Below are 72,089 nucleotides of genomic sequence, written 5' to 3' on the forward strand. Positions count from 1 at the left end.
GGGAACTTGGGAAGTGTTCACTATTTCTCCAAGAAGCACTCAAATTAGAGCTCTATGCATCCTGAGCACAATGCCCAAGGAAATAGCCAGGGTTTGTTTTTTTTTACAGTTTTTTTGAAGGGCAACAGGGTTGCAACCACCCTTGCAGGAGTGGGGTGTGGAGACCAACCTTGGAGGATGGAGATGACACCATATCTCCTACTCTCAACTCTCTGAGCCAATCCAGGATACCATGGTCAAATATTGACAGCCGCTGAAACATCAAAGAGGATCAGGACAGATAGACTAACAGCATCAAGGTCTGCCAAAGGCAGTCAACAAGCACAGCTAAGGGAAGGTTGAAGCAGGATAAAAATCACCAAATCCAACTAATGCAGTGACCACTTTTTTCAGAGCGCGTGGAACTACTCCCTCTCCAGAAGATTGAATCATCAGTATTAAAGATCCTGTTCATTTCCTCAAGGCTAGCAGGCTGAAACTCCTCCCAGATAACACAAGATCATGGCTTAGTCAACTGCATGTGATCTGCAAAACTAGCATTCAGTTCAATGCAAAACCAAGCAACTTTATCCACCAAGTCTCAGGAGCACTCCTTATAGTGATCCTGTAAATTTTTTCCTGGATCCAAATGTCTATGTCAGTGATGGTGAACCTTTTAGAGACCGAGTGCCCAAAAACCGCCACCCACCCCTGCTCTGCCTCCCGTCCTGCCTGCTCCACCCCCACCCGCCCCCTGCCCACAGGGCCACGCACCACCTCCATGGCCTACTGCAGCATATCGCCCAGGCAGACCTGCAGTGCCATGGCAGCCACGCCCTCCTCCCACACCCCGCAGCATCATCTGCATGCTATGGGGCACGAGGGCGGAGTCTTGTCCCTGCTGCCCGGCTATGTCCTTGGCTGCGCTGCTCTGTGTGGGCTGCGCCCGGGGGGGGGCGACTTTCCTCCAGAGGGGCTGCTGGTGAGGAGGGGGCCACGGGGGGAGGCGGGGCTGGGGTGACGGCGTGCGTGCCCACAGAGAGAGCTCCGAGTGCCGCCTCTGGCACGCATGCCATAGGTTCACCACCACTGGTCTATGGAGATTCTCAGTCATCCAAGTCAGTTCCCCTGGATCTTTCCTTTCTAGGAGAGATCAAATTACCGTAAACAAAGCCTTTGGCTGATACTCAGAAAACAAAAGAGTAGAGAAATAGGCACTTCTATTGCTATGAATTATATCTGAAAGAAAAGATTTTAACCAGTATCCAGTTGGAGTTTCTCTTTTTCCTCCAGGTATCTCTTCTGCTACTTCATTTGCTGGAGATTCTCTGGAAACCAGCGGGCCCACCTAGCTGTGCTTGCAGAGAGAGATTGCACAGGCTAATCCGATCCAGATATTAGTTTATCTGCCTGTTTATGCCTAAATTATTCAATATATTGAATAATTATATATTAGTCTATATTAGTCAATAATCTGAAAGAATAACAGATTACCGTGTTTTGAAAAACTTTCTTGCTAGATACCTGGGGGCTACTTTTGTTACAGGAGTAACAAGGTGTGTAAATGCTGCCTAATATGAGTAGTAGTTTATTTCCTGATTGGTATCACAGGTATATGGACTTTGAAAAAGCAGAATAAAAGGAACATTGACAGCTTTGGTGTTGGAGAAGATACCTGAGAATGCTATAGGTAGCCAAGAAAACAAACAAATGGATCATTGAACAAATCAATCCAGAGTTCTCACTAAGGGTACAAAGTATTCGGCTCAAACAATCCTACTTCAGACCTAACCTGTTTCCCCGAAAGTAAGACTTACTCCAGAAGGCCTCTGCAGCTGAGAACTGAGTTATGGATTCAATCCATAGCTTGGTTCTCTGCTGCAGAGGCCTTTCCAGAAGCCCTGTGACTGCGAAATGCAGGCCGGAGCTCCATTCTCAGCTGCAGAATGAAGCTGCTCCTTCAGCCACAGAAGAAGTGGGCTGGCTGGGTGGGGCTGTTGGTGCTGCAAGGTGAGTGGAAAAGACAACCTCCCCCCAAAATAAAACCCGTTACCTCTTTTGGAGGCGCAAAAAACAAAAACCGGGTTTTATTTTTGGGGAAACACGGTAGCTCTTTGAAGAAGGCATTAATGAAGAAGGCTTTAATGAAAGATAGAAAGGAAGAGAAGAGGACAACCAGCACCCAGGTGGATGGATTCAATTTCAAGGGCTATGGTGCACTTTTGGAAGATCTAAAGGGCCAAGTTGAGAACAGATCCTCCTGGAGAAAATGTATGTAGTTGACCCTGATCCAATTGCACATAATCAGGGTTATAAACCTGCATTGTAAAATCTGAAAGGATATTAAAAGAGAGGCTGCTACGTTGGTTTCCTGTATCGTAGTCTTCATTGACAGGCCCAACAGCAGTGGAATTTGGAGAATTCCTCTCTCTGACTCATCACTCAGTACCCACTCTGTTTTCTTTTGTATGGGAACTGTTGTTGCTTTGTTCCGTCTGCAGCCACACAGCTTAAGATTGGTGGGTGTAACGTTTTGGGTCGGAGCCAAAAGAGAATTTCTCTAAATATAAACTAGTCTAACACCTTCCTGCTATGTTGACTGCTTTTGAGCTGAATGTTTTAGTTTGTGGTTGAATTTCCTTTAAAAGGGAAATCTGTCAAGTTAACTAAAAGAAACACACTTTTTGATTACGACTTCTTTATAAAATCAAAAGCTCCAGCCAGTGTAGTCAAATAATTGGAGGGCACTCAATTGGCAACTTCTTTTTTAGATTTTCTTTGTGCCCTGTGCTTTCCTCAGAAACACTTGAGTAGAAATCTTGCATTCATTTGATTGGCTAAACTGTCTCGCAGCCCTTGAAGGTTTAATTATTTCCTTAATAGTTCCACACATTATGTATCATATGTAGCAACCACCCGTCTCCTTCTCGGAATGACTCTGGGCAGTGTACAAACAACTACAAAAAACATAAAAGCTGTATATAAATTCTATAATAAAAGCAGTTAAATCAGGAATAAAGTAATTAAAAGTAAAATGGTAGGGGAGGAGCTTCAGGGTGCTAACCATCTCCATGGCTAGCTGCTCTTCTGTGAGCCCTAAGCAAGGTAGCAGAGCCAGGTCTTCAAGCAGCTATGAAAGGCTAGGAGAGTCGGGGGCCTGTTTTGCCATTTGGGGAGAATGTTCCATATAGGTTGGGGACAATGGCAGAGAAAGCTCTCTTCCTGGACCCTGCCAATCAGAATTCTTTAACTGATAGGGTCTACAACATACTTTCCCTGCCTGAGTAAGTGGGATGTAATGTAAAGTAATGGGGCAAAAACAACTCCACAGGTAGTCTGGCATGTAGGACTTTAAAGGTCATAACCAACACGTTGAATTGGACCCGGAAGCAAACTGGCATTCAATGCATTTCGCGCAGCAGAGGTGTTACGTGTGCCATTCTTGGGGCACCCAAGGTTGCTCGCGCAATCTGCACCAAGTGAAACTTCCAGATACTTTTCAAGAGTAGACTCACGTAGAGTACATTGCAGTAGTCCAGATGGAAGATGACCAAGGCGTGAGTGACCTTATGGAAGGAATTAAAGGTGGGCTATATCCACAATGTCCTTTTGTATTCAAATTAAATAAACGTGATTATAATCCAGACGACTGATAACAGCTTCAGAATTTAGGCCAACCAATTGCCAATTGTAGCATCTACTGAAGCATTCCTACCATTTTTTTCCTATCAGTGTTTTCCTTTAAAAGAGAATATTTGCATTGGATATCATTACTTGGGCTAAGGAAGGTTCTTGGGAAGTATGTTTGGTTTTAGCTTAGTGCGATGCATAAATCCATTGTGATTGCAAAACCACTGTTGATAACTTATGACATATTCAGCAAAATAAAATATGGTTACATAGAGTGAGGTAGAAACCCAGCTTATGTGTCCATTGGTCAACTTAAGATTTAGCCTGAGTATTCTTTTTCTGAATATGCCGGTGTCTTATTTTTATTTATGTAATACTGCATATTTTTATACTGCCACATTCCCAAAGGACTCATTTTGATCAGGATCTACGCAGGCAGAAGCAGAAAAAGAAAATTGATTCCTCCCACTTAAACTGCGTCTCTTTGCTGATTATTGCTGTCTCACATTCCCACCTGGCCTTGGGCCTCAAGAAGAAAGACTGTCGTGTTGCCTTATGTGCACATTAAAATAATGTACCAAAGATTTGGGTTTCAGTTTGAAAGCATATAAAGGGGGGGGGGAGAGGGAAGGATGGGAAGGATGAAAATGAGGACTGTCTACTGAGGACTGAAAAGGGCCGCTTGATCACCCTATTAGGCGGCCTTTCTCATTCCTCAGTGTTTTTCTTAAACCATGTCCCTGTGGTTTATTTAGCAGAATAATATACAGTCAAATTTTCATCAGTAATACAAGTACGTGATAGTGTTGCATCCTTTATCCTTGACCTTAACATTACCATATTCATAATCTGGTCATTATAACTCAAAAAGATTATTTTGTTCAATAGATTTAATAGCAGGTTATAAATTCAGAATTTTGGCCTGAACCCAGAGAAAGGATATGCCTTATTAGTGTAATTTTAATTTCCATTATTTACTGCTAGCTGGCTTTTGGAATTGGTTTTCCTGTAAAAGTACCGGTAATCACTAAAGTAGATTTCAGAGAAAAAGAACAAAACGGCGCAGCAAATTGAAATAAATTAAATTCTCCAATCTAGTGACCTCAAGAGCTGGGGCATCTGGTTAGCAAAACACAGGTGGAAGACACCAAATAAGAGGAGATATCCCAAGGCAGCAGTACTTTTTCTTTATTGAAAAAAAATATTAAAATAGGAGACATTTCTGTTATGCAATAGAAATTGGTTGAGGTTTTAAAATTTAAAAGGGCAATGACAAATGACAAATCAAGAGAGTTACCTGGATATATTTTTCCTATTAGATTTACCAATAGGTAAATTTACCAGAGAGGCTTGTTAAAACCTTGAAGAATTCTATGCGACGGGACAAAGAAAACATAAAGGGAAATTAAATCTTACAACAATATATGAATGAATTAAAGATTAACACAGTAGAGAAGTAAGGAATGAATTGCATGTCTTTGATTTTACTACATCAGCAGGCCCATTTGTGTCCTCTGTCTGGTGCTTAATGGACCCAGGTTGTTTTGCAAGTAAAGTAGCACAGAACAGCTACTAGAACCAATTAAACACCCGCTTCTAGTAAATCTCTGGTATTCTTATTAATCAACAGATATATTAGAGGCAAAAAATATTTTGCGACTCTGACTTCTTGCTTTTATTGTGGGCCAGTGCATCTTAAAACAAAGCTTTTAGTCACTTATTCAATCAAGATAGGCTGTTAATTTGGAAGTTAAGATTTGAAGCTTGTTATCCTAAATCCTAGCCAGATATGTTAATGTCTAAAGCTACCCATACATTCACTCATTTTCTTAATTTAGTATTAATTCCAGCACAAGTTTCTTAGCAGATTTGGAAGCAGCCATGCTTGGTTTTTGGCTCTGTATCCACATAAGATTTGACTATGGGACATAAGTAAAAACACAATCCAGCCTTTATAACTCATCTTCATTGCCTGCAATAAGCACTGAAAATCCAAATATTTACATCTGATTATGTTAATCTCCTGTCAGATACATTAATTATTTTGGGTTGCATTCAGCAGCGCTGTTTGGTTCTTGAAAGGGCTTCTGATCCCATGCAGATCTCCATTAATAAAAAAGGAAAGACAACTTATTTATCAAATTTATTAGCTTACTGTTTTTATTTCTCCCTTCTTCAGCGCTCAGGCATGTTCTAAATTTGCCGTAGAAGATTACCACCTCCCTGAAAACAGCATTGAAGAAATATAGGAAGCCAGAGGGGGGGATTAATGAAAATATATCCATTGGTTTTAATGCAATACTAGTGTTTGCAATGATTTTGGAAGAGAAGAGGGAAAAAGAGCTTATGCATTGAATCTGTTACTGGGATGAGATGGAACAATTCATTGTAAACCCTTTTTTTAAAACTACCTACTTGTTAGTCATAGTCATTCTATGGCCATATAGTCAATGATTAGAGAACCATTCAAGTACAGTTAAATCATTTTTTAAAAAACAAAACTAATAGTTTTTCTTTCTATTAGGATTTTTACCAGTGCTTTTTTTCTAAAAAAAAAAAAAAAAAGGTGCAGGAACTCACACATGTTATACAACCCGCCTTGCCTACCCTACAAGGTTCCATCCAAAAAAGGTCCCGGAACTCCGTTCTGGGCGTTCTATGAGAAAAAAAAGCCCTGATTTTTACCATCTTAGACTTACTGAAAACAAGACCCCCAAATTAGCACTAGTTGAACCCTCAGTGCAATCTTTTGGTATACCTTCTGCTGGGTTTGGCTTATGTGGTAATACTGGAACTTCTTTGTCCATGGAAATTGTGAGATTATGGAAGACTTGTTGGCGTACTCAGTGTCACGTTTGGTCATGATCAAATTTGCCTGTAAAATAACTTGCTCCCAAATTTCTGCTAGGCTCACACGTCTTGTGGGTTGCATTTTGGCTGTGTTTTCATGAAACTCTTAACCACAAGACTGGATTAGTGTAGCGTGTCTGCCTTCTCTTTTGATGGCATAGTTATGCAACCTTTTCCATGTTTTGTTTACCATTCAGCATGTCATTCCAAATGCAGATGTTACCTCAGTTCAAACAAGTCACAACCAAACAATAGCTACTTTCTGTGCTGTCATCCTGGCATGGTTTAAAATAGTACTTTTGGCTCCATGCACTGTCTTATCCTTCATTTTATCTTTGTGGCTGTTGAGGGACAGTTAATTTCCTTTCTCAGAAGCTAATGACTCTTCTCCCTTTCTTTTTCTCTCTGGGTGCTTGTAGCCTCAGCCTCTTGTTTAATTAGATCACATGGTATGTTAATGCACCGAGTTAATGCACCAGTTCTCCAAAATGACTGAGCTCCCCCACCTCTGCTGCTCATTTTATTTTGCTGGTCTCTGTGGAAACCAATTTCTACTTGAACAACTCTGACGCACCTCTAGGATAAGGAGAGGCCACCTGCAGTGCGAATAGGCCTTAGGACTCTCTGATCATGACTGCTGGGAACCTGGGACACAGTTTCTTGCAATTTTGAGCTGTTCAGGAGCTCAGTGGTGTACATCTCCTATTTTTCCTCATTCAACAACCCTGAGAGGGAAGTAGGGTTGGAAGAATGTAACAGCCCCCCCCACCCCAAAACTCCCTTTTATAGTCTTGTAATCCCTTAATTTAGAGGTAGAGTCAGGGCAACTGATGGAGCAGAGCATTTACTGGCCTGATGCCCTTCCTGACACCACTCAGAGATCGCAGCAGATATTCTTTCTTGTCTTTTTCTAGGAGAGAAACATCTGCCGCTACCTAGGATTGAACTCTTCACCACTAGGCCATCACGCCGCTCAAAGTTAGCCAATAAACTTTTGTGGCTGAGGTGGGACTAGTACCTATCACAACCTCACCGCACTGGCTCTCACATTACAGCCCTTGAAAACATTAAGCGTGGCCCTTAATGACAAAAAGGTTGCCAACAACTGCAGTATGGTACTATGGTTGAAGATTGGATGGATGGAGGGCAAGTCTCAGCTCTCCCACTTAGGGAAAATATGAAGACGATTTTAGGACCACTCGCTATTTTTATTTACTTTGTTTATAAAGACAATTAGGGAGAGGAAAAGGGGGGAAAATATAACATAGGGATTTTGGCGCCCGTGTATCTCAGTTCTGGCTATGCATTATTGCAATACACTTGACCTCTAATAAAAATATACTTTTCTCAGTAGATGGAGCCAAGTATTGCTTTCTATTTAGAGGTTTAAATTTGTGGTAAGTCTGACACCACTCCTAAAATAACAGAAGTTGCAGTTGAGATGCACATAGCAGGAAATGCCAAAAGTGTCCAATGGAGGAACGAGGAGAGCAGGGAATCAGTGGTCCTGCGGATCATTTTGGTCTAAAGCTGTGCCTCTCTTAGCCTGGTCTTCTTCACAAGTTTGTTGTGAAGATAAAAGGAAGTGTGGGGGATAAAGAGCATTATTTTCAATTCTTAGAAGAATGATAAAAAGATATTTAAATCTCATACAATCGCTAAGAAAGAGAATGTGAGTATGTGCGCGCACTCATGCATGCAAAGAAATTGGAATAGGAAGCTGTCAGACAAAAAGGTTCTATTGTAATTATTATTGTTTTTTAAAAAACAGAATACACAAACTTATGAACAAGGCTTACATTAGGAATTGGCATCCTTAAGCATCATAAAGGACTTAAAACTTTGGAAGGAGTTTATTGCTGACAATGTGCCAGAGTCACTTCACTCTTCCCCTTGATTGTTCTCAGTTTAAAATGGCATCTAGGAATGTGAGTAGTGCCAAAAGAAGGAAAATAAATAGTCCTGCTTGGGTAGCTGTCTTCCCTGATCCTTTCTGAAAGAAAAGCAAACAGACTGAGAATATAGGCCAGGGGTCTTTTATGACTTGTGGACTTCAACTCCCAGAATTCCTCAGCCAGGCATATTGGCTGAGGAATTCTGGGAGCTGAAGTCCACAAGTCATAAAAGGGCCAAGTTTGAAGACCCCTGATATAGACCCACTGTTTCATTTTGCCCTTCATTTGGCCTCTCTCTGATCTGAGTTTTATATTAAATTCTGGCATATAAATTTAATTGATGAATAGAGTTATCCTATGGCATAGCTTAGGAGGGTGGATGGTCCCTCAATTTTTTTTACTTTAGAAAAAAATATAATTCACATCTTAAAAATTGAAATAAAATAAATTATTCAAATAAAATAGAAGTTGGATTCAGCTCAATGGGCAGTGTAGAATAAATACATTGTCAAATGAAATGGTCTATCTACAACTGGAGCTAGGAAGAATCCAGAGAAATGACTATAGTCTCTTTTCAGGAAGTTTCACTTTGAAAATGACAAAACTATTAAACTGCAGAATCTTACTAAGAGAATTCATGTGTGCAGATGCCTCATTATCAGCTTGATGAATCAATCTACTTCTGTGGTGCTCCTGCTTCCTCTTGATTTCCATCAGTGGGTTTGTTGATGTGATTGCAAATTGTCACCAGGTCATGCTTACTGGCAACAAGATTCTTTTTCATGCAATAGAAGAGTTTTCTTCCTATGTAAAATAAGGACTTCAGGTAGCCAGCATTGCAGTCCATCATTCTCTGTTAAGGAAAATCAGCTTTGGGCTTCTACATAAAGGGCTGATCTTGAAGCTGAGGTCAAATGCCAGGTAGAAAAAAAAAGGGACGCCCATTTCTCTTTGACCTCAGGAAAAGACCATGAGATATGAGACTTACTTTTGAGGTAACACCTACTGCAATCATAAAGAAATCTAAATCTGGGTGGAACTGTGTTGCTTTTTAGCTCAGAGGGGGGAAATCTGTAGATCTCAACGTAAGGCTCAGATGCAGCCCTGGGGTGGGGTGGGAACTGGGAGTTGTGGTTCAGTAAATTTGAAAAGCTACAAGCTCCCCTCCTTTGCAATCAATTAATCAATGAACAAAATCCATATCCCACCTTCATGGAATCCAAGTAGCTTACAGCTAGCACAATAAAACACCCATAATAGAATAACAACCAAACAATTCAAATGCCAATATAAAAACAAGATAAGAATTTAACTCTCATAAAAACTCACCAGCTAGTACATTCATAATCTGGAGAAAACAATAATATGTATTCCCTGAGGATTCTGCAAAAAAGCAGTGTTTTAGTTGTCCTTCTGAGAGTCATCCCAATGTCAGCAGACAGAATATTCCAGAGGGTAGAATTGATTTCTGCACCACCACCACCCCCGTGTTTTCTCTCTACTAGTTTGAATGGGATGAGCTGATTGTCTATGGAATTGAATATCTCCAGTGCCCACAGAACCAAAACCATATAGGGTTTTATGTGTGATAATCAGTACTTTGATTTGTACCTAGAAACAAAACTTAGCCAATGCAGCTTCCATAATAAAGGTTACGTAACACAGCTATATGGTAATAGTTCTTATTTTTTAGCAAGTGGGCAGATCTTTTTGGCACCTGCTGTAGTTTCCAAATTATCTTCAAGGGCAGATTCACCTAGACTAGAGAAATAACCACAGTTACACAACAAATTACGATCTGTTTATCCACAGAACTGTGAATTCCAGCCAGGGGTCATAAACCTGCTAGTATTTGCATGCACTGAATTGTCCTACATTGAATTAGAAGCAGATCAAAAACTTCCAATATTTTCAGGGGCTGGAAATGAGCATTCAAGTCACTGAATTCTAATCTAGAAAACCTATTTGCAGCGTTTTAGACTCAGGGTTAATTAACGTCCATGGAAGTTTTAACTTGTATGCCTCTACGCCTCAAAACAAAAACTTCAAACTCCAAAGAAAACTCAATCCTGAGGACAATAACTATAATTAAAGTCCAGGATTACATGTATGGGATCTGGGAAAAGAGAATAAGGAAAATTATTTATTCTAAGATTGATTTCTAGGACCATCCCCCATTTGCTACAGTATGATGAAAAAGCTCACAAATCATATAGAAGTTTCAGTTCAGACTATTATAGAAGCATGAGTGATGCATGGTGTCTTATTTTATCCTTTGGCTTCTAAATTAAAGCATTCTCTGATAAACAGATAACCTTGCCTTTATTGGTGCTGGAGATGAAGAGCAGGGCAATCTCCTGGAGAGTCCATATGGGCATTGCTTTTACCTAATAGTTGATAACAATAGCCTGCTTATAATCTGAGACCTAACATTACTATTTAAAATACTAAATTGAAATTCTGCAAAATCCTCCTGCGTTATTTTTGAAATGACTGCAGCTTGTGCAAAAATAGTTATTTATGTGGAGTTTACACAGGAAAGTTCCTTGATGAATTAATATTTAAGGCTTTTAGCAAAGGACATTGCAGCAGCATCCAAGGCTACTTGTTTAATTATTTTTCCAGTCCTTTTGATCTTAGGTGATTTATCTCCCTTCCCCACTTGATATTCACGAAGCTTCTGAAAATAAATGTTCTGCAGTTTTCAAGGAGAGCACCTGATCCTCTTTTTTTCCTCATGCGATCTCATTCAAATGCTTCTTTCATAAACAGTCGTGATATCAATATTTGGTGTCCTCTCCTCTTAGGGATTTTGAATCTTTTCAGCTATGTTGGCAAGTGAGATATGCATGCTATGTTGCAAATCTGATACAATTTAAAATTACAGCAGCAAGTGATCTCCTTTTCATTTTCCTAATTTCCAGCCCAGTAGAAAATAAGTCTTTATGGCAGTGGTGGCAAACCTGTGGCCTCTCTGTGAGCACGTGTGCCGTCACCCGAGTCCCGCCTCCCCCTGCAGCCCCCTTCTCACCAACAGCCCCCCGGAGGAGAGTCACCCCTGGGTCTGGCCCACGCGGAGCAGCGCAGCCAAGGACATGGCAGCCAGACAGTGGGAACAAGACTCCGCCCTTGCGCCCTGTCATGCGCAGATGCTGCTGCAGGGCATGGGCGGAGGGCGTGGCCGCCATGGTGCTGCTGGGCTGCCTGGGTGATCTGCGGCAGGCTGTGGAGGCGGTGGGTGGCCCTGTGGGCAGGCGGGGCAAGGCAGGAGCAGGCAGGGGGTGGGGCGGGTGCGAGTTTTGGGCACTCGGTCTCTAAAAGGTTCGCCATCACTGCTTTATGGTAATGAAAGGTGAGAATGTGTGCTAAGCTGGATACAAAACACTGGCTGAATCAAACATCCAGAAAGTACACTTTTTTAAAAAAAAATGGTAAAGATCTAAATAGTGCAGCTATCTGAGAGAACTGTGGTTATATCAAATGCTTGTGACTATTCACGAGCTGTTTTGCAATGATGTAAACAATTTTTTTTTGCCCTTGAAGCTTTCCACCCCTCCTAATTTTTTGCCCTTGCAACAAAAGAAGCAAACAACTGCTGAGAAAGGACCTTTTGAAGTTCCTCTCGAATCTAGGCCAAATTTTTGCACTTTTCTTTTATTGAGCTGTTACTGTTATTGTTAAAAGGCCAGAAAGAAACGATTATAGACACATGGATGGTATCTTAAAAAACTGTCTCCCTTTGGCATTCAGGGCTGGGCGCAAACCCAGCCTGTTGGCTGCCATCTTATGCTTGGCATCCTTGCTTGCACTGTGGCCACCTGAAGCCTCAGCAGAACATAGAGCCTTTTTTTTGAGAATCCCTCTTGAGTACTTTTGTCCTGGCTCTCCTTTCATGTTGTGAGGGTGGTGTGCGGGGATGGGGTTTTTATATTGTAATTTTTAATGTTGTAAACCACACGAAGCCCCCTATGTGTGAGTTGGGCAGCCATAAAAATGGTTTAATAAATAACATTATAGAGAGTAAGCTAATTTTCAGACACTTTTATGCTTCTAGGAACAGTTTGTCTGGAAATGGCCATATTTGGAAAAATGTTTTCTTCATGATGGAAAAATGCAGTTATTTCAGAAGGCAAAAAGGACTATTTCTTTGGACAGTACTATTGTTTTTTCTGGATCAGACCACAGGCTGATGATGGCACACGAGCAAGAAAGAACCAGTGGCCTACTTCATATAACACATCATGCCATCGTGTCATTTACTTAGCATTTGTTTATTATATTATGAACTCAGACATTGCGGTTTGTAAATCTAACTATTATGAATGGCCAGCTTGCATTCACAATACTGGAGCCTTTTTGCTGGTCTTTCTTAGCAGGCAAGTTGAGGTGTTTGCAAACTGAGTTGATATCTTCAGAGGAAGACATGCTCTTTTTATCTCATGTGTAGCAGTTGATCTCCGTAACAGTTCTCTCTCCTTGTAGATGAGATGTCTTCTTTAACACTAAAGCAGGGGTGGGGGACAATGGCCCTTTTATGACTTGTGGACTTCAACTCCCAGAATTTCTGAGCTAGCCATGCTGGCTCAGGAATTCTGGGAGTTGAAGTCCACAAGTCCTAAAGGGGCCATCATTCCCCATCTCTGCACTAAAGGGTTAAGCTCCAGAGACATGGCGCAAAAGACACTATTCTACATAAACTGAGAAAAGAAGAGAAGAATCATATCTCCGGCAGTTCTGCAGAATGGTTGTAGTTACCCCAGAAGTGAGGGAAAATCTAGGGTCAAAGAAGCAGACCACTTTGTTCCAGCATTCAAATTATCTTTAAATAATAAATAATTGTTACAGTTAAACTTTGCTTTGAGTTTTAGCTTCTTTTATCAGTGTGTGCTAGTTAAGTCTTACTATCTTTTGCTGTTTTTTACCCGAGAACATTCTGTATAATTTCAGACTGTTTTCCTCAAGGTTTATCTTGTAGTCCTGGTGTGGGCAATTTGTTTTCAAGGGGAATTGGAAAATGATGAATCCAAGACCTTTGGAAAGTATGAGCAATAACTTCTTATATAGTGATTTAAAAAAAAATGCAGGGCCCTGACTTTTTTTCCTCTTAAAAAATAAGAGGAGTTTTAATACTCCACAGTCAAAAAGCCACTTAAGGGTCATTATGAGTGATATTTAAAGTGAGGAGATTAACACAATGACTCATAAATTCGTAATTTCTGTTAAGTTTCTAACTGGTATTGCTTTTGAAATCCCTTTGACACCGTACTAAGCAAAAATTCTTCTGAATTCTACCTTATTATTTATCTTTTGTGATCTTAATGCTGTAAACCGCCCAGAATCATTTTGAAGCAAGATGGATGGCAAATATATTTAATAATAAATAAATAAAATTATTCACAAGAAATTTCTAATAACTGCTCTTCTATTGCTTTGGCTTAGCTTTGTCCACTGGCAACAGTAACGGTATTAATCACGAGTTACGAAGGCGGAAACATTTCTTTTATCTCAAAACCAGAAGGCTGTCATAAGATAGAATTGAAAGCTGGTTTTAGAGAAAACTGGTTTTACAGAAAGCTGGTTTTACAGATATAATATTCCATCCTTGTCTCCTGTTAATTTCAGTTTTGCTTAAACCAGTGCTCTCCAGAAGTATTGGAACTAGCAAGGGCTTTCATATTGCCAGGGAATTCTGGGAGTTGTAGTCTTGACCTATTTGGAGAGCACTAGTTGTGATCAGCAGGCCAATGCTTGCTAGAGGTTTATGTTTTCTCCCTCTGGCAAGAGATGCTGGCTATCCTTAGAAGGCTACGTTGGCTTTAGACTTCTTGCCAGCATTCTCTGAGCAAAACGTGAACTTTAAAAAAAAAAAATCAGTCTAATGGAAAATTAGTTCCAAGCTATTGGGCCGGAATAAAATGTAAATATTGACCGTATATCAGCCATATGGCAGCTGAATCTTGGAGGCAGGAGCCCTCACCCACAAGACCGCACTGTGTTGCATCAGCAGCATAGGGCACGAGTAAGGACTAATTTCAAAGAATCTACAAAGTCAGTGAATAGGCAACCCAGCCCAACTGTGGATTTGCTTTATAATTATTCTCCCATTTTCTTGAACTCTTGGCTAATTATGTGGGACCCATGAGGAGAAGATTTGCCGTGTTGTGGGAAGACAGTAGGCAGACTTTAGATTTTCCAGGACTCACTATTACTACTACTGTTATTTTTATTAATTCTAATTTAGAATTCTAAAATTCTAATCAATTTTAATTAATTCTAATCATCCACAATCTATCATATGGCCCCTAATTCCAGTAATGCAACAATACGGGATTCATTTTCAACTGAATATGATTTATATGTAAGTCGAGGACTACCTGTATTAAATCAAGAGACAGATGAAAACCATCCATTTTGTGCAAAAAAGAGTGGCTTCCATTCACATAACTTCATAGCATATATGAGTGGAAGAAAAAGCCTTAAAATTGGGAAGAATTGTTTCTTAACGCTTTCATAAGCTTTTCTGCAGTCATTCGTGTTGTAGAATGCCTGTTTGTGTCAGACATTGTAATATTTCAATGCAAAAATTTATTTCATAGTTTTTCCCAAAGCTGCTTTTCAGAGTGAGATGGGCGGCATATAAATTTAACAAATAAATAAATAAAAACAGGATCCATTTCCTACAAGAAGCTTAATCTTTGTAATTAATTCCAAATCTTTGTAATTTAATCTTTGTAATTAATTCCAAAGTCTGATTGTAAAAATTTCAATATTCCAATATTTTACCTGGGCCTTTAATCCTTTTATAACTTTCTAAGATCAAACTCTTATTTAGTTTTTTTCTGTTTATTTCAGATGCTTTAAATTCTAAAGTTTATGATTACTTTCTTCTTTTGTACTGGATTGGAGAAGCTTCAGAATCACATATCATTTAAAAGTTGTCATTCTGAAGGTCTCTAATAGATTAGACGTAGTTAATGAGCAATTTCCAAAAGTGATTAGAAAGTGAGGTTTATGAACTTAGTGTCCTTTAGAACAGGGGTCCCCAACCCCCGGGTCGTGGCCCACTACCAGGTCTCGAGCCATTCGGAACCAGGCCATGGAAGTGGTGGGCGAGTATATGCTTATGCGCTCCGTTTGCGCATGCCCACCACTCATGCAAATGGAGTGCGCAAATGCATGCGCTTGCCTACCACTTGTGCGGAACCATCCCCGCTCCCCCCCGCCAGTTCACAAAGTGGGAAAGATTGGGGAACTCTACTTTAGAAGTCTCTACTGCAGTTGTGAACAAGATGGCTAATCCCACCATCTCCCGGTGCTCAAACTTGTGGGAAACCGCTGCCTATGGTCTCCTTGCAAGGAGCAGTTGTCCATTTATGTTTGAGATATCACCTATCATCTCTTTATCCACAGACCTTCCAAAGAATCTGGTCTGCTGAATAATTTATTTCTGTTTACCCCAAGATATATTTATTTCAGCTATATTTTTAAAGCAGGACAGTCGTTTATGGCTATGAGGAGGTTCCTGCTCCAATCAGATGAGGCATCCTGAATCTGTTGGTTGCCATGATACTTCAACCATATTAAGTCAGCTGTAGCAAACCAGGTGCAGGAGAGGAATGCTGACACATAAGTGAGTGGGAGCAGATGATGGACATCTGCATAAAAGCAACTCTCTTGCCCCAGGGAACTTAGACCTTGCCAGTGCCATTTCCTACAGCCAAGGTCTCTGCTGATATCAGCTGGTCATGTTTCTTTTCCTTGAGGCACTCTTAATTAAACATTTCAAAAATAAACACAAAGTCATTTCCTCTGAACAAATATATATTAGGATTCTGCATTTTCTTGGCTTGTGTAGTTCTGTAAAACTATTTGCATGGACCTTAATGATATATAATGCAAATCTGAGCAAACAAACGATGCCAAGGTTTGCTTGTCATTTATTTCATAAATAAACTAACTTAATATATGAAGTGCCAGTGTGTGCGAACAAGTCGTTTATGCAGCACAATATCACTCTAGGAAATTACAAAGAACCCGAGAACAAAACAATGGATAAAAATAGGACTGATGAGCAAATAGCATGGAAGAAGTTATGCCTCTTTAACAACATCAGTGTTCATCTTAAATTTGCCAACAGATCACAGGATAACCTTCCAGGCTTCTGAAGAATGTTCTAAGTAGATGAGTAGACATGGAACTTTTTGCGTTAGATACCGGTAGTAAAAAAAGATAAAGGTTTCCCTGTCCAGTCGAGTCTGACTGTAGGGCATGGTGCTTATCTCCGGTTTTTGACCCAGAGAGGCAGCGTTGTCTAAAGACATTTTCCGTGGTCATGTGGCCAGCATGTTTATATGCCAAAGGGCATGGAACCCTGTTAGCTTCCCACCAAAGTGGTACCTATTTATCTACTTGCATTTGCATGCTCTCGAATTGCTAGGTGAGCAGAAGCTGGAGCAAAGAATGGAATTTCACCCCATTGCCCAGCGCTCGAGTCTCAAACCTGGGCTGTCAGCAGCTGACAAGCTCAGCATCTTTAACCCCATAGCCATTGTGTCCCCTCCACATTAAATAGTAGTCTTGCCCAAGCTAAGCAATGATTTCCACAAGTAAGAATATCATATTGTCAAGCATGGAGATGGTAGTGCCATGATTAGGGAATATTTTGTGTCGGGAGAGTCTTTTGATTGCCAGCTGAACTGAAACTCAGATAGGTCATTCAACAAGATATATAATTCTAGGAAGTCTAGAAATGAATGGGAGAGGGAATCCAAATTTGATTAGGGATTGCAAAGTCAAGTCTGTATTTAAGTCCCATAGAAGTGTTGTGTCAGAACCAGAAACAAGCAATTCATGCCAGATACACCCAAATATTACTAAATTGTAACTTGTAGCAGTTCTCCATGGAGGAATGGATCAGAAATCCTACAAAATAAGAGAATGATCACTAATAAGTGATGTCACCAGTTACTGAATCTAAGAGGGTGATTATTTCTTTACACTGACACATGACATATGTTAAATTATTTTGTTCATGAAAATAGATGAAGCCAGCCTCAAATATCGGTATTGTTTATTAACCCAAGCTGCTTTTTTCTATCAGTAGGAGCCACATAATCATATTATCAATCAGAAAGAAGAGAATTCAGAAAGACAGATTTTGAATACTTTTCCACAAAATTACATATCTACATTGCTCCTTGCTGATTGAATAAGATAGCTTCCAGTTTAACCATTTCTCAAAATATATATTTTTTAATCCGCAAAAGTGCAGGAAAAAAACTTAATTTGCTCAATCTTTTTTTTCAGAAGCAAAAGTTAGACAAATATCTATGGTTCCTGAGGTGAAAGCATTACCACTCATTCCAGCCCACAATCTTTATTGAAGAATTTCATCTGCTGCCAAGATCTAATTACTGTAATTGTTTAAAACAATCAACTAACTTGACTTGAAGGGAATGAAATGGCAAAGGACTTAAGAGCAAACTAGCTGATGATATAAAATGGCAAAAGAATGGGGAAAGCATATTGTGTTATTATTAATGATAAACTCTCTCCAAGACAAGAATTCCTGTTGAATTCTTTGCAGCCATTTTGAGATTTCTTACTTAAGCGTTTCTTCATAGTATCAGATAATTCACAGAACTATTTTAGGGCCTTTGGGGTGTGGTTTTTCTGATATATAAATATATAAAATACACACTACCTTAGATGTAGAGAGGGGGGTAAATCTGAAAAATCCCCCATTAGGGTAAATACAGAATACACATACAAGTCTTTCTGATACTGATTCAGCCCCAAACCTATATTTTATGTCGCCTCAGAACCACCTCAATGTTTTAGTCAAACTTCAGCAAAACTTATTTCTTTTCAAGTTCTTTGAAGTGGTACATTTTTAGCTTGTCCTATGACATTTTAGTTACAACAACCCAAAATAACACATTCATGCTGCTTTGGAAGTGGGTCATATTGTTCTGTTAAGTTTGAAATACTGTGAATTAGAAGTTGTCACCCTTTTAATGCCTTATTTTTGGAGCAAGGAGCAGAGGGAAGAAGACCACAATTCTGTGCCTCTCTACTCAGAAAACTAACTTTCATTGGAAATGACTTTTGAGGGACTGTGTAAGATTGCAGTCAGTGGTGGGATTCAGCCGGTTTGCCCCACTTCGGCAGAACCGGTAGCTAATTTTTTGTTGCCCAGGCTCAGAATGGACTTCCTGAAGCAGCATCCACATATTTGAATCCCATCACTGGTTGCAGCCCAGATTCTGAAGTTATCTTAATAGTTCCTGAGACTACAGATTCTTAGATTATCAAGGTTACCCTATCTTCCCCATTTACATTCCTAGAAAAATGCTCATGGGGAGAGAGGTGAGTGCAGAGAGATAAAAACCAAGGTTAGCGATTTATGATGGCAGCACTTAGGATGAGTGTTGTCAGTTTAAAAACTTTGCTGATAAAAGTCATACATAAACAAAAATCAATGAAAAGCATTGAGGTTGTGCAATGATAGCTGCCTTGAAAGCCATTATCTTTCTAGCATTATGGGTAATGCAGTCAAAAGTAGGAAAATGAAAACAATGCCTAATAGAAGATAATAACATGTGGCCGATGGATATCATTACTGAAAAAGATACACATATTCACCAAGTTATTCCCTTTCCGGTGTTGGGCAAAGTGCAGTAAAGGAGTCAGAAGTAGTAAGCCAAAGAAATTAAGGCATGAGTTAAGAAAACACATAACTAAATCCTATTTACAGAAATCCCTTTTTTTTATCACTGCATAGCTTTCTATCATTGCAAACTATTCATTCGTACATCCTTTCATATATTGTCTTTGGTTCTTTAAAATAGTCACCTCTCTTTTTCAGGAACTCGTCAACTCTGTCCAATCATGGTCTTTCCCTGCTCATTCCTTTCAGCCTTCCTCATATTTGTATTGTGACTAACCTTATTCATTCTGTCTGTGTAACCAAACCTCCTCAAAGTACCTCTTTTGTACTGAGTGTTCCCTTTTCGCTTCAGTTCCCTTTCACTCAGTACCCATGCAGTCTGGATCCAGTCTTGTTTATCACATACACTTAAACATCCTATTCTAAACGGATTCAGCTCACTTTTGCGTTTCTCCTGACAACCTTCGTTCAATATAACCAAGTGGAATGAAGTATGCTTTTATACACAGACATTCTTGTTTTTTCAACGAACATTAACAGCCGTGGTGGCGCAGTGGTTAGAATGCAGTATTGCAGGCTAATTCTGCCAACTGCCAGCAGTTCGATCCTGACCAGCTCAAGGTTGACTCAGCCTTCCATCCTTCCAAGGTCGGTAAAATGAGGACCCAGATTGTTGGGGGCAATATGTTGACATTTGTAAACCACTCAAAGACTGCTGTAAAGGTCCTTACAACAAACAAACTACAAGTACCCTTTCTGTTAGCATTTGTGGGTCGTAACATTTCTCTGTTCTCTATTATCCACCTTTATTAAACTTTCCATTAAGGTGCACAAATCCTCTGGTTCCTTTGCTATTCATGCATAACTTGCAATTGTTCACTCTGTTTTTCCTGTGTAGAGAAACCGTCTTGGTCTCCACTCTTTGATTCTTGCTACAGAGGTCGAGGGAATCTAAAAGCTTTCATTGCTCATGGTAAATGACTAGTTTCACATAGGCAGAACCGTGCATTTTACTGTAAGATTGTTTCATGTGGTAACCGTGGAGTTTTACCCTCCCTCCACCACAAGAGTTCTGCAGCTATGTAATATCACAAAGAATTTAAAATTAAATATTTTACTGCATCGGGGTGGAATATTTAATATTCCACTTAAATTATGTCATATATTAAATAAAATAAAACTGTATGATTTGATAAAGTAAAACTTCCAACCAAAACTAAAACCAGCTTTCTTAAATAGGAAGATTGAGTTTATTTTTGCAAAACTCCTGAAAGCTGGCTTTTGTTTTTGAGATGGGTGCTCTTGTTTTTCATTCCACATTTAGTATTTTTCAGCATTTGCTCCAAATGTAGTAAAATCTGGTCTGCAGTGATAGAATGGTGGAAATGGAATCAATATGAACCCAGATTTCTCAATTCCCTTTGCTCATTGATCCGCAGTTGAGGAAGAGATAGCACTGAGATTTTCCAAGGAATTTTCAGAAGAAACATCAAAAAATTCCTTCTCTTTGGTACTACTGAGTTTACTAGCTATCAGTTTATCATATATGGGTTGATGAACTTAACTAAAATATATACATATAGAGATATTCCAAAGGCTATTAATTTATTACTAAATGTCCTGCTGTCAAGATACCAAAAAACCCAGAGATATTTCCAAAGAAAATTGAACTCAGATATCAGTATCTGATAAATATTTTTCAGATATTCAGTAAGTCGGATTTCAGTAGATATATTTAAACATTTTATAAAATAGATATAAAAATCATTTCAAAACAACGTTCTGTAACACAGATAATTGAAAGCATTGCTATGATTGGCAATTCACAACATGTTTATGCCTTTGCTAAAACAAGGAGGCAATACAAAACCATTTCATAAGTTTAAGGTTGACAATCATGCTAGAGACAACTTTTTTTTAAAAAAAAAAAAAAGATTGCAATTCCCCTAATTTCCCTGCAAGTTATTCACAACACCCTGGTTGCAACTCCCAGTTGGAGACCCCCTTAATTTTGAACAACTGATTTCTGAGGATTTGATGAGACTTTTAACTAATATTAGGAGAGTCCTGTTGTTCTGCATAAAGCAGCAAATTCTGTTCAATCTACCAGCGATAAGATTTCTATGGAACAAGAAGGAGGGGCCATGTTTGATGCCTGAATGCTAAAATGTTAGAAAAGATCAGCTGTTTTTCTCATGTCATCAGTCATTGCTCCCTTGACACAACATCTCTTGCAGTACGTCCACTTCCCAGCCTTCCCCCATCTCAGCAAACTGTTGAAAGAACACAGTGCAGAAAGAAATTGCTTAGCCTAACAGCTGATGCAGTGAAGATTGATGACTAAGCAACCCTTTCTACATTCTAAGGAACTCAGCCCCACATTCTTGATCCTGTTGGAATGTTGTTACTCATCCTAGGCTTAATTATATCTTTGAATAACTCTGTTGCTTTGTTTGAGAGTCTCAAGGACCTGGGTCTTTGCAGAAGTTCTTCTAATATGAGGACTGCCAGCCCTTTGCATATCATAGTTTGAGTTATGTATGTTAAGAAGATCATGAGCATGAAGTTGGGTCCACAGTTTTAGTAGCATAATATTAGGTGGATTTATTCAGAAGGAAGTCCCACTGAAATCAGTGGAATCTGCTNGAATTCAAACAGACAAGCACCTGCAACATAACACCCCGGACTTAACAATTGTCGATAAGAAAGACAAAAAAGTCTGGATAGTGGACGTGGCAGTGCCTGGAGACAGCAGAATAGACGAGAAAGAACTGGAGAAGATAACAAAATACAAAGACCTACAAATAGAAATAGAAAGACTGTGGCAAAAGCAAGCAAGGGTAGTTCCAATAGTAATAGGCGCCTTGGGTGCAATCCCAAAACAACTTGAGCACCACTTGAACACCATTGGCATTGACAAATTCGCCATTAGTCAATTGCAAAAGGCAGCCTTACTAGGAACTGCTTTCATCCTGCGACTATATCTGTAATACTATCAAACATCCACATCTGCCTATCTCAGGTCCTTGGGAAGGACTCGATAGGTAGACAAAATGCCAAATCCAGTCTGAACATCTGGCTGACTGTGCGATGATTAATAATAATAATAATAATAATAATAATAATAATAATAATAATAATAATAATAATAATAAAAAGTTGGAAGGGACCTTGGAGGTCATCTAGTCCAACCCCCTGCTCAGGCAGGAAAGCCTATACCATTTTGGACAAATGGCTGTCCAGTCTCTTCTTAAAAACTTCCAGTGTTGGCGCATTCACCTCTTCTGGAGGCAGGCTGTTCCACTGGTTAATTGTTCTAACTGTCGGGAAGTTTCTCCTTAGTTCTAGGTTGCTTCTCTCCTTGATTAATTTCCATCCGTTGCTTCTTGTCCTGCCTTCAGGCGCTTTGGAAAATAGCTTGACTCCCTCTTCTTTGTGGCAGCCCGAGATATTGGAACACTGCTATCATGTCCCCCCTCAATGATGAATGACTTGTCAAGGACTGGAGCAATAAATAGGGTTTGTATAACTTGTTAACACAGTTGGTGAGCTTAGAGGGACGTCCCAATCTACTACTAAATTCTGATATTCTCTTTTTAAAAGTGCTGGGTATGTTTGGTTCATCCTGCCTCACCTAAATCTCTCTTCTTCATAGTCACTGATGAAAGTTGCTAGATTTTTTTTGCTGACACATCTTAAGGCACAGTGCAGTATCTTTGAATGTGCATGTTTGTGGCTTCCAGTGTAATCAGGAGCCCACAGCAGGCGTGTTTTGACGTGCCTAAATCAATCTGTATTTCCTTTTTCTTTCTAGGTCAGTTTTCCAGACACTGAGAAAGCTGAATGGCTCAATAAGGTGAGAAGCAATTAGCTCAGTTGTTCCTTCCCTGGCAAGTCATGGTTGTGTGAAAATACTTAAATGACTGATTTTTACTCTGTGACAGATTCTGGCCCAGGCTTGGCCCTTCTTTGGTCAATACATGGAGAAGCTTTTGGTGGAAAACATTGCCCCAAGTATACGTGCTTCTAATACCCATTTGCAGACCTTCACCTTCAGCAAGATTGACATGGGAGAAAAGGTAATAAATGGTCAACAGAATAATTGATCAAAACATTGGATGGAAAGCTTCACCTGGAGAAATAAGTTAGTGCAACGAGCATTATAACTGCTGTCCCCTCCCATCCTTGTCTGTTTCCCATTGTCAAGAGTGGTAGACCTGTCACATTGCATTCTTTTTAAGCTATGTCAGCATTTATCGGCTAAAAAATAAACTTTTTGGATTGTACCAACAGATTCTATCCCACCTTTCCAATAGTTGCATTCATACAGTAAGGTATAATAAAACAACAATGTATAAAATAGAAGAGTATCAATCTGCAAAATAGTACAAACCGAATTTAAAGATGCAGAGGTATTTCCCACTAGAGGTAGAGATCTTTTTTTGGGGGGGGGGCTGTGGGCCACGCTTAGCTTTTGAGAGACAAGTTGGGAAATGGACTTCAGAAAGTAGTAAGAGTTACTCCAAAGGGAGATACAAACAATAAAGGCTTTGAGTTCAATACAAAAATCAACGAACTGGTTGCTTCCATAGACACTGAAGCTTGGCTGAGGGAATGGGAGTGAAGGCCAGTGTCTCTAGATCCGTGTTCATTTATTTAGGAACAATGCTGCTTTTGTTTCTTAGCCCCTCAAAGTCATTGGAGTCAAAGTGCACACCGGCAGGAACCAAAAGCAAATCTTGCTGGATTTAAACATCTCCACTCAACATTCTGAACCAAAACGATGATTAATAGTTGAAACAAATAACCTCGACCTTGATTCTTTTTTACTAACAGAAAATACCTTACTTACCGTTTAGTCTTACTATTTGTCATGAAAACCGTCGACCCGTGTGTCGTGGGAAAAGGACCTTCTTTTTGTGTGGAATTGTCGTGTAAAACAGGACTACCTCTTTTATGAACTGCACTGCGGAGGGAAAGATTAAATCCCTGTTCTGGGACAACACCCTTCTGGCCTTTTCTCTTTCTTCCATTAGAGACAAACTGAGTTGTGAGCCCTGTGTCTTTGTTTTTTTGTTCTGTTTTGATTTTGCTTGTTTGTTTGATTGCTATGAGCTGCCCAGAATCATTGAAAGTCAGCTGGCATACAAGTTTAATAAATTATTATGGTTGGTTGCACAATCAACCAGATGTTTAGACTGGATTTGGTATTTTTATCCACCTATTGTTCTTTCCAAGGACCTGGGATAGGCAGATGATGTTTGATGTTGTTAAAGGTATCATTATTACCATTGCTGTTGTTGTTATTATTATTAATTTTTAATTCAATTCACAGTGTGGGACTGGTAAAAACTTAATAGTTCAGGTCGTAACCAAGGACCTAAAGAGCTGTTAAGTTATTGTTGTGGTGGTGGTGGTGATGATGATGATCAGATAGTACTATTTCTTTGTGCAGCAATTGCATTCCCTTTTGCAGTTACTGGTCATGCTGGATATCTATACAGGTAGTCCTAGCTCAGGGGTAGGCAACCTTGGCTCTTTTATGACTCGTGGACTTCAACTCCCAGAATTCCTGAGGAATTCTGGGAGTTGAAGTCCACGAATCATAAAAGAGCCAAGGTTGCCTACCCCTGTCCTAGTTGAATGAGTAATTGGGACTGGCAATTCCATTGTCCAACCACATGGTCAAAAGCGCTACATCAGATGAGCATGCCAACTTATGACAACAGTTGCCGCAGTCTCAGTTGCTGTTGTTAGGCAAATTCCGCACAGTCACATTGTCCCTCCATCATGTGATTATCATTTGTGACCTCCTGCCGGCTTTCCAATAGACTTTGCTTGTGGGAACTTGCAGTGAAGGTTGCAAATGGTGATCATGTGACCAGGGGACACTACAATATTGTAATTGCAGGCTGGTTGCCAAGCATCCAAATCACAACCATGCGACTGCCTGGATGTTACAATGGCTACAATTACAAGGTACCATCGTAAACACCCCCCTTCCTCCCGTTCAGCACTATCATAACTTCAAGCAATCACTGGATGAGTTATTCAACAATATATATAGTATAGTATGCGAACCATGTTCAGGTGGCAGTTAATGGGGGTGGGTGGGAATAAAAATAGCAAAGCACTAATAGCAGCAGCCTCTGAAAAAAACTGCTCAGATGGACAGATGGAGTTGAAGGAGATGTCATTCTCTAGACCAGCGGTTCTTAAACATTTTGGCACCAGCAACCACTTAAATTCTTAAACATTATTGAGGATCACAAAGAGTTTTGGTTAGGTGGGTTATATCTATCAATTTTAGAAATCAGAACTGAGAATTTTACACTGTTTAGTTGACTTCTCAAACCCCCTGAAAGGACCCTTCACACATCCCTAGACCACACTTTGAGAATCACTGCTCTTGACCTTTTGTTGGCCTATTCTTGTGTGGTCTTGCTCCTGTTCCCATATTACTATTTTTCTTGATGTTTTCCTTCTGTGACAGCTACGTGGGTGATGTCCAGATTGACGTGGAAGTGAAGAAATTTTTCTGCAAGGCTGGAGTGAAAGGCATGCAGGTAAAGTAGACTAGGACTGAGATCTAAATCCTGCTCCAAGTTAGCCTTTCGCCCTGGGAATTATGAAAGTCTATACCTCTGAGCACCAGATTGAGAAAAGCAGATCTGGAAACTGTAAAGTATCTCATTTCAGGTTTTTAAGATTAAATAAATCACATTCCTTCTCCCAATCTAATGTTCTCTAGAAGCTTTTTATAACTTCCATAATTCTTGCCCAGGCTGATCTTGGGCAATAGATATCTCTGAATTGGTTCTCAGTGATGGCATTTATATTTTTGGAAATAGTTTCCTCTCAGAATTCTGGCATATGCAGAATGATGCAGGAGACCTTTACTTTGGCAATACACTTTGCTATGCCCAGCGATCCAATCTTGTCTTTCTTCCTCGTGAACTTTTTTTAAAAAAATATGTCTGCCCATCTGGTATCTTTTCACCAATCTTTGAAAGGCAGCCAATTCTGGGCATTCAAGTAGAGATTCCTCAGCTGTGTTGAAATGTTAGAGCAATGTTTCTCAACCTCAGCTACTTTAAAGTATGTCGACTTCTACCCAGAATTGAAGTTGAAGTTGAAGTCCACCCATCTTAAAATTGCTGGGGGTGAGGATAAAAGTTAAGCCAAATAGTTTTGAACACTGAAAGGCAAAAAGTGCTGGTGATACCGGTATTTCACTGATACCATTAGCTTCAGTTTCCTACCATTGTTGAAAGGAGGCTCAAATCTTGACCTACCCTGTGACATTGTGCCTCCTCATGTTTGTCAAGGTGAACTGAGTCTTTGTTGATATGGAAGGACTATCATCCTATGCTTGCTTCAAAGCCCAGAAATTGGGACTCTCATGTTTCTCATTTCCCCTTTAGCTACATGGCATGTTGCGAGTCATTCTGGAACCCCTCATCGGAGACGTCCCAATTGTAGGAGCTCTTACTCTGTTTTTCATTCGTCGTCCAGTAAGTATTCTGCCATATTCCTGGTGTTTCTCCAAACTGCCAACCAATTGTGGTTGTTATTGTTTCACACCCATCTCAAATTTGTGATATTGAGCAGCTCACACAGTTAAAGCAGACACAAAAACAATTAACAAAATACAGATAAAACAACAAAAAACTATTAAAACCAGTTAAAACCACCAAACAATGTACAATCCATACATCACAATCCATACAAATATCTAGCAGATTCAACATGTTGCTAGATCCCCAAGAAGAATGACAAATCCATGTCGGCAGATCCTTCCACAAAGGCAATAGGGACAATCTAACTTCCATGGCATGTGCTAAATACAAACAACAAAGAAAAAGGAATAGACAAAATTATTTTAAAAAGAAACCTCTAAAAAAGAAACAAAAACATGCAGAGCATATATTCATACATTACTAATCTATATTGATATATTATTGATTCATCAGTTGTTGGTAACATCAATTTTGCAGCCCCTATATAGTTAAAGCCATCTGTTTGTCTTTGCATTGTTGAACAATACATTGTTTAGTTGTAAGTAAAGGATAGAAAATCTACTTTCTTTGTCCAGATATCAACTCTCCTGTGATATGAATAAACTTCAAAAGAATATCAACATCTGAAAATGTTGAATCTCAAAGTTGATTTAACACAGAACATCTTTTCCTAAGTGAACAGTGTTAGACTCTGTAGTAACATATAATGAAATAAAGAATTAATATCATCACATCTCCAAAACCTAACCACTTACTCAGGCCTTCTCTATATGTAGAAGTAATTTCTGAAATACTATTTCATATTGAAAAACTCATGAGCTGTTGGGTCATCCTTTTAGAGATATTTCCTTACCAAATTCCTTTAATGCAGACATGTCAAACTTGTGATGTCACGCAACGTATCAAGACGGTTTTGCCATTGCTGGCAATGGGGTGGGTATGGTTTCCGGATGACGTGTCCGGCCCACGGGCCGGCAGTTTGACACACCTGCCTTAATGCCTTGAACGATGATAGAATTTCGAATGCGCTGCCTTCACTGGAAAAGTTGAGATACCTTCAGAGATGCATCTGCCTTGAAAATAGTTCATGTTGAACTGTATAGCACAGTCAAACATCAGCACAGGAAATGTATTATGACATTTGGTATTATGTCACAAAATGTTTATCCCAAGTTGAACTGTATAGCTAAGTCAAACTCAGTACAGGAAATGTTTTATGATATTTGATATTATGTCATGAACTGTTTTATGACAATGTTTGTGTTAGAAGTAATTTTATAAAATTTGTCAACTTTCAGTTGGGAATCACGGGTCCCAGATTTTGGACACATTCTGTAGATTATCCCACTTGTCTTACCTTGGTTCAAAAATTGTTGCCCTATGATGCGCTCTTTTGCTGAGTTAAAAGTTACAGGAATGAAAGCTTTAATAGTACATAGATATACATACACACACGCACGCAAATGACAGTTATAAAAAGTTTTAAAAAGTTATTTAAGAAGCAAAATAAACAAAAAGGATTTTTAAAAAACTTCCAAGCATGCCAAGTATGGTTGATATCTGCTTGTGTCTCAGTGATAAAGCCAATTTCTTGCCTCCCCTATCTTCCTACCTTGGTCACTTACCCATTTGACTGATAGTCATCTATTACTGATTCCTCTGTCAGAACCCTACAAAAGTAAGTTTAACAAAGGCCAGTATGTTTTGAGTGTTAAAAATAATCTGATGCTTTTTTATGGACTCTTGATTGTACCCATTCAAATGCCATTGATTCAAGTGTTGTGGGATTAAACAATACTTGTGCATAAATAAAGCCATTTTTAAAAGCTTTGGATGTAGCAGAGCTTCCTATTAAAACTTAATACTGGAAAGTTATATGTATTTTATTAAATTCTGTCATTAGAGAATCTCTCAAATAATCTGCCACAGTATACAGTATTATGAAGAGACCTTTGCAATGCCTTCGGTCTCGATTACGTCATCGCTATCAACCGTCTACCGTAGATCTACAACTAATTTCTACATTGCACATTTTTTCCAGACTCTGGACATTAATTGGACAGGAATGACCAATCTATTGGACATCCCTGGACTGAGGTAAATTTATGGTCGCCCTAACTTTCTGGAAGTTTATAAGAGAAGCATAAGGAGGAAATGAACATTGCTGTTCTAGAAAGACCTAGGGGTGTATGGACCAAAACTGCTTGGGAAGGCATCTTCTTTTAAGCCCGCTGTGGACCTAATTGTGTAAGAGAGCCAAGAGTAGCAAGGTAGGAAGATTAAACTCAAAGAGGAAGAAAACTGAGCTTATTGAAGGGGAACATTCTGAAAGCAGAAAGGCATTAAGAGATAATGGAGGAGCTTATGTTTGCATAATGTAACTTGTTGAGAGAACATGACTAGCAGATTATTAAGAAGTAGTGTGAGCAGCAGGATCTGTTTTCCTCAACAGCTCACTGTCTGACACAATGATCATGGACTCCATTGCCTCTTTCTTGGTTCTCCCCAACCGCCTGCTCATCCCACTGATCCCTGATCTCCATGAAGCAGCTGAACTCCGTTGCCCAATTCCCAGGGTAAGGCAAAATTTCTGGTGAAATGAATGTTACTGCTTGGTGAGTTAGAGTTGTGGATATGATCTGCTTTCTCCCTTCCAGGGCATTGTCCGTGTATATCTAATGGAGGCTAAGAACGTGCAGTCCAAGGATAAGTACATCAAAGGGATGATTGAGGGCAAGTCAGATCCATATGCCATTGTCCGTGTTGGAACCCAGGTCTTCACCAGCAAAGTCATTGATGAAGACCTCAATCCCAAGTGGAATGAAACGTATGAGGTAATTGTCTGCCAGATGAAGTGGTAATTTAAATATAATTGTTTAGGGATGCTAGGTGTCATTTCTAATCTCCCTTATCTTAGCTTTTTCATTTCATGCAATACAACTATCATTGTTTTCTTTTCTCTGTTGGAAGAAGGCCCCTATGGCCTATACAATTAGTGGTATCTGCTCTGACTCCCCACTTCACTGTCCCTACAGTTTATGGTACACGAGGTGCCAGGGCAGGAACTGGAGGTGGAACTCTTTGACAAAGACCCCGATCAGGATGACTTCTTGGGCAGGTGAGAAGCTGGGTGGGGTTTGGTTTCAAGTCTAGCAGGGAATTGTGACCTAGTTGAATGACGGATGGCGGGTTGGAAGCTGGCACTTCACTGCTGGGAATGATTGGGATAGTATTGAAAAAAATAGAAATAGTTAAAAAAAATTCAGTCTAAAGATCAGCAGCTTCAAGACGTTGAATATATGAGGTCTGCATAAACGAGGAGCACAAGATCTGAGCATCTTGGGCCTACTCATTACAATCCTAAGATTGGTAGATATGCATTTATCAGCATCTTCTTTCTTTTCTCAGGATGAAGCTGGACTTTGGGGAGGTGTTCAGGGCTCGTGTGTTAGAGGAGGTAAGCATTGAGGAGGGAAGATGGCTTTTTCATACCTGGAACAAACCATAGGATGGTTTAACCAGCTGCAAGGGTACAGTCATGAATAGAGCATCTTCAGCCAAATGAAGACAAGGGGGACCATAAAGGCTCTTGAGAACAAGGGGGGTGGGCAGAGAATAGAAGGGCAGAGAGATTTTAGAAATGTTATAGAACTCTTCCCCCCCCCTTTTTTTTTTATGGAGCAACTTGCATATCTTACGAAAGCAGAAAGGTACAACTTGAGGGCCCAGAACTATAAACAGCCACAAAAGCCTCTTGAAATGTTGCTAAATTTAATAAGAGGAAACTCCTAATAAAAGGGGGTGTATTCCGATTAACTGAATTGATTTCATTTAAAGTAAAATGAGCTTTAGTCTTTGCCCCATCTACTGAGTGTAACCCTACTACATTACTCGAGATCAGTTTGGTTTTTAGCTCCCCCTCCCCAAACGTTATGCCTCCTTGAGTTACAGAAGCAAATCACTGTTGGTAAATATTAAGGACTTTCCTATCCATGGAGAGCTTCTAATTTCCTTCCTGTTTGCTTTCCTGACAGTGGTTCCCATTACAAGATGGGGGCCAGGCTCGTGTGCATTTACGTCTGGAGTGGCATAGACTTATGTCAGATGTTTCCAAGTTGGATCAGGTGAGTGCAAACACTTAGGGAAGAAACATGGTCTTTAGGGGTGTCTCTGGAGGTGGCAACATCTGAGTCGCTCCTTTTTGCGAAAATAAGAAGAATATGCCAAATTATTGCTTACCCTGATGGACAAAGGACTCCAGAGTCTTGGTTTTTCCTATCTAGTTACTTGAGTTTCTTTTTACTTGGAGAAGCCAAAGATGGGTGAGTCTCAAAACTTTAAATTAAACTTTTAGAGGAAACTTTCCTTAGAGAAATATACATATTATGAAAACTACCGGTAGATAAGATTCTGGATTAAATTTGGACCATGAATTGCAAATTCAAACTCCTGCCATATATTTTTATTATTTCCACAAGGTAAGCAGGGTTCTATAGCTTGGAAGGCATGATGGAAAACTAACTGAGGAGTTGGGAGGGAATAATCTTGGAAGCATGCTCTGAAATAAACTGGTGTGAAGATGAGCAGAACTTTAGAAGAAAGTTTAAAATAAAGAATGGCTTGTAAACATCTTCTCTTGTTAAGACTACATTAAGAGCCACAATTGGGTCTCTTTGATGAGATGGGAGATATGCTATATAGGATATAGATATGCTAGGTGTTGTGTAAAACGTGCTAGTTAATGCTGATTTATTTCTTATATGCTGTTTGAAGGTTCTTCAGTGGAACAAAACTATCTCCTCAAAGCCAGATCCTCCATCAGCAGCCATCTTGTTGATATATTTAGACAGAGCACAAGACTTACCAGTGAGTAGTCACAATATAGCATCTCCTTCACACTAGGTTGTTTTATTTCACCGAAAGTCACCTTTTAATATGAAATGGGGCAGAGCTTGGATGTGAGTTTGAACTTGATAAATTTGTCCTGTCCCAAAATTGGAAACTCTGGGAATTGCAACAGTTGGGAATGCATGGGCAGAGTGATGGGGCAAAGTAGCCACAAGCTAATGTCTTTTTTTTAAAAGCCATTTATTTATACATGAAATTCATACATTACCTCCATCATGTTGGACTTTAGATAGTTTACAGCTATTTATAAAAAAATATGATCATAATCAACCTGTTGTGTCTAGCAGCACTGTTTTAGCCACAGTGTTCTTCTTTCTGTGTACATGTTTTCTTTGTTTGCATTGTAGCTGATACCTAGAAATCAATAGTCCAGGTTTTTACATAAAAGGAAGAACTGTTCCAATAAACATGAGAGATAAACTTGTAAAAGATATGAAAGAGCTTGTTGCAATGCAGTTTGCATGATGCAGCTTTGTACAGAAAACATTCCGCCTAAGTTTGATAACTTTGCAAAATTTAAAGGCTGTTTTGCCTGTGCATTAGTTAATGTAAGTAGACAAAATTAACTTCAGGATTAATCAGGTTATTAAGTCATCCAAGATTGTGTTGAGTTTCTTCTTAAATTAACGTTCTATAAATGAAAGGTGGGGAGATTTTTTTCCTTAGGTATGTTGATCTAAAACTTTGATAGACTGTTTCTAAACACATGTCCTACTAACTATATTCTTCTTGACAACTTTTACTTCATCTCTAGCCCACTGTAGAAGCAGTTTATCTTCATCTTTAGCTGTTCTGTTTTTTTTAAGGCTTTCACATAAACATTCTGTGACATAAAGCCCACTCACCTAGTCACAGGTTGATTATTCATGGAAGACTGTTAGACCTGTTTTAGCACCTCTTTAGCAGTCATTTAAAAAGAAAACAATGCATTTTTAAAAAAAACAGCGCTATCATTGTTCACATGAAAGGTTGATTTAAATTAGGAAAGACAGGAGCCTTACAGTTGTTGTGCTGTTCCTCCCAACAGAGAAAAACACTTGCTCTGCTTTTGTTACTTGGAGAAGATGGTGCCATTTTGCCTATTTCAGCACCATTTTGTGCATTCCATAGGACCCTTATGGACAGGCTGATAGTGGAGTGAAGTGGAAGAGGGGTTGAATGGCACATGGAGGAAGATCTTTCCTGCTTCATTCTGGAATGGTCTTCTACAGATCTGTCAAGCAGAATGTTAACCCCTGTTCAAAAACAGCTTGCATGACAGGTTGCCAGGATAGAGCACTTCCACATTGGCAACCTGCCACTCAGGCAACTGAAGTAGAAAAAGCCTTTATTCCAGGCCACTGCTTGCTCTTGCCCAAACTTGTCCCATCACACTTCAAGAAGAGCAATTGCCAGAGTTTTTTCCCCCACAGGTGGTGACCCTGAGTATGGAGGGCAGTGAAGCTGGAAAAATCCATCAACTGCTGCCTCTAAATTGTTTGACAATACTATAAGAATAGAGGTTCCTCCCTTGTTTTAAGGACTGGAGGAATCTACATGAAGGAAGCTGTGAGGAATGGCATATCACAGGTTGAGCATCAAAAGTATCTGTGGTGATATTGATCCCCCAAAAGCCTCAGTAGTGCCTGTAGCAAAATCCCTAAAGGATCTTAGATTAATCAATCAGAATAGAGCTGGAAGGGACTTTGGAAGTATTCTAGTTCAACTCCCTGATCAAGCTGGAGACCCTATACCATTTTAGATAAGTGGCAGTCCAGTGTCTTAAAAACGCCCAGTGATGAAGCACCCACAACTTCTGAAGGCAAGCTGTTTCACTGTTTAATTGTCCTCACTATTAGGAAGTTTCTCCTTAATTCCAGGTTGCTTCTCTCCTTGATTAGTTTCCATCCATTGTTTCTTGTCTTGCCTTCTGCTGCTTTGAAAAAGTTGACCCCCTCTTCTTTGTGGCAGCCTCTCAAATACTGAAATACTGCTATCATGTCACCCCTAGTCCTTCTTTTCTCTAGCCTGGCCATACCTAATTCCTGCAACCATTCTTCATACTTTTTTGTCTTCAGACCCTTAATCATCTTAGTTGCTCTTCTTTGCACTTTTTCCAAGTCTCAATGTGGTGATGATCAAAACTGGATGCATTATTCCAGGTGTGATCTTACTAAAGATTTATAAAGGGGTACTAATACGTTGCATGATTTTGATTCTATGTCTCTGTTACAACCAAGGATTGTATTAGCTCTTTTGGCTGCTGCTGCACACTGCTGGCTCATGTTTAAGTGATCGTCCACTAGGACTCCAAGGTCCCTCTCAGTTACTGCTTTTGAACCAGGTTTCGCCTAATCTCTACTTGTAATTTTGGTTTTTCCTGCCTAGGTGTAAAACCTTGCTTTTCTCCACGTTAAATTTCATGTTGTTGGATAGGGCCCATTGTTCAAGTGGTCAAGATCTTTTTGGATCCTGAGCTTGTCTTCTGGGGTGTTGGCTACTCCTGTTAGTTTGGTGTCATCTGCAAATTTGTTGAGTTCCCCTTCTGTTCCCTCATCTAAGTCATCTAAGATTCTCCACTATGTCCTTCCCGGATGAATACTATCATTTATCTCCTCTTACTTTACCCAGCTGAAGAAATCTAGTAAGGAGCCCAATCCCATGGTCCAGCTATCAGTTCAAGATGTCACTCGGGAGAGCCGGGTAAGGATGTTTATTTTTCCTAAGTTGCCTTTCATTTGTAGCCATTTGATGTACTGCATGTGGAAATACGGGTAGCCAAGCACATTGTAGATTTATGAGGTGAAATGCATCTTGTCCATTTCTTCCAAACTGCAACATCTCATAGAAACAGCCCATAGGTGGAAAGGCTGGTTGAAACTTTTATCATCCATTCGGGTATCTGAATTCAGAACAGTAGCAGCTTTGCTGGGAGGGTTTGAGACAAGTTTGAATTTTAGCATGAGATTTGGGTGCCAGGTTGCTCTCTCCTCTGTTTCAGACTGTGATAGCAAAGCAAAGACAGAGAGGATGTGTGAGAGCTAGAAACTAAACCTTATGAACATTGAAAGAACTGGCAGTATTTGGCTCTGAGAAGAGTGAGGAAGGAAGAATATGATGATGCTATTCAAATGCTGGAAATTATGTCATATAGAAGAAGATCAAGACCTGCTTTTAATCCTAGAACGCAGGACATAAAACAAGAATCTGAATTATAGATGCCAGTTGAATATTAGGGAAAAAATAATGCTCTAGTAGAGAAAGCTGTTTGCCAGAAGATCTAATTCCCCAGAGAGATCTGTCCTATCAATCAAAACAATGCTGTTTCTACCTCTGCCTATAGAGGGCAGTAGTACTCCATTGTCATTTTTCTCCAAGTATTACATTATAATTTTTCTTTCTTTCTTTCTTTCTTTCTTTCTTTCTTTCTTTCTTTCTTTCTTTCTTTCTTTCTTTCTTTCTTTCTTTCTTTCTTTCTTTCTTTCTTTCTTTCCCCTCTCTCTCTCTCTCTCTCCCTCTCCTTCTCCCTTCCTTCCTTCCTTTCTTCCCCCTGCTAGGTTATCTATAACACTGTTTCCCCTGTCTGGGATGATGCTTTCCGCTTTTTCCTGCAAGACCCGACTGTCCAGGACATTGATATACAGGTAAGGTTCCTATTCTCTTCCAAACCCATCTAGTCACTTTTGAGCATAACAGCAGCTGCAGAAATTCTTCTTTTTGACCCCATAGGTCAAAGATGACAACCGTCAGACCACTCTGGGCTCCATCACAATCCACTTGTCCCGCCTTTTAAGTGCTGATAATCTGACTCTGGACCAGTGGTTCCAGCTGGAAAATTCTGGACCCAACAGCCGTATCTACATGAAACTCATTATGCGGGTAAAAAGCTTGGAGTTAAGGTTGGGTTAGGACTTGGGAGATGATACAAAGGTTTCCCCTTCACTTTCATTTCTAGCTCTTTGTAAAAATGCAGTACATACACCAGCATGTGAAATCCATAAAGCATTTTATTTCAAAAAGGAGTTGGAAAAAATGGAGAAAGCCATTGATTCTATACAATTTCTGTTTTGAGTGGGAATCTCAAAACAGAATCTCCCCCCCCCCCCCTGAATCCTCTTGTGGCTTTGTCTACTAGACATAATTTTTGGTCCTTATTATTGTCCCCTTCACATTAGCACAAACAATGTTAGCTGCAGAGTGAGAAAACGATACAGATGAAATACTTTTCTCCTTATATAGTAAGAACAGTTTGGTCTGGGGAGGGGGGGAAGGCGAGGAAAATTGTGGAAATTCTTTGGAGAATCTCATCCTTCTGGTAGCACATGAATCTTTCCAAATCACAGCTGCTTTGAGGAAAAGAAGGTTGGGGAGGGTCTGTCATAAATTTCCTGCATAATAATTTTTCTGGCCTTGTTCTCCTAAGTCAGGGATAGGCAACCTTGGCTCTTTTATGACTCGTGGACTTCAACTCCCAGAATTCCTGAGCCAGCATGGCTGGCTCATGAATTCTGAGTTGAAGTCCACGAGTCATAAAAGAGCCAAGGTTGCCTACCCCTGTCCTAAGTATAAAGGGGGATCCATGCCTATTACTGCTAGCTAAGCTTAAATACAGGTAGTCCTCAACTTAACAACAGTTCATTTAGTTTGAAGTTACAACAGCACTAAGAAAAGTGACTTATGACCATTTTTCACACTTATGGCCATTGCAGCATCCCCAAGGTAAAGTGATTTATATTCTTGACAACTGATGCTTGACAACTGACTCACATTTATGACTGTTGCAGTGTCCCAGAGTCACATGATCCCCTTTGGCGACCTTCTGATAAACAAAGTCAATGGGGAAACCAGATTCACCTAACTACCCTTTTGCTAATTTGACAAATGCAGTGATTCACTTAACAACTGTAGCAAGAAAGGTCATAAAATGGGGCAAAGCTCAATAAATTTCTCACTTAGCAACATAAATGTTGAGTTCAATCGTGGTCGTAAGTTGAGGACTGCCTGTATTGCATTCCACGGGGCTGGGCATTGTGTCTATATAAGCAACCCCAATGTTATGCTTCAGTTTCAAATCAGATTTGATGTGCTGGTCCAACACTGTCAATGACAAGTCCAAAGTTGGGCCTGGCAAGAAATGGAGTCATTTACATAAATCTGGAAGCCAGAGATAAATAAAATCTATTGATTGATTTTTAACATTAGTTCTGTAAATTAGACTTTGGTGATAAAGAACTGGATACAAGGTCTTTGAGATTTCGCAAGTGTTTAGTGAACTTGTCACTTTAACCAGGAGATATGCAGGGGTAGGCAACCTTGGCTCTTTTATGACTCGTGGACTTCAACTCCCAGAATTCCTGAGCCAGCCATGCTGGCTCAGGAATTCTGGGAGATGAAGTCCACGAGTCATAAAAGAGCCAAGGTTGCCTACCTGAGATAGAATCATGCTTTGAAGATCTTTGAATATCTTTTGAATCAACATGTGCGGAAACAAACTCTTATTTGTCTTAGTCCAGCTTTGTCTGGCTCCAGGGTTCACTCGGCTATGAGAGGCATGAATGCCTCTTCACTAAAGATTTTCAAGCAAGGACTGGAACCACATTTTTCAGAACTACCTGTATTTATTTCTAACATGCATTTCTTTACTGATCAGTGGTTTGGATCCGATTGCTAAAATGACTTCTCATTCCATTTGATGTGCCCAGGTTTGCAGTAGGCAGCTACAGCTAATGAGAGACAGATATTGCAACCTCATTATGGGGTAGCAGTTCATCGGCTTCTCTTTGCCTGGGTGCCTATCCTGATTTTCCATTGCATACTATAATTTCTTCAGGTATTATATCTGGATGCCCCTGAAGTCTGTTTCAATACCCGGCCACATCCCCCAGGAAATCTCAATGTCACAGAAAGTCCCCATCTTGGTAGCAGTGTCGATATGCCTTCTCGGCCCACCAAGGCTAGTCCAGATGCTACTTTTGGCACCGAGGTAAGATCACACATTCTCTTCATCCAACCTTAATAGTCAGTTGTGCCTTTTGGTAAGATAGGCGACCTTCTAAGCCAGAGACTGGCGACCTTCTAAGCCAGGGACTGGTTTCGTGGAAGACAATTTTTCCACAGACGGGGGCAAGGACGGTTTTGGTTTCACTGGTTTGCCTGCTGCTCACTTCCAGCTGTGCAACCAGTATCATTTTGCGGCCCCGGGGGTTGAGGACCCCTGTTCTAAGCTAACATTTCAAACTCTGGAGGCAGATCAGATTTGGTGTTCTTTATGGCTGTCAGTGATCCAAACGTATGTAACTAGGTGATTAAGATAGGACAGACGGTTGAGGAACAAACATATTTTCAACTTGCCAAAATGACATTCCGACTTTTAAAAAGGAGAGTACGAAAATTCCCTCATAAAGTCTTGCTATTTTTACAGAAAATGAGGACAATGTTTTTAATCATCATAAGTTCAGTTATGCTATTCATGTTGTGGCCCCCAAAGCCTCTTCTTAATGGATCCCAAAATAAACTAACCCAGCTGCCACGAAAACATAAATAGTTTTGCTATTAGTAAAAATAAGAGCATAAGCTTCCTGCAGTCATTTGGCTGGCGCTGTGGGATCAGGCCAAAAGTCTTCTAAGTCTGACTTCCTGTTTCCTACAGTAACCAGCCAGAATTCTCCAAGAAGTCCTGCAAATAATAGCTCTTCCCAGCGTAGGTGCTCTCTAAACTTGCGGGCTTCAGTTCCCAGAATTCCCTTGCCAGATTAGTCATTGCTAAGAATCCTGGGGGTTGAAGTCTGCATACTTGGAGCAGCTCAGTCAGGTATGCAAACTGGTTATCTGTCTCTTAATATGAAAGATAGTGGAGAAGTTAACTGTTCTTTGCAGTTGTCTTTTTACAGTTATGTAGCAAAAATAAGCAGCCTTGTTTGTTTAACTCAAATTAAATTAATAAATAGTATATAAAATGAAATTAATAAATAGATCAGTATTTATAATATTTATAATAAGTATTTCCTCAAATTAATCAAATTTATACACCAGCCATCTCACTGTCTAAGTGACTTGGCGGTGTGCAAGTAAAAAAACCAATTAAATCCGGATAAAAATCTATACAAAAATAAACAAAGTTAAAAAGGCAGGGAGAGCGCCCTCAAGCCACCAGCCACCCTCTGGGTTGTGTCCCATTCTTGCATCCCCATGCTAATTGACAGAGACAAGTCTTTTGGAAAGTGAATTTATTAGTCAAGACAATGTTTAGAAAGATAAAACAAATAAAAGGAAACAATTTGCATAGTAGTAACTCTGTTTACTGCAGTAGAACTTCCAGATCTGTTTGAAAGCAGATTTTTAGTTGTAGATTGGAAGGTTTTTGCTGATCGCCTGCAACGTAGCTTATTTAAACCAGCTTGCTGTCTGCAGCATCAGAAGGCTATAAATCTGAAACTTGTGTCATGCCTAATACACCCCTATGTGTTTTCCACATAACAAATAGTAATTTCAAATTACAATGCATTTTTAATCAAAGAAACAGATTTGGGGGGGGTGGAAAAGGGGAGATAGAAAGGCTCAGTTCTCAAGAACTTTAATTCCAGTGGATGCAATCAGAGATTATGCCTTTCTGATTGCAGTGCTCCTGTGAAACTTTTATCTGTGATTATAGTCTGATAGTCTTATTACTGCCTTTTATCACTGATTTGGATTTTGCAGGATGCTTCATTACAGCTGCTATGATTTTAATTCCATTGTGGGACTGAAAAGGAAATGCAGATTTTAATAAATAGAATAGTGATCATATTTTAAGAAATTGTATCATAGATTTTGGACCTGACATCAAAGTATATCAAACAAAGAAACCAATGGCCTATAGATCAGGTTTATTTTTTATTGTAACAGCCACAGTAACAGAACTTTGCAGGTCTGAATTTGTTCCTCCTACTCTAATATTATCTTTGTGTGAACTAAAGAGAGGCCTGTCTGCGTTGCTTACTCAAACCAATTTCTTGAAATGGAGTTAACTCTGACTGTTCCTTTGGTCGCAACGCTGCCTCCTATCCTTCAAGGTCATTCCCTATGTCAGGGATAGGTAACCTTGGCTCTTTTATGACTCGGGAACTTCAACTCCCAGAATTCCTGAGCCAGCATGGCTGGCTCAGGAATTCTGGGAATTGAAGTCCGCGAGTCATAAAAGAGTCAAGGTTGCCTACCCTGCCCTATGTCCTTTTTGTTGTTAACCAAATTCTGTCTGATTTTAGGAAAATTAAATATAGTGCAGGAGCTGGGCATTCCAGAATCTTCACTGAGTCTCTTCCTTCTTCCATCCTGTTTAAAGAAAACAGCTGTAGTTAAAATGTAAAGGTTTCAGTAATCTAAGGGAGCCAGACTAAAGCCCATGATGTTGGATGATGATATTGATAGATCTGGCCTGCAAACTGTGTCTCCTCTCACTGAATTCCAGAGTGTAATTCGCATTCACGTGCTGGAAGCGGAGAACCTAATTGCCAAGGATAATTTCATGGGCGGGATGATTAAGGGCAAGTCAGACCCGTATGTCAAAGTGCGCTTGGGAGGCCAGAAGTTTCGCAGCAGGGTCATCAAGGAAGACCTCAACCCTCGCTGGAGCGAGATCTATGAGGTGAGGATCCTCCCCGTCTCCTTCTGTGCATATATTAAACTGTATCCTCCTCGCCCTCTTATCATTGATTCCTGGAAGAGTTGGATTTGATGTGGAAATATAATCGTGCTGTTCTTTAAGACTATATATACTGCTCACAAAAATAAAGGGAACGCAAACCCCTTCAGTTCCATGGTAAAATGTTCCCTTTATTTTTTTGAGCAGTATATTTGTACTGTACCTGACAGTGTTGTAACTGAGGTCCCATCTGGAGAAAGTAGATAAAGGATTCTTTTTCAAACTTGACTGACTGAATACTGGTCAAGTCTGATTTCTGAAATGCATCATGCCCGAAATCCTTTTTTCGGAAGAGATGGGTTTCCAGCAATCAAAGAATAAAGGAGTCTGTATTTCTGGTTCAATGTCCATCTGAATATATATAGAACAAATCCAAACAGAACAAGGAAAACTCAAAATAATGGTTGGTTTAGGGCAGGGGTAGGCAACCTTGGCTCTTTTATGACTCGTGGACTTCAACTCCCAGAATTCCTGAGCCAGCATGGCTCAGCTTGGAAACCTCTCCCTTTCCCCTCAGCATGGCTGGCTCAGGAATTCTGGGAGCTGAAGTCCACGAGTCATAAAAGAGCCAAGGTTGCCTACCTTGATCTTGAATATATTTTACTTCTAGCTGCTAGAGAGATTTATATATATATATGCATCCTTATAGAAACTGCAACTCACCCAAAGCTTTCTTACTGTCCCAGAGGAGCATTTGGAAGCCTTGTTCTGAATTGGCTTCAGAGCTGGCAACCTTTTTAAAGGGCCTAAACCCAGCTCTGAGATTCCCTGTAACGCCAAGAGGGATTTCTCGGATTCAGTTTTTTCAGTGCTTTTTACATGCAATTCAATTCAAATCTTTCCGGAAAGAAACGTGGCTTTTTTTCTTTTTCCTTTTTTTTAATACGTTTTTATTGAATAGAAAAAGAAAAAAAAGGAATTAAAAACATTGAACATGGTAAATCATCTTTGACAGACATCTCAGTCCATATTTACATTAATTACAGATAAATATATCTCTTTACAATAACACCATTCTAATCTTAATCTTAACTTAATCTTAATCTTAATCAAATAACCAAATCCAGGTAATTTTGGACTGTCTTCCTGATGATTTCCAATTTTTTATCCATTAAGAAGGAGCTTCACACATATGTGCTTGCCCATCTCTCCCGCGGCCCGGTTTCAAAGAGTCTGTGGCTCAGAGATCCCTGCACTAAAATATTCCAGACTTGGAATCATAGCAAATATTAGCTTTCACTTTTATTTCACTAAAGACGCCTACTTTGATCACTGCTTCTGCCTTGCGTTCTTCTGTACAACAGTCCACTTTTTTCTTCTAGGTGATTGTGAGTAGCATCCCAGGACAGGAAGTAGAGTTCGACTTGTATGATAAAGATGTGGATAAAGATGATTTCCTGGGGAGGTAAGTTAGGAGCCAGGAAGAAAATTGGACAGAAAAGTTCACTGATCTCTCATTCTGAATGGGAAGCCCCAAAAAAGTGCTTAGATATCACAGATTCCCCATGGAATAGCAGAGGGAATACATTTTCCTATTCCTTTCCCAAAGATTTAATCTCACAGCCAGATTTCTCTCTTTTTTTTTTTGGCAGAGAAAGTTAGTCCTGTGGAGTTGGGCCTCTCATTCAGCTCCCAGTAAGGTTACTTTTGTAAGGAAGAAGTAGAAGGAAGGAAGCCCTTTCTTCAATGCTCTCTCTGACTCTTGAAACTTTCCCCTTTTGCCAGGTGCAAGATCCCTTTGAAGCGTGTGCTAATCAGCAAGTTTGTGGATGAGGTAAGATTGTGTGTGGAAGTAGATAAGGAGTTGGACTGGGCCTGAGGAGACCCAGTGACTTTTCCTGAGCCAGCAAAAGTCACTTTGGATTTTGGACCACTTGCTCTGTCTCAGCCCAGTTTGCCCCACAATGATGCTCTTGTCTAGATGAAAGGAAGATTCCCATGGGATCCCTCTTGAGCTCTTGAGGGAAAGTTAATATACAAATCTGACCAAGAACTAAGTAAAAGAAGGCTCTCTTAATGGCAGTGGGGAGGGCAAGGACACGCTGATCTGCCATCATACACTCTTCCTCCCTTCCTGTTGCAGTGGCTCCCCCTAGAAGATGTGAAATCAGGACGTCTCCACGTGAAGCTGGAGTGCCTGCCCCCTATACCCAGTGCTACAGAGCTGGAGCAGGTAATGGAGGTCTTCAGAAAGGAGAACGCCATGTGGGATTGGCTGGAACTGGGAGCTGGGGAAGAAAGCTCTTCATTTTTAAAGAGGTTAAACTTCAAATGCAATAACAGTAGCAATGTTGTTCCCGCCATTTATGGTTCCTTCTCAGATTTTCTTCTCTAGGAGAACAAACCAGCACATTGTGAATGAGTTTATATTTTCACTTCTCCATTTGATGGTTATGAAAGACATGGTGAATCAAGGGTGATATCTGAACACCTTCACAGAGGCATCAACAAAACTGTCTTCTTCTTAGGCTTTTCTTATTTTGCCATAACTGTGATCAAAGCCAGGCCTGTCGCTCAGACAGTTGAAAAGCTGAGGGACGCGGAGCTGTGGGAGGGATTATGGGTCACCCACAGGCCCCACACCAAGGGTAGGCAACCGTGGCTCTTTTATGACTCGTGGGCTTCAACTCCCAGAATTGCTGGCTCAGGAATTCTGGGAGTTGAAGTCCACGAGTCATAAAAGAGCCAAGGTTGCCTACCCCTGCCCTAAACTGTGAAGTTGTGGTCACCTCCCTGGCTTTGATGATGGGTGAAGTCAAGTAACCCCTTAGCAACTGAGGAACTCCTCAATTGCTCCTGCTGGCAGCATGTTCTCTTGCATATTTTGTGATAAGCCACTGCACGAGGTGGATTACCAAGGTGTTGCATAATAATTATTGCTTTGAAAGGAACACGTGGAAGAAATCAACCCATCCACCAATTTTCATACTAAGTGTCCTCTTAATAGTGGTTGGTAAAATACTTAAATATTGCCCTAACTGTCGATCACTTCTTCTTCCAGGTTCTGAGAGTAAACAGCTTGATCCAGACCCCAAAGAGTGAGGAACTGTCATCTGCCCTCTTCTCTGTCTTCCTTGACAGAGCAACTGAATTGCCAGTGAGTACCAGTAAAATACTTCTCTGTGCTCTACCTCTTAGTTCTAGGAGTGGCTATTGCAGCTTAATAATCCATGACCAGAAACTCAGAGCTGCTGATGTAATCTGAGCAACGGCAGTGAAGAAAAACACTAGCAGGAACTAATTTGGAAAGTTATGTTTCATGGATCAGGAAGCCATGAATTCAGAGCCCACTGAGCCATCAATTCAGAGCCTGGCTAATCCAGAGATTAGCCCTGTTCCAAGCAGCAATTAGAGTCATAAATCATGCCAGTCGTTAAGAATGTCACTATGTGACTGTGATTGATTTTATGACTTTTAGTTTGACATTAAGCAAGTAGCTGATCCCCCAAAGCTAAAAAGAATCAGATCTGGTTAGACTGCCAAGACATTCCTAGGCTACACACTAGATTGGGAAGTTTTAGACCTCCTAGAAGAGGGTATTGGCAAGCCATTTCATTCTGAAAATTATATGGGAGCAGGAATGACTTCAGACTTCCTGCCAGCTTTCCCATTGAGTTCCCTTATGGGAATCTGTCAGGGAGCATCAGAACCCTTCCCTTCCCTTCCCTGTAGGTAGGTACGTGGCTGTTGCTGGGTGGAGGAAGGAACAAGAGATTGCAAGTGTCAAAGTTCCAACAGACAGAGACAAATAAAGCAGAACGGGAGGCTTGCAATTCCTCAAAGAACATGTTTATTGATGGCACTTCAAAAGTGAAACCAAGTCTTGAAGAGATGCATAACAATTCCCCAATACAAAGTTAAATAATCCCATCTCCAAGGCTTTGCAAGCAACTACATTTCCCCATACAGCTTGTTGGCGGGCTTTTCATGAAACGCCCAGCCCGCGGTCTCGGGAGCAACCGATGACCTTGGTTCCCATGAGAGAAAGTCCGAGAGAGACAGTCTGTTTTGTCTAGCACAGGGGTAGGCAACCTCGGCTCTTTTATGACTCGTGGACTTCAACTCCCAGAATTCCTGAGCCAACATGGCTCAGCATGGAAACCTCTCCATTTCTCCTCAGCATGGCTGGCTCAGGAATTCTGGGAGTTGAAGTCCACGAGTCATAAAAGAGCCAAGGTTGCCTACCCCTGGTCTAGCACAACGCCTGGCAACCCCCCTCCCTCCGTGCTATGTGTCAACTAGAAATGAGAAGGAAAACATGGCTGCTCATTCTAAAGTTGCCAGCAAGACCGGCTGGAAAATTGTTATGAAATATTGAAAATATTGAAAGATCACATGACCGCAGCAGCAGCGAGTAGCCCTTCAAGCAGCCACAACTCCCCCCCCCCAAATTTCAGACGCATTCTGTAGGTTATCCCATTTGAGATACTTGACTCAAAAGTTGTTGCTCTCTCATGTACTGTTTTGCCCAGTTAAAAGTCATCGTTATGAGAGTTTTAGTAGTATATAGATGGGATATTGCATAGACAGTACTATCAGGAATTATGTTATTTATCAAGCATACCCGTGTAATAGCAACCCCTCTTCTTCAGTTCCCATGACGCCCCCAATCTACCTGCAAATGTTTCTCTTCGGCTCTGCCAGTGGCGGAATACTCCTGAACTCATATCAGAGAGGCAACAGATTAAAATGAACCATATGCATGCAACGCACAAAAATCTTTGTAATGGGGCATCCTGTGGACTAGCCTTAGTAGCAGTATATCAATCTCTTTCTCTTTCCCATTTGGCCAGCTCCGGAAGGGATCGAAGCCGCCAAGTCCTTACGTCAGCCTGTCTGTCCGTGGTGTCTCCTATAAGACTAAGGTAATGACACGGGGAAGAAGGAAACGATCAGGCTGAAAGTGGGTAGTTAATCATGGCTTTTGAACAGAGTATGGGGTAGAGAAGGGGATATATATCCAGAATCACTTTGGGGGGGGGGGTTTAGTACACACTATTGATTGTACATTGGTGGATTTAAAATAGAAGGCAAACAGCATGTATGCGCTTTAGATGTAACAAATAAGATGCTATTATTCAGCCAAGGAATTTATGATCCGTTCCAGAAGCAGCTTGGCGCATTCTTTCATTATCCATTTTTTTGCCCACTTTTCTTTCCAGCAAGTAGTTCAGAGGAGGGGGACATATTGCTATTAGCAGGCAATTGCTAATTTGCTGCATTCGTTAGGAGAACCCCAGTGATCTTCTGCCTCTCTTTCCTTTTGAGAGGACCAGTGCTTTTTTTCTTTAAAAAAAAAAAAAAAAAGGTGCCGGAACTTACACATGTTATACAACCCGCCTTGCCTACCCTACAAGGTTCCATCCAAAAAAGGTGCCAGAACTCCATTCTGGGTGTTCTGTGAGGGAAAAAAAAGCCCTGGAGAGGACTAACAAATATGGTGAAGGTGGAGGGGGGGGGGGAAAGAGGAAGCTACAAGATGAGGGGGAATCTGTGGCATAGCTAGAGTTTGTGCATATGAACAGATATGCAAACACATATATGCATTTTCTTATATAAAGAAGAGTTCATATGTAACTTGAGTTTTCTAGTGATAGAGCCACAAAAGAATGGATCTCTCTCAGCTTCCGTATTAACTATACAAAGCAATTGATTGCTGGTTCCAAAATAAATAAAACAGGGTTGACTCAAATTGCTTCTCATAAATGTATACGTTAAATGCATCGCAGAGGCAGGAGAACAAGTGATGGGCGAGGAAAGGGAATGGCCAAAACTCCAGATTTTAACAATAAGACTGGCATCACCATCAATGAATGATTGCAGAAGGAGACTTTTTAAAGAAATATTTGGAAACTCCACTATGCAACCGATAACTTATAATTAAGGACAGCGATGGATTTTTATATAAACAGATCACCTAATGGTGAAATTAAAGTCTTATTATCAAAGAGAAAAATAGCTGTCTACTCTAGTAACTCACAAGGCAGACATATTCTGGAGTGCTGCCATGTTAAATCGGCCTTGATTATCTGCCCGTGTCCTATATAACTAACTTCTTTTTCTTTTGATTACATGTCATATTCCATGCATTTCTTAAGCCACCATCTAGCACAGTGGTTCTCAACCTGTGGGTCGGGACCCCATTTGGGGTCGATCGACCATTTCACGGGGGTTGCCAAGCAAGGCTGTCCACCATTTTTTTTGGCCGCCATTTTTTTTGGCCGCCATTTTTTTTCCCCTTTTCCGGTGGGTGCCTTACCTCCCTTGGGCTGGGCCAGCTGGTGGTCGGCCTGTTCCATCTCTGCCGCTTGCCAGCTACGCCTCGGCCGGTGCAGGGGGCGGAACCACGCGTGCGCGGCGCTCCCGGGCAGGGAAAGTCCTCGACTTACGACCGGTTGGGTAGTCCTCGACTTACGACCGGTCTAGTCCTCGACTTACGACCGGTCTAGTCCTTGACTTACGACCGGTTTAGTCCTCGACTTACGACTGGTTGGGGTCGCGGCATTAAAAAGGTTGAGAACCACTGATCTAGCAAATGCTGTCTTTCTCCCCGGTTCTATTTTTTTTAAATGTCAAGGCTTGTTTCTGCCTTTAGGTTTGCCCTCAGACAGCAGAGCCTGAGTGGGATGAAGCTTTCTCCTTCCTCATCAAGAGGCCCCATGCAGAATCTTTAGAGTTGCAGGTAGGTGACCCAGGCACTTCTTCCCCACAACTATCCTCTTGTGCTTCACATCATCCACATGCGCCAAACCAAATCAGTGTGACTCCAGTTTACTTGATTATCCTACTGAAGAGAACTCTTGGGTCCCTTGACCTGATAGTGGGAATTGAAACGTCAACCGTGGAAACCAAGTTGTTCAAGCAACGTGATTGTGGCATTCCACCTGCCACAACAACAAGTGGACTGTTCTGAGTATACTTCTGTTATAGGTGGGAGAATTGGCAAGTTAAGTTCTCTTAGCCCAGGGGTGTCAAACTCGCAACGTCACGTGTTGTGTCGCGATGTATCGTGACTTTTTTTTGCCATTGCTGGTGATGGGATGGGTGCGGTTTCGCTATGATGCATCCGGCCCGCGGGCCAGCAGTTTGACACCCCTGTCTTAGCCTTTGTTAACTTCCTGGTTGCCTCTAAGGATCACCAGAATATAACTTTTATCAGTGGCATGCCTCGAATTCTTAACAGGTAGTACCTTCAAGAATTATTTTTCCAAATGTGGCTTGGCTACTATATTAATGTAATTTTTAAAAATATTTTCTTTCTGTGCAATAAGGACATTCATAAAAGTAAATTTTTTAGAGTGCTGTAGAAACTGACTGGTTAAAATTGAGGCAGCTACCGGATGTGGTTTATTTATATGCATTTTAAATAAATGCAAAAAATGATACGCCGCTGTGCTATCCTCACGTGCTTGGTAAGGTTATAGCACATAACAATTTAGATTTGCGGGGCTTTCATCGAATTCCCTAGAGTGGGAAGCTTGCTGAAGGGAAGCAGAACTGGCCCATATTTACCCTTGGGCCAAAAACCTCAAAACAAGCTAGTCCTTGTGCTGCAGAGAATTGTTAAATTGGGAGAGGAGACTATCTTCACAACTGAGTTTCTCTTCCCACAGGATCTTTTAAGAGGAAAGGATAATCTCTTTGCAGCTTAACGGAAAGGGAGTGGAGACTCAACTGTATCTTCTCAGAAGCTATGCTCCTTATCTTAACAAGGAAGAAGTCTCTTTCTAGCTCAAAAACCTGGAAGCTAGGAGAGGATTCCTTCTTAAATTCATACCTTCTGCTTCTCTGCCCTACAGTATATGTGTAGACCAGACCTGGGCATTTTTACAGCCTGTGGGTCACATCTGGTCCTTCAGCTGTCCCTGTCTGCCCTTAGCATCAGTGGGGGCAGGGCAGAGGCTCTCCACAATAGTCCCAGTTTCTCATGTGGCCCCTTGGGATAATTAATTGCCCAGCAAGTGTAGGACGGTTGCCATCTGTTTTTATTTTTTATTTTTACCTCACAGATCAAGGATGATGGGCATAGCCTAGGCGTGCTGTCGCTCCCCCTGTCACAACTGCTGGCTGCAGAAGGGCTCATCCTTGACCGCTGGTTCCAACTCAGCAATTCTGGTCCTGCTAGCCAGATTTTGATGCGAGTGCAGCTTGGGGTAGGTGGCTATGATGGTGTGCGGGAATGGCCTTGGGAGGCAGGAGGAAGATCTGCAGCCAAGGCAATGGTTGATAATGGGCAGCTCAATCAGCATATGGGGGGTGGAGTATGAGAAGTGTTTAGAAAGGATCTTCCTTAGTTTTCCAAAGACTTAGAAAGAGAGGAGAGCATAAATGCTTTCAGTTTCGCAAGATTCTGTTCAATATATTTAACCGTGGTGGTGCAGTGGTTAGAATGCAGGTAATGGAGGCTAACTCTGTCCACAGCCAGGAGTTCAATCCTGACGGAGCTCAAGATTGACTCAGCTTCCCATCCTTCCGAGGTTGGTAAAATGAGGACCCAGATTGTTTGGGGCAGTATGCTGACCCTGCAAACCTCTTAGAGAGGGCTGTAAAACACTGTGAAGTGGCATATAGGTGCTATTGCTAAATGCTACAATAATGATAATGCTGATGCCCCAACTGTACTTTTTGTCTGGACTACCTCAAAGGGCTAAGAGTGGGAGGTTGTTTGGAGAAGCCAATCTGGGCTATGGCCGAGCAGGCTTTAAGCACCTTGCTCTCAATTCCACAGCTTCTGATTTCTCAGCACTCGGGGGTGGAGGCTTTCCATGCTGCCGCAGGGGATGAATATGAGGAGAATTCCCAGAAGGGGTCAGAGACTGAGCTGTATATCAGAGAGGATGGAGATTCTGGCTCCTTGCAAGAGCTGCGCCAGCGGATCCCCCACACCAACAGGTAAGGAGGACTCCTTGCATAGCATACAGAACCCATGGAGATGGATTAATATGACTCCTTTGAGTTGAGTGCTTTACAGTTCCTTCTTGCACAAAGCCAAATATTCTGGATCTAAAGGAGTTCTCTTCTTCCCACAAGATAATTTCTGGAGAGACCTGCTGTGCTAAATAAATGAAGCTCTAAATAAATGAAGCATATGCTACTCTGGGTTACCATCCAGTTCATGAGATGCTATGGTAATAACAGCAGCAAACCAGCAAAATCCACTAAATTGCCTCCTTGTGCCTCCCACGACACACATTTCTGGGCTTTTTGCTGCAAGAAATTGACAGTCCCTAAGCAAAAGGTTGCACAAACTCGTTTCTTGCGTGCACACAAACACACACAAAATCCCTGGCTTCTCCCCACAAAGTGGCATGGTGGCGCAGTGCACTATTGCAAGCTAACTCTGCCCACTGCCAGCAGTTCAATCCTGACTGGCTCAAGGTTGACTCAGCCTTCCATCCTTCTGAGGTTGGTAAAATGAGGACCCAGATTGTTGAGGGCCATAGGCTGACTTTGTAAACCACTTACAGAGGGCTGTAAAGCGGTATATAAGTCTAGGTACTAGTGCTAGTGCTATTTCTACTGTAAGAAATTGACAGTTCCCAAGCAAGAGGTTGGTTTGTATGCATCTCTGGGCATCTGTAGATGCACCTGTTCTCCCTTGGAGCCTCTGAAGCAGCCTTCCAGGGCAAAAAGGCTGCCCTGTTGTCTAATCAATGCTGAGTGTGATGCGCCTGAAAATGCAATTCCCCCTTGAAATTCTACTTTCCCCCCTCTTTCACCTGATTTTTCAGTCCTAAATGTCTTTTCATGCCTCTGGCTGCTGTGTCCGTCAGAGAAGACGGGGAGGGGAAATTGAAAGCCGACCTCCATGAAGTCCAGTCAGGGTCAAGAACCTAGGACACGGAAGGCAGTGCACTGTGGGCTTTTGAATAACCTCTTGTTAATGCAGATCGGTTGAGTGGAGCTTTTTACCAGAAAGGGAGAGACAACGCTTGCTGTTTATGTACGTAATAATTTGATGCTTTAAAAGGTGAGCTCTCTTCTGCTGTTTTGCCTTGCAGCACATTGCTCAGCTGGGCTTTGGGAATTCCAGCAAGTTTACGCCTCCCCTGCAGTCCTCAGAGTTGCAGAAAACATTCCGGCTTTTGCTTTCAGCCCTCCTCATTGCTGCCTTACGTAGGCCGCCACTGCGACCTGCCACCATTATTCTCATCCGCCGGTGCAGTTTGCTGCCTCAGTTACATATTTCTCTTCCCGCGTGGAGAACAAACGCTCCCGCCTTTACGACCCCACCATCCTATTGGTTCAGATCTTTCAAATGGCATCTTCCCATCCATCTCTCCGTTGCCCTCAGCGTTCCTTATGGTTGCATTATTTTTCTCAAGCTGCATGTGCTACCGAGGGGGGGTAGAAATGCTCCCTCTTTTTCTCACACCAGACCCCAGGTATTTTTGAGTTTCTGTAATATGGCTCTGCCTTTGTGTCTTTCTGCCCCTGCAGTAATTTGGAGCTAGCAGACACACCTCTGGGACAGCTGCACATGACTGTCTGGTACAACATGGACGCAAGGAAACTTGTCGTGATCATACATGCCTGCAGGTAACAATTGTAGGGTGGATTTGTTTGGGGAAAGGAGAAACAAAAGGTGAATTTGGTACAAGCCTCCAGAACGATTGCTTAGATTTTTTTTCCCCCTGTAGTTACAGAACATGGAGATCATTCCAAGCCATCATTTTGGATGATGTTTCCCCCTAATGGCAGATGATCTTTGCTTTGGTTTGATCACTGCCTTCTGGGTGTCTAGTAGTCTGTGGAGATTCTCAGTCACCCAGATCATAGAGTTGTCTCAAAGGTGTTTTTTCAAAAGGCAATTAGACGGCTTTTTTTTTCCTTGAGGAAAAAGTACAAAACGTTTTGCTTCTCATCCAAGATGCTTCGTCAGTTGTGATGGCAGGGGAGGAAGGGGATGGAAGGATAGGTACTGACAGTTGAGACTAGATCAGGAGTAGGCAACCTTGGCTCTTTTATGACTCGTGGACTTCAACTCCCAGAATTCCTGAGCCAGCATGGCTGGCTCAGGAATTCTGGGAGTTGAAGTCCACGAGTCATAAAAGAGCCAAGGTTGCCTACCCCTGGACTAGATGGTGAGGGGATGAAAGGATTGGTTCTGACTGGATAGCGGGGTGGGGGGGAGGGAAGAAATGGAAGGATGCATTTCTCTGCAGTCATCTGGTCATTAGCACTCTCCCTGAGAGCTCTTGAGGCTACTTAGGGGGTTATCTTTGCCCTCAGCCTGAATCAGAATACAATTGGTTGTGGAATCTTCTTGGAAATCCTGCAAGGGCTGCATTGTAGACTGGAGATAGCCCTCCCTCTCTGTTGAGAGAGGGCTGCTCAATATTAACATAAATGGCCTCTTTTTCACTTCTTTCAAACCAATGATACAAAATGTGGACTTTGCTGCCTTCAAAAGCACAACCTTTGTCTAGTGCAGGGGTAGGCAACCTTGGCTCTTTTATGACTCGTCGACTTCAACTCCCAGAATTCCTGAGCCAGCATGGCTCAGCTTGGAAACCTCTCCCTTTCCCCTCAGCATGGCTGGCTCAGGAATTCTGGGAGTTGAAGTCCACCAGTCATAAAAGAGCCAAGGTTGCCTACCCCTGGTCTGGTGGATGTCTAGTACTTTCTGTCAACAGATTCTCTAGGAACATTATAAAAGAAAACAGTAAGTCCTACTGAATTCAGATTATTACATCTGGAATGATTCTGAGGAGAATACAGAGAGGCATAGCAGGCTTTGCAGTGGGTTCTGGAAGAATGCCGGTGTATGAATAGTGTGGTGGGCCACCATCAACTCAGAAGAGGTGGTTTAGGTTTTTTTAAAAAACAAATGATGATAAAATAGGACAAATTGGTGGATAAGGAGGGAAGGGGCTTGGTTTATTAAATAAGTGTGGTTTTCTCTTGTTTGAGTAGTTGATTCTCGTTACCAGACTTACCTTAAAATGATTCCTAGCTATTTACTTTCTAAACCAGCAGTCTCCAACCTTTCCAGATCAGTGGACTGGAGGAGACAGGAAGAGCGGTGTGGGGGGGGGGAGGTGGGAGGGAATGGTTTTGTGCGCTTGCCTCTTTCACAAATGCAACTTCGCACACCCTCACCCACCACTTCCGTGGCCTGATTCTGAATGGGCTTCAACCCATTCAACTCCACGGACCGGAGGTTTGGAGACCCCTGTTCTAAATCATTTAGATCAGTGGTTCTCAACCTGTGGGTCGGGACCCCATTTGGGGTCGATCGACCATTTCACGGGGGTCGCCAAGCAAGGCTGTCCGCCATTTTTTTTGTCCGCCATTTTTTTTCCCCTTTTCCGGCGGGTGCCTTACCTCCCTTGGGCTGAGCCAGCTGGTGGTCGGCCTGCTCCATCTCTGCTGCTTGCCAGCTACGCCTCGGCCGGCGCAGGGGGCGGAACACGCATGCGCGGCGCTCCCGGGCAGGGAAAGTCCTTGACTTATGACCGGTTGGGTAGTCCTCGACTTATGACCGGTTTAGTCCTCGACTTACGACCGGTTTAGTCCTCGACTTACGACCGGTTGGGGTCGCGGCATTAAAAAGGTTGAGAACCACTGATTTAGATTCCTTCCTTTTTTAAAGAACCATCTCCTTTGACTCCATTCCAGAAACCTCAAGTCAAACGGCAGGGATGCTCCTGATCCTTACGTTTCTTTGATCCTGCTGCCGGACAAATCTCGTGTCACCAAGAAAAAGACTACTGTACGGAAGAAAACTGTGAATCCTGAGTTCAATGAGAAGTAAGGGAGAAATCAGCAATATGGCAGTAGAGGCATGCTTGAAAAGATCCTCTTTGATACTGGAAAGAATAGTAGGGATCTGGGAACCTCACTGACATAAACTGATCCCTCTGATCCATTTGCCCATTTTTAATTAGGGCCACATTTGCTATTCCTCATATTTTTAAAAGTGTTCATACACTGAAGGAGGTAAACCATGATTGGAGTCTGAATTTACATTGAATTAATTCATGAAAAATAAATGTTACTCTGGTTTTCTGTTCTTCAAGTTAACTGATAGAAATTAGGTGCCATATTCCAATCACAATACTGGGAAATGCAGGCTGATGCAACAATTCTGGTGATTAAAAACTGCTAGAGGTAAACCTTGCTAAAGGATCCCTGGCACTTGTCGTTTTATTTCATTCATTAAACTTTTAAGCCATCCAAAAGCCATCTAGAATCATCAAGGATTTTTAAAGCCTATTTCAGAAAAGCAGCAACTGCCCAATCAATGCATTGCTCTCGCAACAGGCTTGAATGGGATCTCTCTCTGGAAGAAGCCCAGCGCAGGAAGCTGGAGGCCTATGTCAAAAACAGTGTCTCTTTTATGTCCCGAGGAGAACCAATTGGAAAGGTATGGAACACGGCCATTGCTGTGCTTGTACCTTTAATAGCAGTGGGTCTTCTTCCAGGAGAATTCCAGGCATGTGACGTTTCTTTCTTTGTTTCTCTTCCAGATACACATTGACCTCTCCCAAAAGGACCTCACCCAAGGTGCTGCCCAGTGGTAAGTATAGGAGAAGCATAGTTAACAGAGGACGTCTTGAATGCCAAGTCAACTCCACTTCTATATCCCTTATTGGATCAGTGATCTGGCAGAAAATTAGTTTTGTGAGAGCTGCATGGTTTGGGTGTTTGATTTTCCTCAAATGTGCCCTCTTTGAAATGGGCTTCTGGCGAGCAGGGCTGAATTTTTGGGAGCTCAGTTTATTATGCAGAGTTTTGAGAACAAACTTCCACCCTAAAAGCTAGAGTGACGGAGTCTCATTCTGTACCCTTGAGAGTTACATTCTCTAAGCAGCTATCTGTTGAGAGTTGTAAGACTGAAGCAAATGTCTAGTTCAGGGGTAGGCAACCTTGGCTCTTTTATGACTGGTGGACTTCAACTCCCAGAATTCCTGAGCCAGCCATGCTGAGGGGAAAGAGAGAGGTTTCCAAGCTGAGCCATGCTGGCTCAGGAATTCTGGGAGTTGAAGTCCACGAGTCATAAAAGAGCCAAGGCTGCCTACCCCTGGTCTAGTTCATCAAGGTCATGACTGTCCCCAAAGGTGCCTTTTTAAAAAAAACAAACAGCAAATGGACTTTCTTGATTTTTCTTGAAGACGTTTCACTTCTCATCCAAGAAGCTTCTTCAGTTCTAACTAAGTGGTGAGAAATAGAAAGGATTAATACACTTTGCAGTCAGCCAGTTGTTAACACTCTGAGGGTCCTTTAAGCCACCTGGAGGTTAATCTATGTCCTTGGATGGCTTATGTCTTCCCATTGACCCTCTGAATGTTAACGACTAGCTGACTGCAAAACGTATAAATCCTTTCCATCCCCCCACCAGTTAGTTAGAACTGAAGAAGCTTCTTGGATGAGAAGCGAAATGTCGTCAGGAAAAATCAAGAAAGTCCAGTTGCTATTTTTAAAAAAGCACCTTAGGAGGACAAGATTGAAGCAACTAAGAATGGGTCATCCTTTCCTTCCCTCACATCCTCTTCTCTGAGACCTTACGCTGCAGGGGAAGAGATATGAAGCAGGAGAAGTTGAATTAAGCATAATGGGAAGATAGGTTCACAGGGTGTGATACGGGGAAAATCTTGTTCTGAAATGGAACTGGGGAGGTGGATAGAAAAGTATTTTGTGGATCCTCTATGAAGGATGCATGCATCAGAGATATATCCAAAAGGGATTTTTGGTTATTTCTTTTTGGACTTGCATCCAGAGTTTTTTCCTCTTTCCTTTCTCAACAACTTGATTCCCATCCATTCCACTATGAATGGGCTCTTTTAGATAAAATTGTTTCCTGCATGCCAAGGCCAGGCCGGGCATTCTTGTTCTTTCTAGTCTTTGTCAGTCATGATAAGAATAAACGTTGCACTGAATCAGACCAAAAAACTTGCCCAGTCTGGCCTTCCGTTCCCATTGTGTATGTGTGGGAAGCCCACAAGCAGAACATAAAGCTACTTTCCGTCCAGTAGTCTCAAAGTAACTTTCAATAGATCTAGCAAATCTACCGCCAGCTAAAACAATCCTGAAATTCCTATTAAATCTGCATTCTGTGAACAGAGCAAAATAAACTACAGAACCGTCTTCATTCTTTAGCGTTAATAGCCACCTGCAGGAACCAAAATCAAATGTCCTGGAAGTGCAGAGAAAGCAGCTGAGAAAATGACTGGCGGTCAGCCTGCTTACGAACATTTTAATAACATCAGATGCTGGTGGCCGTGACGTCAAGAAGGACGTGTCAGAAAGTAAAGATGATGGTTGCAGCAGATTTATTGAAGGCCATCCCTTTCGTAAATATGTCAGTCTTACCATGCCATGACAGCCATTTTGTTTTTGAACCTGCTGCAGAAGATGCTGGGGGTAGGAAAGGCCCTCCTTGCCAAGTAGGGAATATTGAAAATGTAGAGCTACTTTGAGCATTCTTTCCTATAAAAAGGGCAAGAGAAATGTAAAATATGGACAAGGAAAGGGAGATGAGCTCTAGGGATAGCAACATCGTATATGAAACTTTCCTAAGTACTGGGATTCATTTCGCCTCCTTTGCCTCCAACCAAAGAGGTAACATCACCAGAGGCAGTCCTTGTGTTATGACCATAATGGAGCCTGCCCATCACAGTCATTAAGTCGTGAAGGTTGGAAAGTGGGTTGGTCACGTGATCAACCTGATCTTACAACCTTTTTGCGTTGGTAATTAACTCATGGTTTGCTATGGGCTGGATTTGCCAAAACACAAATGAGTATCAGTTTTGGGCAAAGCCATTGTAAAATGCAGTCACACGACCGCAGGATATTGCAAGCAGCCCTAAATGCAGCCCAGTTGCTGAGTTCCCAAAGTGCAGTTATGTGACTTGGGGTGTGTGTGTGTGTGTGTGACTTCAGAAGTGACAAGTCGTAAGTTGAAGACTACCTGTATTCCCATACATAAGAATGTGGGAGAAGGAGAAGCAGAAATTCTGCTTTCCCAGGCAACTTGGTTTACAACTTGAGATGGCTCTCTGGGGATTTTTATTTATTTATTTATTTATTTATTTGGCTCCCAAAGATCAGAAAAGGCTTTGCTTATCTTGCAGGTACGATTTAAAAGATGACAAAAGCAGCTCCTAGTTTCTGTAGTGCCTCCACGATCCAAGGACTTGAGCTGGCATGAAGACCCCCACCACCGCTGCTGCCGCCATCCTTCACTGCAAGATTCCAGGCTCATCTTCTGCTGGATGGGCTTTTCAGTGTTTTGCTTTCTTAAGCAATCATAGAATTGTGTTTCTTAAATCTTCTTTTTCCGTGTGAAACCAATAGGGGTAGAGAAATGACCCCCTGATTGGATTTTTGAAAGGAAGATGGACAAAGATTCACATTCTGCATTCTCTTTGCATGCTTCTCTTAGCATTGAAAACCATACGCTGCCTTTATCTTGACCAAAGAAATGGGCCTTTTTCCATATATATTTTTTCTGTTGGGGATGGTGTTCCTTATCTGTCTTGCGAGCTGTTGCTTTCAGCAACTGAAAAGATCCAAGGGCTGTCTCAGCTGAAGTCAGGGCATTAGGTAAAAAGATACAGGGAAGACAACCTGAAGGGGCCAAGTATTTCTCCTAGATAGATAATGGGCAAATGACCTCCTTTGAAACAAAGGTTTTCAAATAGAGCCATGGATATCTTCAGAGAGGAGAAGAATCAGTTATTTAGAAAGGGAACATAGCAGTGATAAAGGAGATTAGGGTTCTGTCCTAATTCTCCTAGTAGGGCTCTCAAATGCCATTTTCTGGAACAAAGGAACTAAAAGGTAGAGAAATGCAGTGGCCAAAGAATTATTATTTGCAATGTTTATATTTTTCCCACATTGGGGGAATCCATGACAGAGCACTAGGCATTTAGCTGATACTCCAAGTATCTCATCTCTTTGCAAATCCTCATATACTGTGGTAGCAGATGATTATCTTATCATACCATTTACCATTTCTTGTTCTTTCTACTTCTGAATTTTTAAAATCAAATCCATTTGTGTTTTCTTCTTGGCTTGTTCCACTTTGTGCAGCTAATCCAAAAAGGGCAGATTGCTTTCCTAGAGTATCTTTATGGATGCCGTTGCTTTACTTGCTGTTTTTAATATGAATGTTGTTTGGTGCCTTCTTGCATTCTGGTCTTTGACCTGGTGTGGAGAGCAAAGCTCTCCAGATGCACCAAGTTCTAGGACGGTGTGCATGCTGTAGCAAGGAAATTCTGATTCTGTACTCCAAAAACAGATTTACAGAGCCTATCTACCTATATACAGTGATATTTGCATGATTTGCATTTTAATTACTTCCAAACTACTTTGTACAGTAAGGAGAAAGATCGGTACAGAAACTGTGTGGAGATGATGCTTCAAGGAGCCACAAAAATCATCAGAAAAGAGACGGCCAGAAAAGACTTGTGCTGATTTCCAAATTATATGGCATGATTTTTTCTCTGCTAGCATGGATAAATTTTTAAGATGTGCTACAGGGCTTTCCATATATGTAAAGCTAAAGCATTTTAACTTTTCTTCCCACTGATCAATTACTGCTTGCAAATTTGCAACACTGTACCATACAATGCCACTTTGGCAGGGATGGCAGTTGAGTTGAATTCCTCTTTTTTTTAAAAAAAAATCCAACTATTTTTTTCCCAATCATCTAACCATTCTCCTCTGGTGAGGAATGTGTGTGCAGCTGCTCCTGACATGACTTAGCAGCTGCATTGGGGTTGGTTTTATGGAAGTTTGTTTTTTGTGGTCTTGTTATAAAAAGGGATATAACCAAATGTTACGTTTTTATGATTTTTAAAAATCATGCTCATAGCCCTTGGAAGCCAAATTCCCAGTAAGATGCCTGATGATAGAATTCTTCTCTTGTTCTGGGTCTTATAATGTGGAACTGGGTGGGCGAATTTGGAAAGAAAGAAAAGGTGGACTTCCCAAAGCATTTTCTTAGTCATGCTACCTGATATTCCACAGTCTGCTCCACTGAGCAGATTCTCTCCCAATTATCCCACAGACACTCTCATCAAATTCCCAGTCACTCTCCATGCATTTCTTCTATTCACACGCCGTTGCCTCTCATCTCTGGGGAGGAAAAAAAACAACCTAAGACTGCTCTTTGTAATTTATAAATAGATTTTTTTAAATTGCTTATATCTCTTTGTACAATCATAGCGAATGTATCGGACACAACAAATACACCTCTCCATTGGATCTGGTGGTGCCGCCCCCCCCCCCAAATTTGCTGGCAGAGTCTGCCTGTTGGGGGTTGAATTGCCCACTGCCTTCCATGTCAAACCAAGTTTGCTGTCTTCTTCAAGCAGGCTTTACCATGCAAGCATGTTTCTGGCTTTGTGCCTCTCATATCCACTGCTGTAATTTGTTGTAGCGAATAAAAACAAAGAGGAAAATGTGATCGTACTTCCTAAGGCTTTATTTAACCCCCTCTGTTCTCCAAAGGGATGGAAAGAAGGAAACTAAATTGAAGAAGTAGACATCATTTTGAGACTTTCAACTTTCAAAACACTTTGCCGACATTTGAACCGTTTGGGCAATGTGGTTCAAAGAAGAGGGCAAAACACATTTACAAGTATTTTCACCTAACGGTCGGGTTGCTTCCTGCACTGTGTTGCTCACACTTTATGATGTAGGTGAAGAAGCAGGGTGATGGTCCGGCTTTGGGTACTAGACAAGTGCAATTTACATACAGCAAGTTTCTAGTACTTTTAGTGTCAATGACTGCAGCTTATGTGCCCAGCTTATGTGCTCTATCTTGGTTTAATTACAATAATCACTGACTCCCTAATGTTTTTAAAATGGACACAAAGGCACACCTTTCTACTATAAAAAGGCCTGTTTAGAGGCATGATACAAGGCCCAGCATCCACATAATGGCACACAATTGCTTTCCGTCTTACTGCCACCATAGGTGGAGGTTATTCAAGGAACAGCTGGCAGGATATTGTCAGAAAACCTAAAGCTACTCTTATTGCCATTGCTCTTGCTATCCAACACCACTGCATAACCTTTTTAAAAAAATTTACAAAAAATATTTATTGGAAAAGCTGATATTGTGAGAAGAATTCCATCTAGGACTGACGTGTGCCAATTGCTCCATTTTATTACAGAGCAGCAGCTGATTGTACAGCTAAAATAGAATGGTGCTAGTCTGGAAAAAAAAGATAAAACAGAATGCTACATTTTTTTTAAAAAAAATTGGCTATTGAGCTACATTGCCCTCCCTATTTTATTAATAAGGAAAAATGACATTCAAATCATTTATTTATATTTGCACTGATGAAAACCCATTCTGAAGTTCTTATATCAGAAAGTTGAGATATTGGACAACATTGTTTAATTGATTACTATATTGTGATACTACCAGCTTTGATCTAAAATTAGGAGATCTGAATTCTGGAAGTAGCACATTTTAAATAAGTTCTTACTACAACTAGATTATCCATGGAGCAACTGGAATCCATCAATGCTGGCTGACTAATGTTGGACACTGCAGTGAGATCCATCAGACACCGAGTACAAAAATCAGCAGTAAAATACTTTTGGCCCTGTTGGACTCGTGCAGCATGTCAGAAACATTATGTGATTAAATAAATTATAGTCATTAAAAGTTAATTCCATATTTCTCAATATTCCTACATGATACAATCATTCTGAAATTATATGTGCATTCAGTTCGAAGAAGGCTATCATAATCACTGAAAAAGTTTTTCAGGAAGCAAAACTTGCGGAAAAAATTATTGTCCATCAGAAACCGAATGGCACACATTTTTCACTTCCTGAGATTGAAGTGTTCACCTTCCCTTTCTCATTAGTCTTGCTCATTACTCATTTTGATACATTAATGCTCAGTTCATTCCATGAAACTGAGTACATGAGTGCTCATGACATCATTCACATCTTTCAACTGTCATTACTCTGAAAATATCAGCATTCACTTCCTACCTATCCTAACATAAAGGAAATGCCTGCACATATTTGACAGAGTTTGAAATAGTGTAATTTCTCATTATATCATTATGGTTTAGCTAGCTGGAACTGCTGCAATTTCTTTAATGTGTACAAATAATACATTTTTTTTCCTGCGGCTGGCATGACATCAAAGCAAGTGACGATTCCTATTCTGTAAGGAAAGGGGACATGTGCCCTTTAACGGGAGATGCCATCTTTCTCCCCATCCACCCACTCCCACTTAATAAGAACCTTGCCAGAGTAATCCCCACCCTTTCCCATGTCTATGCTGAAGGTCATCTTCTTCCAAACTGGCATCCCAGCACTTAGCTAGCTTGGTGTCAATACGTGGAAGCAAGTTCAATTTCTAGTTCTGAGATCCAACCTTGAGTTCTGACCTTGAGTTCTCTGCATCTCTTCTTGCTGATGGTACCTCTCACAAATAGAACAAACTCAAGAAGAATTTGCAGCAATTCTGCAACAGGACCTCTGGACAAGAGGAGTCAGTGCTGTTGGTGCTTTCTTTTCAGGGGTAAGACTTAGAACCATTCGTTTAGCGATGATTTGAAGTAACAACAGCACTTAAAAAAAACCCAACCTACGGCCCAGCCTCACACTTAAAACCACTGCCGCATCCGCAGAGTCATGTGATCAAAATTCAAATAGCAATAGCACTTAGACTTATATACTGCTCCATACTGCTTTACAGCCCTTTCTAAGTGGTTTACAGAATCAGCATATTGCTCCAACAACTTGGGTCCTCATTTTACCGACCTCGGAAGGATGGAAGGCTGAGTCAACCTTGAGCCGGTGAGAATCAAACTCCTGGCTATGAGCAGAGTTAACCTACAGCACTACATTCTAACACTGCTCAGATGCTTGGCAGCTGCCATGTATTTAAGATAGTTGCTGTGTCCCAGGGTCACCTGATTTCCATTTGCAACCTTTTCAGCTGGTTTCCAGCAAGCAAAGTCTGTGGGAAAAGCCCAATTTGCTTAACAACCTCACAATTCAATTAAGAGGTGATCTGCTTAACAACCACGGCAAAAAAAAGACTTTGCAGCTGGACACAACTCACCACTTTGCTTAGCAACAGAAATTAGCAACTGTGGTCATAAGTCAAGGGCCACCTGTACAGGATTTGTTTGTTTTAATATTACCTATGTGAATATATAATCCCTGCAATAACTAGCAAGTTGTGTGTATAGATAGGGAGCTGGTAGTTTTCCAGATGTTGCTTAATTGTAACACAGCCATCCTAACCAAGGATGAGGGATGCTATGAACAGCAGCTCAGTGACGTCTGGAGAGCTAAGTCTCTGTGTAAGAAGTATCATTGAGGAAAGGGGGAATGTGCAGGAATTGATGTTTTTGGTTTCTAGTACATCTGCTGGGAGGCATAATGGAGGTTGCCTTCCCCAGTTGCAAAACAGTATCTAAGAGACAGATATATCTGTAAAAGGAAATAATCACCAGGCAGTCATTCTTCTGCTGTCTGTCATCAGACTGATAGGTGCTGGAATTGCTTTCTCTCTCACCTGTCAAATGCTGCCAGAATCCAAGGCAATCTATAATAATACATCTGTTTAAAGAAGAAAACCTGAGAGATGTCAGCACAGGCCTAAATTTCCTTTGATAACCGTTGCAATAGAAAGCAGTACAGAATGTGGAAGAGGCTCTTCTGATAGGACAAGTGGGGTCATCCATTAAATCCTCCTCCTAGCTCTCAGCTGTCCAGTCTTGTTAGCTTAGATGGCTGAGTGATGTGTTTGGAGCAGGCATCTGAACACCGCAGAAGAGTTCATTAGCAATTCCTTGTGACTGGGACCTAGCAGGCAATTCATGGCTTCATTTAACCTTGTGGCGAATAACCTGTGACTCTATAGCTGTGGGTCCCTTTTGGCAGTCCTTGGGATCCATTCCAATTATGACTGCTGAAAACCTCCCTGTCTTGAGTTTGGAAACTAGCACTGGACTAGTAAAGTCCTAACTGAAAAACAATCAAGTTACCAACAGCAGCTTCTGCTACATAGAAGTCTTTAAAAAAAAATATCTTAGCAGGGAAGGAAGCCCATAAGGCTTGTGTAATGTACTTAACAAAATTCATCATTCCACCTATTAAACATCTGAATTCCCAATCCCATTAACCCAGTCTCACATCTTCCAATTTATATAATCACAAGGTAGCCTAGTATTTCTTAAAGATGCTGAAACTGGAAAGGCTAGCATTACTAGAGGAGGAGGAGGAGGAGGAGGAGGAGGCAATGGTACAATAACCCAGCAGATACAGTCTTCTTTGGGCCACAGAGTATAATTGACCCCTTCCCTTAAGTGGAGATGGATCCAGAAGGACCGGATCAAAAATTCAATTCAATTGAAATGTAAATTTAACATATTAAGTATAAATAAGCTCAAGGGGACTTTCCTTTCCTTCATTTTATTCCACAACCAGCAACCCTATGAGGAGGTCTGGGCTCAGAAAAAGTGACTAGCCCAAATTCATCCAGTGACTCTCTTTGGCTATCAATCTGAACACTGATCTCCCCAGATCTAGTCCAACACCTGTACCCCTACACATCACTGACTCTTTAAGCCTCTGCATATATTATGTTTTGCCCCTTTTTGTCAAATGACAAAATACAGTTCAGCAGCAACTGTTGAAAGGGTTCTGGAGGCTGGACAGCAGATGGCCCTGAAGCCTCAGAGGGCAAACCCTGAGGATAAAGACAGGGCTCTCCAGGGGCAGAATCTTCTCTTGCTTGCTTCTGGTCAGTAATTAATTGGGAAAAAGGAAGCACAAAGAAGCCACTCCCTTTCCTGTTCTAAAGATCACAGCCCACAGAATCAAAGCCATAGCTGCATAAATTTAAGAGCAACACTTACAAACAAAAAAAACCACTGGGCAATCCAGTTGCGATAGTAGATAGATGAGAGAAAGAGAGAGAGAGAGAGAGATGGTTGCATGCACTGCACGACAGGTAATTCAAAGCATGTCTGTAGAAAACTCAAAACTGCTGGCCGCCCTCTATTTTAATTTACACCAGAAAGAAAGCTGGGGGGGGGGGCAGGGGAGGGAGGGATAATATGGCAGATATACTAGTGATTTAATGCTCTCTGGGAGTGTATTTTGAACCCAGGACTTCCTAGCAATTAGGATAAGATACAAAACTTCTGGAAGTCTTTGAACAATATTAAAAAAAAAACACCTCTTTCCAATAAATTTTCAAGTGTTTCAATAGATTTACCAAAAATCAAGATGGGATAGTAAAGACCCCTTTCCTATCAAGTTGTCACTTTAGCAATACTTTTTTTTAAGTGCTGAAAAATATTAAATTTGCAATTTCTTGTATTTTGGAATCTATCAAAAGCAGACATTTGCAGCTGTGACGTTAAGAAACATTAGATTTTTTTTTAAAAAAGAGTAGCTTGGCTTTGAAACTATTTTTAGATTACCATATAAAATATATAATTAGATACAATAAACATCATATATGATATTCCCTATTATTTCAGCAAATCTTGACTACTATAATAACTATGACCAGGGCTTTTTTTCTCATAGAACGCTCAGAACGGATTTCCGGCACCTTTTTTGGATGGAACTTTGTAGGGTAGGCAAGGCGGGTTGTACGATGTGTGTGAGTTCCGGCACCTTTTTTTTTTTTTTAGAAAAAAAGCACTGACTATGACACATACATAAACATAGACAATAAGACAAATATTTCCTCCGTTTTCATAGGAGATAATACTGTGACCTATTATACCCTACTGTATGTCTTACATATGGTACTGATCTGAATTATTTATTATAATATTTAAGGTCATATAAAAAGCAAGTACATCTGATTTAACTAGTCATTAGCATGTACTGAGGGATACCACACTGGTGGTGATAGTTTGCAACAACTGATACAAAACAGAATCTTTCAGATCATGAAGATTCTGAGACATTATGGGAACCAACAACTCCATTTCTAGTAATGCAATGCAATTCAATTCAATTTCTAGTTTTGCTAAGGAGGCAATAGTCTATTCTCTTCAAAGGATGTTTCTCTATGTGGGTGGTATTTATTCCCCAGTTCCCTGACATTGCCCATTCTATGGATATTCTGTATCTTCAGGACAAATTAAGGAAAGGTTTAATTTAACAAAGCAGGCTACTTTTTATTTTTTTTATAGTGAAATACAGATAACAATCTCCATGTCAACAGAGACTAAATATATAAATACATAGGAATTATATGATGAACCAAAAAACCTAGATATAACATAATGATTAAAACAAACTAAACGTGACAAAAAGATGGGAAAGGAGTTAATTAGCAACAGAAAACAAAGAAATAAAACTTCCCTATAATATCCTCTCCTAGTGATATAAAACACAGTCCTTAAGCTCGTTGTTATATTTAGATTGTATACTGCCACATGTGTTTCTTCACATTCTCATTTTTAAGCTTTTGAAAGTTCTAAAATCCATTCCTTAAAATCAGGAGGATAAGTTTCTTTCCATTTGTGTAAAATTATCTCCTTTGCCCTGCCCCAGTCAAAGCTTTTCACAAGAAGACAAAGTGTTTTAGGAATGGAGGTCAACATCTCAGAAAGATGCAGTCTGTGCTGAGCACTCTTCCTGAATTCTCCATTTTTTTTCAGCATCTCCACCTAGGCTAATATTTGCATGCAAATATTCCTGCATGCCGTGCTTAGGCTGCAAAAAAGTGATGTGATTAGCTTGGGTAAAATATTCATTATATATTTGTGTCCAAATATCCACCAATTATTTCCATCCAAGTCCAACAAATGTTCTTTTTCTTCACTTCTGTCCCTGAATCTGCAGAACTGAGAACATGATGTTTATGGGGCTAATCAGGGAACAAGGACTCTAAAATGTTCTCTAGCTACGTATGTTGCTACTGTTTCCCACCTCTGTTTCATGATAAAGGAGCAGCCATGATTTTGGCTCCAAGACAGAAGACTGGGGCGGAGGGGAGCTCAGTACAATAATGACACAGCATCCCTCTTGAACAATTAAGCCTTTGGTAGCTGGGACAGCTGGGACTGGGACAGACGCTATCATTATATAGAATATCAACTAATCCATCCCAACTGCATTGAAGTAGAAGCCCCCTCCCACCCACCTCACTGCCGTTTGCCTTCTGCCAGCCAGTATGGTTGGTGCAGAGAGCCAGAGGTTTTGCTGAGTGAGCTGGCTGGCTGGGTGCCACGCAGACAGAGCCAAGGCCTGGCTGCTCAGAGAGGATGCTTAGCTGTAGCAAAGCCTTTGGAGATTGTTCCGTCATGAATGAAGGGAGGACCTAGCATTGCTGAAGGGGGACTGAGCTTCCCATTTTTAGATGCATTCCCACTCGGTATCCAGCAATTCCTCTTGGGCTGACATCATTGTATCGACAGAGCTATTTAAGCTGACCCAGGACAGAAACAGCGTGAGCCTGGGGACTTCGCCTACACGTGCTGCTCCTGCTGCTGACTGTGCCTCCGCTCTGTTTTCGCAAGGAGACCCCCCGGCAACATGGCCCCCAAGAAGGACTTCCCTGTGAAGCGGCCGGTAGCCCCACCTGCCAAACCAGCAGCTAAACCAGCCGGGCCAAAGCCAGGATTCCTGGCAGGTAAAAGCAAAGTGCCGGAAACAGCACCAGCGCCACCAACACTAGCACCAGAGAAGCCCAAGGAGCCGCCCATCGACCTTTCCAAAGTGGTGGTAAGTGAGGCTTGGAGGAAGAGTGAAGCTGCAGGGAATCCATTTCTTTCCAAAGGAAGAAGGGCACGATAGCCGCCATCTTAGGTCCTTTTCTCTCCATCAAAAGCAATGCCTTAAGATCGCTATAATGCTTAACTGAGGGGTGTAACACCTCAGAGCTAGATATGGGAAGAATAAACCCACTAAGAATTGACAGTAAATATTTCAAATGTGAAGTATAGGGAGACTTCATTTAGTGACGACAATTGGGGCAGGCAACTCGGTCATTGAACAAAGTGGTTACTAAGTGAAACTGCAACTGTCCTTCTTACTTTAACTTTGCTTTACAGACCTGCAAAGGTCATAAATGTGAGGACTGGTTACAAAGTTACATCCCTCTCATAACTGCAAACAGTTGCTATATAAGACAGGCACTAAATGAGACTACCTGTAATCACATTATTAGGAGAAGACTAAATACCCATTAAGGAAAGAAGACATCCTGATTTAGAAGCCATTTATTACCCTGTTCCATTGATTTTCTTCATCTTGCCGGATATAAATGTCAGAGTAGCAGTTGCATTCGAGTTTGAGTGATTTCTACAGGCACAATGAAGACAACAGTGCTTAAAAAAGTTAAAATGGTTTGAGAAGGGCATCGCTTCCCGTGTTTTGTTAATTGTTTCCCTTCGCTGGTCATCAGGTTTTGCAAAATTTTAAAATGCAAACAGTTAAAATGCAGACAGTTAAATAAATATAAGGAACATGAACAGAAATATCTTTTTCAACCCACTAGATTTCTGGGGCAGGGGGAATCACATATATCCCCCTTTAGCCTGACATGATGTATTTCACAACATGTCTACTGTAGTTTCTTTCAAAAATTGGGCAGAAGAGCTGACAGTTTCAGAGCACACAATGACTGTTCCAGGACCTGCTTGCTTGAGAGAGAAGAAAAATGCTAACGTCTGCATACCTACCAGATATCTTTCATGGGACTTCTCTAGATTTGCTGGACTACAATCTCCATCAACTCTGGCCCTGGTGATTGAGAGTAATGGTAGGCACCACCAGAGGAGCTTCATAGTATCTCCAAGAACAGCAACTATTCTTATAAATCAGGGGTCCCCAATCCTGGTCCATGGACCAGTACCGGTCCACGGCATGCCAGCAACCGGTTCGCACAAACAAGCAGAGCCCCATCCATGGGATGCAGGCAGCACATAAACCCAGACACTCTCCGGTCCGCGGAAAAACCTTTCTCCACGGAACCGGTCCCTGGTGCCCAAAAGGTTGGGGACCTCTGTTATAAATAACCAAGAACCAGGCCAATGTCAGGTGCAAATTGAACCATGCTTTTTCTATGTGCAAATCTAATCTGGTTTTATTATTATTGCTACATTCTGATGTTCATTTTCTGAGAGCCCTATCTTCCTTTAACCTCACTTGCTATCTCTCCACTGGAAGCAGCTTGGTCTTTCCTAGGAGTCAAGTAGCTTCTGAACTTCCTGCAACATTTCAAAATCATTTATTTCATCTGTATAGCTATAGCTCTCATTTCTCAGAAAAGTAAGCAAGCAATCGAGCAATTTCTGATTTTTTTTTGTGGGACAGGAAGTTATAAAGTTAGTGGTACAAGGAGAACGAGAGAGTTATAATCAACAGACATTTCACTGGAGACATTTTGAGTTCCCTTTGTAATTTTTAAGGTGAAAAAGAGATTTCGTTATCACTGAAAAATTACAAGGCAGAAAATTCAATGGCTGTATTCCTTTGGATGTTTGTGCAGCTGATTGTGTCCCTTTATTACACTCTAGATAAGTTAACCCTGCTTACTTAATGTATCTCACTTGAATTGGAATAACAGATGCCACAGGAAATTACCATGAATACAATGGCATAACTGTTTGCTTCTTAGGGCATCTGGCTAGGCAAAATTAGAAAGAGAAGAGAAAGCTGAACTCAGAGCTGATCTTTAATTTGAGCTCAACACTCAAATAAACTGAATGAAATATACAAGTAGTAAAAAATAATTATGTACACCTATTTGTAGAGACAAGGACCGCTATCTTTTTTCTGATGCAAGGTTTATACAGATACCTGTTTAATTTTTGTCTCTGTATCTGCATGAAATTACAAAGATGGCTATTAAGAATTCTAAAACAAGTTCAGGAACAAATTATTATGCATAAATTCAATTGCAAGTAAAAAGCTGAATCTTCGTTCTGGTCTCAGTTCTTTGTATCAAAGGCCAGGCTATTACACCAAGAAAGCCCAACAGTTTTATTATATACTAGCTGTATCCGGCCACACGTTGCTGTGGCTCAGTCTGGTTAAATGGAAAAGAAAGAAAAGAGAAAGCGCACGTTTGTAATATGTTTAATTTCACAATGCTTGTGGGTATACAATATTTTTTGTTGTTCCATTGTCTGTGCAGATATAGAGATTGTCTGGTTTGCCGACTCTAGAACACGCAACATATAATTGTCCATGTGAGAAGCAATNCCCTGCCCCAGTCAAAGCTTTTCACAAGAAGACAAAGTGTTTTAGGAATGGAGGTCAACATCTCAGAAAGATGCAGTCTGTGCTGAGCACTCTTCCTGAATTCTCCATTTTTTTTCAGCATCTCCACCTAGGCTAATATTTGCATGCAAATATTCCTGCATGCCGTGCTTAGGCTGCAAAAAAGTGATGTGATTAGCTTTGGTAAAATATTCATTATATATTTGTGTCCAAATATCCACCAATTATTTCCATCCAAGTCCAACAAATGTTCTTTTTCTTCACTTCTGTCCCTGAATCTGCAGAACTGAGAACATGATGTTTATGGGGCTAATCAGGGAATAAGGACTCTAAAATGTTCTCTAGCTACGTATGTTGCTACTGTTTCCCACCTCTGTTTCATGATAAAGGAGCAGCCATGATTTTGGCTCCAAGACAGAAGACTGGGGCGGAGGGGAGCTCAGTACAATAATGACACAGCATCCCTCTTGAATAATTAAGCCTTTGGTAGCTGGGACAACTGGGACTGGGACAGACACTATCATTATATAGAATATCAACTAATCCATCTCAACTGCATTGAAGTAGAAGCCCCCTCCCACCCACCTCACTGCCGTTTGCCTTCTGCCAGCCAGTATGGCTGGTGCAGAGAGCCAGAGGTTTTGCTGAGTGAGCTAGCTGGCTGGGTGCCACGCAGACAGAGCCAAGGCCTGGCTGCTCAGAGAGGATGCTTAGCTGTAGCAAAGCCTTTGGAGATTGTTCCGTCATGAATGAAGGGAGGACCTAGCATTGCTGAAGGGGGACTGAGCTTCCCATTTTTAGATGCATTCCCACTCGGTATCCAGCAATTCCTCTTGGGCTGACATCATTGTATCGACAGAGCTATTTAAGCTGACCCAAGACAGAAACAGCGTGAGCCTGGGGACTTCGCCTACACGTGCTGCTCCTGCTGCTGACTGTGCCTCCGCTCTGTTTTCGCAAGGAGACCCCCCGGCAGCATGGCCCCCAAGAAGGACTTCCCTGTGAAGCGGCCGGTAGCCCCACCTGCCAAACCAGCAGCTAAACCAGCCGGGCCAAAGCCAGGATTCCTGGCAGGTAAAAGCAAAGTGCCGGAAACAGCACCAGCGCCACCAACACTAGCACCAGAGAAGCCCAAGGAGCCGCCCATCGACCTTTCCAAAGTGGTGGTAAGTGAGGCTTGGAGGAAGAGTGAAGCTGCAGGGAATCCATTTCTTTCCAAAGGAAGAAGGGCACGATAGCCGCCATCTTAGGTCCTTTTCTCTCCATCAAAAGCAATGCCTTAAGATCGCTATAATGCTTAACTGAGGGGTGTAACACCTCAGAGCTAGATATGGGAAGAATAAACCCACTAAGAATTGACAGTAAATATTTCAGATGTAAAGTATAGGGAGACTTCATTTAGTGACGACAATTGGGGCAGGCAACTCGGTCATTGAACAAAGTGGTTACTAAGTGAAACTGCAACTGTCCTTCTTACTTTAACTTTGCTTTACAGACCTGCAAAGGTCATAAATGTGAGGACTGGTTACAAAGTTACATCCCTCTCATAACTGCAAACAGTTGCTATATAAGACAGGCACTAAATGAGACTACCTGTAATCACATTATTAGGAGGAGAAGACTAAATACCCATTAAGGAAAGAAGACATCCTGATTTAGAAGCCATTTATTACCCTGTTCCATTGATTTTCTTCATCTTGCCGGATATAAATGTCAGAGTAGCAGTTGCATTCGAGTTTGAGTGATTTCTACAGGCACAATGAAGACAACAGTGCTTAAAAAAGTTAAAATGGTTTGAGAAGGGCATCGCTTCCTGTGTTTTGTTAATTGTTTCCCTTCGCTGGTCATCAGGTTTTGCAAAATTTTAAAATGCAAACAGTTAAAATGCAGACAGTTAAATAAATACAAGGAACATGAACAGAAATATCTTTTTCAACCCACTAGATTTCTGGGGCAGGGGGAATCACATATATCCCCCTTTAGCCTGACATGATGTATTTCACAACATGTCTACTGTAGTTTCTTTCAAAAATTGGGCAGAAGAGCTGACAGTTTCAGAGCACACAATGACTGTTCCAGGACCTGCTTGCTTGAGAGAGAAGAAAAATGCTAACGTCTGCATACCTACCAGATATTTTTCATGGGACTTCTCTAGATTTGCTGGACTACAATCTCCATCAACTCTGGCCCTGGTGATTGAGAGTAATGGTAGGCACCACCAGAGGAGCTTCATAGTATCTCCAAGAACAGCAACTATTCTTATAAATCAGGGGTCCCCAATCCTGGTCCATGGACCGGTACCAGTCCACGGCATGCCAGCAACCGGTTCGCACAAACAAGCAAAGCCCCATCCGTGGGATGCAGGCAGCACATAAACCCGCACACTCTCTGGTCCGTGGAAAAACCTTTCTCCACGGAACCGGTCCCTGGTGCCCAAAAGGTTGGGGACCTCTGTTATAAATAACCAAGAACCAGGCCAATGTCAGATGCAAATTGAACCATGCTTTTTCTATGTGCAAATCTAATCTGGTTTTATTATTATTGCTACATTCTGATGTTCATTTTCTGAGAGCCCTATCTTCCTTTAACGTCACTTGCTATCTCTCCACTGGAAGCAGTCTTTCCTAGGAGTCAAGTAGCTTCTGAACTTCCTGCAACATTTCAAAATCATTTATTTCATCTGTATAGCTATAGCTCTCATTTCTCAGAAAAGTAAGCAAGCAATCGAGCGATTTCTGAATTTTTTTGTGGGACAGGAAGTTATAAAGTTAGTGGTACAAGGAGAACGAGAGAGTTATAATCAACAGACATTTCACTGGAGACATTTTGAGTTCCCTTTGTAATTTTTAAGGTGAAAAGGAGATTTCGTTATCACTGAAAAATTACAAGGCAGAAAATTCAATGGCTGTATTCCTTTGGATGTTTGTGCAGCTGATTGTGTCCCTTTATTACACTCTAGATAAGTTAACCCTGCTTACTTAATGTATCTCACTTGAATTGGAATAACAGATGCCACAGGAAATTACCATGAATACAATGGCATAACTGTTTGCTTCTTAGGGCATCTGGCTAGGCAAAATTAGAAAGAGAAGAGAATGCTGAACTCAGAGCTGATCTTTAATTTGAGCTCAACACTCAAATAAACTGAATGAAATATACAAGTAGCAAAAAATAATTATGTACACCTATTTGTAGAGACAAGGACCGCTATCTTTTTTCTGATGCAAGGTTTATACAGATGCCTGTTTAATTTTTGTCTCTGTGTCTGCATGAAATTACAAAGATGGCTATTAAGAATTCTAAAACAAGTTCAGGAACAAATTATTATGCATAAATTCAATTGCAAGTAAAAAGCTGAATCTTCATTCTGGTCTCAGTTCTTTGTATCAAAGGCCAGGCTACTACACCAAGAAAGCCCAACAGTTTTATTATATACTAGCTGTACCCGGCCACACGTTGCTGTGGCTCAGTCTGGTTAAATGGAAAAGAAAGAAAAGAGAAAGCGCACATTTGTAATATGTTTAATTTCACAATGCTTGTGGGTATACAATATTTTTTGTTGTTCCATTGTCTGTGCAGATATAGAGATTGTCTGGTTTGCCGACTCTAGAACACGCAACATATAATTGTCCATGTGAGAAGCTATCCGTGTCTAGATCTAAACCGCACAATTCTAAAGATTGGCCCTTTTTTGTTTTTACCTGTCACAGGTATGACATCTATATAATAGTAGGTATATAAAAACACGCGCATATTCGAATGCAACGTTGTGTCAAAATTTCAAAGCAATCGGT

The 72,089-nt window shown here is 41.1% G+C and overlaps 2 protein-coding genes across 2 annotated transcripts in view; both read left to right on the plus strand.

Annotated features, from left to right (window-relative positions):
* The first annotated feature begins 25,467 nt into the window (after positions 1-25,467).
* On the plus strand, positions 25,468-58,508 carry ESYT1 (extended synaptotagmin 1). The gene is made up of 27 exons (XM_015822909.1): positions 25,468-25,589; positions 26,448-26,537; positions 28,585-28,640; positions 28,996-29,119; positions 29,201-29,377; positions 29,579-29,661; positions 29,952-30,000; positions 30,578-30,667; positions 31,317-31,409; positions 34,062-34,133; positions 34,988-35,074; positions 35,160-35,309; positions 37,261-37,413; positions 39,877-40,053; positions 41,433-41,515; positions 41,836-41,884; positions 42,194-42,283; positions 43,112-43,207; positions 44,904-44,975; positions 46,706-46,792; positions 48,120-48,263; positions 48,839-49,002; positions 50,551-50,649; positions 52,732-52,863; positions 53,377-53,479; positions 53,583-53,632; positions 56,187-58,508. The coding sequence occupies exons 1-27, from the start codon at positions 25,497-25,499 to the stop codon at positions 56,218-56,220; spliced, it is 2,697 nt and encodes an 898-aa protein (XP_015678395.1). The 5' UTR covers positions 25,468-25,496; the 3' UTR covers positions 56,221-58,508.
* Positions 58,509-69,272: 10,764 nt separating this feature from the next.
* Positions 69,273-72,089, plus strand: part of LOC107293743 (myosin light polypeptide 6) — a 14,698-nt gene continuing 11,881 nt past the window's right edge. The window contains exon 1 of the mRNA XM_015822910.1: positions 69,273-69,461. Coding sequence (XP_015678396.1) covers positions 69,273-69,461 — 189 coding nt within the window. The remainder of the gene's footprint in view (positions 69,462-72,089) is intronic.

This window comes from Protobothrops mucrosquamatus, unplaced genomic scaffold (assembly GCF_001527695.2).
Source record: "Protobothrops mucrosquamatus isolate PMUCROS unplaced genomic scaffold, P.Mucros_1.0 scaffold1725, whole genome shotgun sequence".
Lineage (NCBI taxonomy): Eukaryota > Metazoa > Chordata > Lepidosauria > Squamata > Viperidae > Protobothrops > Protobothrops mucrosquamatus.

Bases quoted from the DNA above. Each gene is read 5' to 3' on its own strand.
- ESYT1 (XM_015822909.1), top strand. From the start codon at position 25,497: ATGTTTTCCTTCTGTGACAGCTACGTGGGTGATGTCCAGATTGACGTG. The intron at 31,410-34,061 runs GTGAGTAGTCAC...TACTTTACCCAG, and splicing joins ACAGAGCACAAGACTTACCA to CTGAAGAAATCTAGTAAGGA. The intron at 35,310-37,260 runs GTAAAAAGCTTG...TAATTTCTTCAG, and splicing joins ACATGAAACTCATTATGCGG to GTATTATATCTGGATGCCCC.